This window comes from Podarcis erhardii (genome assembly GCF_964252035.2).
Source record: "Podarcis erhardii genome assembly, chromosome: 9".
Classification (NCBI taxonomy): Eukaryota; Metazoa; Chordata; class Lepidosauria; order Squamata; family Lacertidae; genus Podarcis; species Podarcis erhardii.
In genome coordinates, this window is record NC_138512.1 from 4,480,312 (window position 1) to 4,552,400 (window position 72,089).

Below are 72,089 nucleotides of genomic sequence, written 5' to 3' on the forward strand. Positions count from 1 at the left end.
ATGGATGTCCCGGACCCCGCAGACGATTCGATCCATCAGGGCATCGTCTAAGTCTCGGAACTCACAGTGCATTGCAGCCTGTCGCAGGGCGGTGGTGTAGTTGTTGATTGACTCCCCCTCTGCCTGGTTCCGGTGGTAGAATGCATGGCGGGCAGCAATCTTGGACGGCTTTGGTGCGTAGTGGTTGCGGAGCTTCTCTTGGATCGTGTCCCATGGTGTTGCCTGGACTGCTTCGGGCGCAACCAATGCTCGGGCCGTCTCAAACACCCCAGGCCCACAGAGGCTGAGGAATAGGCCCCGCTTCCGATCCTTTGATACTGCTGTCAGCTCGTTGGCTTGGAGGTAGCAGTCGAACCGAGCGAGGTAGGAATCCCATGATTCAGAGGCTGGCGCAAACGGCGGTAGAGGCACAAGTGAAGCCATGATTCCGATGCCGGCGTGAAGGGCGATGGATGGAACACAGTGCTCTAGCCAGAACAGTCAGCTCTGAATTGGTTCTGTCCAGTGATTTCGCTCAGTGATTCAGCTCAGTGATTCAGCTCAGTTCAGAGGCTGGCCGCATCAGGCTGTGCTCTGATGTCCATCAATCCCATCCTCGTCGCCAGTGTTAAGTTGTGGGTTGACATAGCCGACGACACAGCGATTTCTCCAACTAGCTCTTTATTTCGTAAGCTGGAATAGAACTGACTGCAAACAGCTCAGCCGGCCTGCTTTTATAGGCAGCCGGCTGTCAACATTGTAACAACAACAGCCCAGAGTTCCCGCCTAAAATAACTGACGCGGACCTGAGGGAAAACTATCTACAGACCTGATTGAAAACTATATACAGTATCCCCCTGCTGGCCCAGGGTGAAACTTCACTACATAACAGTGAGAGTTTGCCAAATGTGCCTTCCTTCTAGCACGTTTTCCCTTGCGTCCTGAATTCAAGTGCCTTCAAAGCCCATGACACCTTTGGTAAAGGCTGTTCTCCAATTGGAGCGCTTGCAGGCCAGTGTTTCCCAGCTGTTGGTGTTTATACTACATTTTTAAAGATTTGTCTTGAGAGAGTCTTTAAACCTCTTTTGTTGGCCTTACGCTTTCCATTTTAAAGTTTGGAAAGAGTAGTTGCTTTGGAAGACGATAATCAGGCATCCGCACAACATGGCCAGTCCAACGAAGTTGATGTTGAAGAATTATTGCTTCGACACTGGTGATCTTTGCTTCTTCCAGCACACTGGAAAAATACTAGAAAATACTAGAAATACTAAAAAATACTAGGGTAGATGGGTCATTGTTTCAACTCAGTATATAGTAGCTTTTCATATGTTTAACATGTGGATATTCTGCATTGACAAGGGGCTTAAAAACTGAAAGAAGAGCACACAGCCAGACATGTCTGCTCAGGAATAAGTCCCACTGAGTTCATTGACGCAGGTAAGTATGCAATGTCTTGTAGGCGCAAAAAGGACTGAATTGAATTTGACCGACAAAATATCAGTCACGATGATGGACAAAGTACTATCGCCATTGCTTTCTGAAGGCCACTAGAGGGAAATATTGCACTGTTAAGGAAATAATTTTCCCCATGTTTTCATATGTTATTATCACATATGAGTGAAAATAATCGTATCAATTCCACACTGTGCCTTCTTGTAATGTACTTGGTGTTCTGTACAGGAAACCTTTCCCCACCCCCTTCCTCACAGGAAAGTCATTTAAGGCAGCTTGAAATAAGAACAAAGCTAGGATTGTGAAGCATTTCTTAGTATCCAGTATTGTTCACTGGTTTTAAATGTTGCATATTTCATATAGTTGTTTTCTGGAAACCCAAGGACCACAGTACATAGAGCTTCAACTACAAAAAAATCTGAATCTGCTGCCACTTCATCAGTATGCAAAGTTTTCATGAAGTTCAATCCTATCAATACTGTTGAGCAAAATAATGCAGTGAAAGTTCTGATTACTTAACGATGGCAGAATTTTGCCCTAAATTATTATTATTGCCCTGAGTAACAATACTATGCCCAGGAATATGGACATTTACCATTGACAGGGTATTAGGTAACAATCACAGATATTCTTTCTTTCTTTTTCACTTTCTGTATGCTCTATTAAAGTGTGTCATGAGATGGAAAGAGGAAATGTTCCTCAAGGCCATTGGAAATACAGCTGCTTTGAAGAACCAGTCCCTGGTGCGTTGTGCTCATTATCAAACCAACGATAGTTCACATGTCACAACTGCGTTTTGCAATAAATGTTGAATACGCCGGCCACATCGTGAATGCAGTAATACATGCTTCTCTGTATATGTTCAGTAGATTGCACTTCAGAAATAAACATACATAATTTACCATAGCACAAGCAACCACCCAAATAGTTAGATGATATTTCTTTTAAACTTAACCAAGTATTACATGCTAGTTAGGTTTAGCTGAGTTGTGTTGTTGAATGTGCCCTTTTTTAAAAAAACACAACTACTTTATAAAATGTTCATGTATAAGAAAAAATTAACAATAATTTATTTATATGTATGTTTATACGTTCAGTGATATGATGATTTGTACAATGTATATTTATATAGACATGTGTATTATTTAAAGCTCGAATAAAAAAGTATTAAAAAAAAATGTTCATGTACACAGAGCTGTTCTAAGAAGCAAATGCCAGTGAGCAATGAATAAAATGCAGTGGAGGCCTACTGTAAGTTAAGTGTGCATGAAAACCAGACACGTGAGTGAATTTTCCATCTTTCTTTGCCCTGAAAATATTACTGTCATTGTTTGTCTGATAAATATTCCATATTCAAGGGCATTAACCAAACATCCAGAAGAGATGGAATGAAAAGTTAAATGTTTGCTCTGCTATTCACCCCATCAATCAGAGCAACGTTCTGGATAGCGTTTCCTCTCATACCCTCTAGGAGAGGCCCAAATATTTAAGCACCTTTTGCTGCTTCTTGGAGATTGACAGCTCTAGTGGACAGTGAGACCACACTAGCCCATTTAAAGAGATCTCATAAATCTCTTCCGCTACCTATTTGAGAAGTGTCAGTACCTCGGGCCTCTGAAGCTGACTATTCACCACCCAGAGAACTTAACTGGAGAAAATGTTAACTTAAATAGAACTTTCCATCACAGTGAGATTTGGTTCAGTCAGGAATAAAATTTTGTCAGGGCAGGCAGATTAAGCAGCAAAGAAGCCGTATCCTCTGACAGACAGGCATAATTTTAGGACCATGAGTTCTTGGGGTTGTCTTTGGTCCAAAATAAAAAAGAACTCTTGGCAAGAAATTGTTTACCTCTTTATGGTTTAGTAGTAAAATTGGCACATATATATTGCAGGCATATATCCATGTCTCTAGCTGCTACTGGAAATCCTAACTGCTCAATCCCCAAGACTGAATCAAGTTTGTAAAATAGTAATATTTCCAAGCAGTCACAGTGGACAATGTTTGGAAGCAGAAATGCTAAGTCCGCTCACTTCTCTTGGTGCGGCTGCGTTGCTGGATGGAAGAGGCTTCACTGGGGCCCCAACGGTGGAATTCAAACGGCAGTGCCCTTTCTAAGATCAGGAGCTTCCTATCAGGAGCTGGATCTTAGCCTGCACCCTGCATTGGCGAATGAAGGTGCAGGCTGGGATGTGGGCGGAGCCAATGGGGCCACGGTGAGCTTCCCTCATCTCCGCCCCTGCCCGTTTAAGCAGCCCACACCTGGGCACAGCCTGTTTGTTCCTGCGTCGGGTTCCCCTCCCATCCCACCTACCCATGGTTTACACTGATAGGCAATGACTTTGCTGTGGTTACAGTGGTCACTGTTCTTTACGGGCCGGGTAGGAATTTGCCCACCTGGCTAATTGGCACTGACCCGGTGGTTCTGCCTACCTCATAGCAATTCGTCACAACTGGTTGAGCATTGGGGCAATCCCTTGTTTGGGATGGCGGGGAGGTTGTAGTCCCCGCCTGCCCCTCCAAACGTGGGGGTATCCCATTAAAGGAATCCGGGGGGAGGGGCCATGTCCGTGTGCCCAGGGGGGCCAGGGCCAAAGGCACTCCCCCAGACACCAGTCCCTGTGGGGGGTCACCCTATTTGATGTAAGTCTTAGGAACCCTCGCCTGGATTGACCATGCATCACTTCCGGCGGGGGGGGGGGGGCTGGAAGTATTTAGATTGCCCCATGCCCATGCCAATCCTCTTTCATCTGTATTCAATAAAGTTGTGGCCTGTTTTTACCCCAAACCCAGTTTGATTGGTCACTTATTTATATGGGTTGGGGTATGGGAAGTCCAATGGGAAGCCAGGACAAGTTCACATAGCTTGATCTGTATGGGATAAACATGAGGTGTGAGTAGATCTGTACAGAGTCTGACATGTGAAAGTAGTGAATTGTTTCACCAGGGGCCCAGCTCTCAACTTAACCCAGGACAAAGCTTGGATACTGATAGGGTAAGTATGCACAGACCCTCTAAGTGTCCCTATTTTCCAGGGACACCCCTGATTTAGAGAAGCCGTCCCAGTTTCTGATTTGATCCTGGAATGTCCCACTTTTCCTTAGGATCTTCCTATTTTCATTGGAGAAATGTTGGAGGGTATGGAGTTATCCAACCCCCAAGCCATCTGAAGGCAATCCTGTTTAATGTTTTATTATGTTTTTATATATGTTGGGAAATGCCCAGAGTGGCTGGGGCAACCCAGTAAAATGTGTGGGGTACAAATAGTAAAATTATCATTATGGAATGGGACGTCCCTATTTTCATCGGGGAAACGTTGGAGGGTATGGTCTAGGTTCCAAGCCTTGGTCTTTAAGTGTCCACTCAACTCTCCTTCAATATTCTCCAAGTGAAAACCTAGTTCTGTGAACTGGTCAAAACTTTTTGCCATATGATTTGCTTTTAGCTAATCCTCCTTGCACCCTCATGATTTCCAATACCTTAATTTGCAATACACACTCTTTAAATGCATATTTTTGTGTTTTTCTATGCAGAGAGGAAGGTGAAGTGGTGCAATTGCTCATTTCTGACTCTTATTCCCTGGCATTCATACAGAAGGAAAGTGATACTATAGCTTTTAGCACTAGATTTGCACAAAGCACTGATGCAGAAGAGTGCCACAGAACAGTTTTTTGGAGTAGGTAGTTTGTTAAAGTTTTATGGCTAAAATCTATAGCAATTTTGGAAATCTATAAGAAGAAACAATTATGTCCTTCCTTTTTAATATAATTTTAAAGCTGTATGAATTTCTGAAGCCTGGATGATGTGTTTTAACTTGCACCACAGAGCTGGTATCTCTAGCATTCATTTGAATGGGCAACTTTCTTCCCATTAAGCACATTTTTCAGGACTTCTAGTTCTTGATCCTGAGCCAAAAGTTTAAAAACTATGTGCTTCAATAAACTATGCACCTGAAATCCTATGCATATGTATTGCAAGGTCAGCAGCACAATTTACGTCCTGCTTGACTGAAGCAGAAAGGTCAGGATTAGAACCCTGATAAATTGGCTTTCTCTGTTCACAATAAATTGCCCTATCACATAGCCAATGGGTAACCTCCTGATGAAGGATTGATTTACACATTATTTAGCCCCAGTGTTTGCCACTGAAAGACCCCACCCCCACCCATGTGGTGGTCTGTATGACAGAGGAAAGACTTTGGCACACAAAATTGTGGGAGCCAGTTCATGGGCGGCGGGGGGGGGGGGGTGTTCAAAGACATCTCTACTTTTTGCCACCACCTATGACAGCAATAGTGCTTTCCTTGGTGGTTACTGGCCACCAGATGGTAATGCCTCCATTCCCCCAAATCCTTCAAAATAAAAAAATAACCTCCTTGAAAGTATACCCAGTTTTGTGAGCACTTTTCTGTTACACCCTCAGTTGCTAACTTTCAGCTCAGACATAACACAAATGTTACTCCCGACAATGTGGATGGCTCCTATAAGGAATGGGTTTTTAGGAATGACTATTAGTTAGTTAGTTAGTTAGTTAGTTAGTTAGTTAGTTAGTTAGTTAGATACATGCACAACATGTACATGTACAACATGTACACAGCTTAGGCCATGAAGCATCAGGAAGGAGTTCAAGCCTCATCTAGCCCTTGTCCATATTGCTTTAAGAAGTTCCATTTTTCTACCTGATCAGCAGACTGTGGCCACACTGGCGGAGGAAGAGGAGTGCAGAGGAAGCGCACCGCCCCCAGGATGCACGCCAGCCCTGCCCGCGCCTACTCTCTGCCCCCGGTGCCGGAGCATGAAGCTCCACCACTGTGTGGCCGTGTAGACATTGCCATTTACTCTGGCTCCAGTGTGCTCCCAATACTGGTGTTAGAAGCCAGGTACACAGGATTTTAGCCACAATCCACATCTATTCCGTAGTTCTTGAGAAAGTCTCTGATGTGTTTCCCCTGAAACAGCTGCCACCCAGTTTGAAAATTCACAGTCAAGCAGCCAGGTTGCTCAACAGAGCAAGACGGTCAGAACATATTAAATTGATCCTGGTCCGACTGCATTGGCTGTCGATTAGTTTCTGGGCCCAATTCAAAGTGCTGATTTTGACCTATAAAGCCTTAAATGGCTCAGGACTGCAATACCTCAAGGACCGCCTCCTTCCATATGAACGTACCCAGATACTGAGATCATCTTTTGAGGCCCTTCTTCGTGTGCCTCAGAAGAAGTCTGGAGGGTGGCAACACGAGAACAGGGCCTTCTCTGCAGTGGCTCTTTGTCTGTGAAAAGCTCTCCCCAGGGAAGTTTGCCTGGCGCCTTCACTATACACCTTTAGGCGTCAGGCAAAAACGTTCCTTTTTAACCAGGCCTTTGGTTGACCTGATCAACATCCTATACCCTTTTAAAATGTGGCTCTTTTGGGGGGGGGGTATTATTGGATTATTTGTTTTTATTTTGATTTTATATATTGTGATTTTTTTTGTGAACCACCCTGAGACCTCTGGGTATAGGGCAGTATATAAATTCAATATATAAAATAAATAAAAACAAAGCTGAGGTGTGTACATTTGAGACCAACTGTTGTATAGGCACAGGTGACAGTGTCCAGCTTCATAAATAGGAATTTGGGGGGTCCAGGCATTGGGAAACCAAACAGTTAACTACTCGTTATGGAGAGGGAACTTCCTACATGAATGTTATAATACCTTTATTCCTCTCTACCATGGTTTGTTCTCTGCAGGTTCCAGTCTGTTTCCTACTACATTTACTTCAAAGTTTGAAGCTGAAAGGACATAACTCTAGTGAAAAATAACTCTTTATCTGCATGCTTCCTGGATGAGTTTATCTTTGGGAAAAAATTATATCGGCTATCTGGAACCCAACTCTTTCTTACAGGAGGTGATAAACAAACTTTGCTGCTAACACGAAAGTGGTGTGTTGCAAAGCTGATCTTTACATTAAGTATTAAGAGGTCCGAATATTTAAGATAAAGACTAATACCAGGGTCAAATTCAGCTCATGGGGGGGGGGATATAATGTTATGCCAGCTGCACTGATGCCATGATCCACAGGAATAAATCATGAAAGATATCCAGACTGGCACACATGATTACAAGCCAGCAGGCAGGAAGGCAACCTAACAAGCAAAACTGCCAGGCAAAGGCTTTTCTCCCCGAATATTCTCCCTGAACATATGAACCTGCGAATGGGGTGGGGCATGCACACAAAACTCGCCTCCAATGTCCCTGGGCACTCAGACTACTTTTGAGATTGTTGTACTGTTAGTGTGGAAGCCAGAATGGTTTTTGTTAAGTTTCTTTGGTTGAACACACTTAGAAACTGTCTTTGCGACCCTGATGACCCAGGTGTCCTGTTTGTGGGGAGGTTTCTCAGTATCTTCAGATGAATGTCCTTAGAAGCCATTGGTGCAAACATCTGATGCTTGAATGTGCACCCCTGACCCACCCACAGCTTAACTCTTGGTGTGTTCAGGTGAAAACCTGACCACAATAATATAGGGAGAAGAGAGAGAGTTTTAAGCAGTGGCATGGCGTCCTTTGTTGGTGCCCGGGGTACATGCGCATGCACCAGGTGGGACCAAGGGCTGGGTGTGGAGGGGGAACAAAATCCGCTGAGCAGGGCATAGAGAGTACACAGGCCATGCTGTGCCACCTGTCTGCCCGCCTGGGCAGCGGGGAGCCCGGCTTGCCGATGCAGCCCTTGGTGGGTGCGTCCCCCCAATGCTGGCCAGGCGGCCATTCAGCAAGGGGGCCTGGGGTGTGGTGGCAGGCAGGGCGGGATCCCTGCATGGGGGCACCTGGCTCTTGCTCACTCAAAAGCATGCACCCAGCGCTACGACCCCCCAGTCCTCCCCCCACTATGCCCCTGGTTTTAAGAAAAGATGGGAGAAGCTGCTTCCATCACAGCTTATGATAAGTCCTCATCACCCTTCCAAAGATAATAAGATATTTTGTTTTTCTGGGGAAATCACCCACATGGTCCCTGCAGTAAAAGCAGGAGGAATTTCTCCAGCTGTGACTCAGAATGTGGGCTGCAAAATGCCAGAAAGCACCATCCTTAGCTGAAGTCCTGGTCACAAAACAGTTCTAGATTCAGCAAAACAGCACTGGGCATGAATCTCCTTCCCCAATGTGTTTACTGAATGCTGAATTATTGTGTGAACAGGGCAGACCAAAGTGCAGTGGGGAGACTGACTTGCCGCCTTGTGCTAAAGATGAGGTGTTACAACTGCAAAATATTAATGGAATAAAATATTAATATTTTAGGACTTATTCATTCTGCCTTTGAAATGCTTCCATAGTGGCATATTCTGCAGTGACATTTGTGTCTACTTTTTTACAAACTTGCTGCATACTCTGATATTTCAGGTTTTCAACTTGATCCTAACCACACTTACTTTGTGCGTATGTTCCATGGAAGTCAATGGCAGCTCCCTCCAAATGGATGTGTTTATGACTGGGCTGTTTATCTTTCTGTGGTGGAATAGAGGCCTAGTCTTTTTTGAAAGAAACACAAAAACCGTAGCCAAAGTAATTGTGGGCTGTAATATAATTAGACGGCAAACTGGCTTTTCCACAAACACTAACATAGCATCTGGGCAAGCAACAAAGCTGAATCAAAAATCTTATTCACCAAGTTGTAGGGAAATTCTCCAATCCCAAAGAGTCATAATTGGAAGCAATTCTCACAGAAATCAAGTGAAGTTTATTTGGCCCCAAACCAATTGGCCAAACACAAGCTTTGGGGATTTTTATTATTTTTTTAATACATTGGCTGAGTAATTATTTCTTCTTCCTCCTCCTCCTCCTCCTCCTCTTCCTCTCCCTCCTCCTCCTCTTCTTCTTCTAGTTTATCTTCTCTTTGCAAATTCTTATAGAAAAGGGCTGCGTAGGGGCCTAAACATTCCACTCTTCTCTCACCTATGCTGCTTAACGCCTCCAACCCAGTACATATCAAAACTAAGGGGTATACGCTAGGACTGTTTCGTATTGCTGGCTACTAACTGCTGCATAAGGAGGGGGGTGTGTGTGTGTGTGTGTGTGTGTGTGAGAGAGAGAGAGAGAGAGAGAGAGAGAGAGAGAGAGAATATGATCAAATACCAAGCAACATTTTTAAAAGAGGAAGGAAAAGTTCATAATTAAGTCAAAGGAGGCTTCAGAGTGGAACATTCCCTGTCTCAGGATTAGAACAGAGCAGGCAGAGCACTGTAGTGATCTGAGTGTTGGTTTTATGCTGGTGAGATTTTGCAGTGCACCTTGAAAGCCACTGGGAGTGTAGCCAGCAGAAGGAAGAGCATCTACAAAAGGAAGTTGGAGGTACAGTAGTGACAGAAGATGGCTTAGGCCTAGCCAAGCTGTGCAGTCACATTTTTAAGATAAAGCATTTTCTCTCATTCCTGACTGTTGTTGGATATATCCGGAAAGTCCATGGAATCTTAGTCACTCAGTCTCAGCCTTAGAGTTAAGGAATGGCTCTGATAACCATATAGCCATATGACATTCTTTTTTAACATTAATAATGCATTATTAAAATGTGACACCAGAGGGAGCTGCAGAGCAACCCCCTTCCAGAAACCGAGTAGACCTTATAGAAAGGAAGTAAAAGTGAAACCAAATGTCTTGGCATTTTAGAACGCTTAAAAGGTGAGTGTAGATCCAGCCCTGGAGAGTCCTCATGGCTCACGAAGAGACTCCCCTGGAGCCTGAAGAGACCGGAGGTGCAGCTGAGCTTTGGTTAAGCTGCTCAGCCTCCCTGCCTAACAGCTGATGTATGTGGCAGCGCAGCAGCTGCTTTTCCAAGCATCCTCCAGATGCCTGCCCACCCCAGATCTTCAATTCCAGGTGTGGATACCTTTGATTTTTGGAGAGTAGTATTTTGGAGAGAGTGGCAGAGAGGGTATTTAAATTTTCGCTTATGTGTGTGGGTCGTCGGAATGTAACCCTCATGTAAGTGAGGAGTCACCAGTATAAGATAATGAATTGTGGAAATGGTGAATTGAATTTTATTTTTGGAATGAGTAGCCTCTAGAATTCAACAGTAACATAGAATTAATTATCTTTCGTTAAATTTATGATTATGTCAAATTATGGTCTCAGCCAGTTGTGAGTGAAGCACTAATCGTTTACAGTCACCAAAAACTAAATTTCACTGATATAGATAGAGACATATTGTCTTATGGACATTTATTTTTCCAAGGAGTAGAGAGCAGCATTTTAGCCTCAAACAATCCTATGATATAGGTTAGGTGTGATCAGAGGAGAATTCCCTCCCCATTTTACTAGGACCATTTGACATGGGCCTGACACATTGATTGATTGATTGATTGATTGATTGAATATATATACCACCATATACCCACAGGTCTCAGGGTGGTTCACAGAATAAAGTCAAAATATAATACCACAAAATACATAACCAAAATAAAAGCAACAACAACCCAATAACCCCCTCAAAGAAAACCCCATTTTAAAAGTGCATAGGATGTCAGTCAAATCAACTAAAGGCCTGGTTAAAAAGGAATGTTTTTGCAGAGCCCAATATGCACAAGAGCCAGTTTGCACAATCTCCTCTCTTCCTTTTTTGGGGGTGGAGGGAGCAGGAGTACAAATCACATGAACAGGAAGGGTCCACATCACACATTGCTTCAGCTCCATTAAAGAAGTGAAGGCAAGCACTAATTTCCCAATGACTGACCATTTGGACAGTGTTTTAATCCTATTACAGTGGTGCCTCGCAAGACGAAAAGAATCCGTTCCGCGAGTCTCTTCATATAGCGGTTTTTTCGTCTTGCGAAGCAAGCCCATTGACGGCTTAGCGGATTAGCGCTATTAGCGGTTTAGCGGCTTTTAGCGGCTTAGCGGATAAGCGGATAAGCGGCTTAGCAGCTTAGAAAAAGGGGGGGAAAGGGAAAAAAACCCGCAGGAATTCGCAAGACATTTTCGTCTTGCGAAGCAAGCCCATAGGAAATTCGTTTTGCGAAGCACCTCCAAAACGGAAAACTCTTTCGTCTAGCGAGTTTTCCGTCTTGCGAGGCATTCGTCTTGCGGGGCATCACTGTATACCACAGTTGCTTGTAATGATATAATGTTGCTCCAATATAATAAAAAGAGCATTGCATCTGAAAGTATTTTATATTAATACACTCTATATGGGCTGCTAAACAGTTGAAGAAAAGTTATTGAAAGAAGTATGAGATAACTCGCAGCTTCAGAAAGAAAAGTACGTATGCTAAAAGGAAAATGTAGCCTCTAATATACTCTTTCTATTTCCATTTACAGTAATGAGGCAAAGCAAAATAATCTTTAAATAGACTCTCCCTGCCAAAAAGAGAGCGAAAAGTTTGTAGATAATCTGTTTTGTACCTTCATTCGCCTCCTCTGCAAAGATTCCTCTGCATTCAGAGCTCATACTGTACACCTGTTGGTTTGGGTAGCGCAAGTATGTATTTAGTGGGATAAGTCCTGTCAGCTTCCAAGAATGCGTTAAAAGCCGGAGCCTTCTTGAAAGCACATTCCAAAGCGCCACCTTAGCCCTTCAGAGGATTTCTCCTGGGGGCCCCTGCGTATTGTTGCAAAATGTTTGTGTCATCGTCTCTCCATCACTTACAGGGCCGGGGCTGGGTGTCCAATTCATAGTCCGCACCTGAACAAGCATAAGAAGAAGGATAAGTCTTGAATGTGCTTTGATGAGAATTGTTTTTGTAAGACACCCACAAGCTATTCATACCACAATGAAACAGCTTCTGCTGAAGGAACACCAGACCTTTGCTAAAGAATGTATGTTGCTGATCTTTTGTAGTGACAGGGCAAAGTCCTCCAAGAAGGTTTGGAACGAGGCTCAGAAAATCCAAGTGTTTTCATCTAAACTCAGAATATATGGCTGTTTATTCTGAGGCTAATTCCAATATCACCACACTCCCAATTATGGAATCAGGAGCACAACAGGGTCCCGTGCCACCGAGTCACCTCCCTCCACCCACCTAAGTATCTGCCCACCTACTGGCTTGCCAGTATTGCTGCTCTAACAGCAGCAATGGGCTTGGAGTATTTCATAGAATCATAGAATAGAAGAGTTGGAAGGACCCTGAGGCAGGAGTTTCAACTCAAGGATCAATGACAGATGGCCATCCAACCTCTGCTTAGCAACCTCCAAGGAAGAAGAATCCACAGCCACCCAAGGGAGTCCGTTCCACTGTCAAACAGCTCTTACTGTCAGAAAGTTCTTCCTAATGTTTAGTCGGAATCTCCTTTCTCATTACTTGAATCCATTGGAGTCCTACCCTCCGGAGCAGGAGAAAACAAGCTTTCTCCATCTTCCATGTAACAGCCCTTTAGATATTTGAAGACGGCTATCATATTTTCTCTCAGTCTCCTCCATAGGCACCAACTCTAAGGGGCCCAGGTCCCTTTGCCCACCCAATAAACTATTGGAGGGTGTCCCACCCAATGCTGAGGACAATCAGGCACAGATTTAGTGGTATGCAAGCAGTGTGCAGGCACTGGGCACTGAGCCGAGGGGGGCACTGGCACCAGGTTTTGGAAAGAAGAGGACTCTGACAGGGTCCTAGAAGCCTCCTTCCTCCTTCCCAAAGGGGGGGGTGCATGAAAGAGAGAGAGAGCTCGCAAGAGGGGTTTTCCTTGGTGAAGCGGAGGGAGTGTGTGTGCGCACCGTGGTCCATTGCTGAGGCAGGGGAGAGAGGTGGCTGGTGGAAACGAAGCCCAAACCTGTCAGCTTCCTCCACTGCACGCCTGCCGCCCCATTGCTTGCCTTGTATGTGGAGACCGCCTCCCCAGCCTGACCCTTCCAGGGAGGAGGAAAACAGTATAGATTTACAACAGGGGTTTGAGGGAGGTGGCAGCTCAGAGGCAGATGAATGGAAAAGCTGGAAAATCATGGGAGAGCTGGAATAACACCCAGCTGACACTGTGTCTTTAGAAAGCCTTCCAGAACCCGGCGAGCCTTAAAAGTAGGAGAGCAAAGAGCTCAAAGACAGATGGCATGTAGCAGCACCCATAGAAGTGACGGGTGAGGAAGTAGGAGACAAGGGGGTGGATAGTCACTCAGGACAATGCCATTTATCCAAGAGGCTGGGATCTATAGCCTCTCTCTGTAAAGACTGAAATAAGAAAGGATGGCAAGAAACTTTTCCTTGTCTTTATACTTTCCTGGACAACCAGCTGAGAGCCGCTGACAGCATCCTGACATTACAGCAGGCCAGTGAGCATCAAATGAGCTGCAGAGTAATGTGTTGGGGTGGTTAGGTGGGCACATGAGTATTGGAAAGGGCTTGAAAATATCCTTTATGTTCTCTCCCCTCCTCACTTTTTTCCTCCACCTCTCAAAGATTAAAAGTGGTGGAGAGAGTGGGCCTCCCGCACCTGTCCTTTGTAGAAAGAGGAGCCTTTGAACAATTTAAAGGACAAGTTCACAAGGCGAACACTGCAGTGCTGCTTGCTTCTATGTGTGTTCTGTGTGTTTGTGTGTCTTTGGATCTAGAGGACAACAGCCACACCAACCCCACTGTGTCCTGCATGTGAGCAGAGGGTGTCTCTCTCCCTCTCCTTCGCAGGTGGATAGGGTGAAAGGAGCTGTGGAAAGAGAAGGATGGAGGAACTGCCATTGAAGACCTGCGCCCTCCCACCCACCCCCACCCCCATGCTCAGCAACTTCCCCTGGCTCCTCCCAGCCCCTATGTATCATAACATGCATCATCACCGCTCCCCAATATTTTATTTGAGTTGGTCTGCCTGGTCTAAACATCCCTCAACTCGTCTTCGTAAGGCTTTATTTCCAGATCTTCTTGGTTGCCTTCCACCCAGAGAGAATCCCAAGCAACTGAACTTCATATTACTGAGCTGGGAAGAAAGTTTCACTATCGCTTTTGTCTGAAAAAAAAATCTATACATAAAATCACATAATGCATGCCTAAAAGACTAGCTTCGTTGCTAAAATATATTTCACTTACATTATGGTAAGGATATGAGGCCATGGGACAGAAAGTATAAAGCCTATGTTTTAAACCATGGGTAGGCATACGAAGGCCCGGGGGCCGGATCTGGCCCAATCACCTTCTAAATGCGGCCCATGGATGGTCCCAGAATCAGAGTGTTTTTACATGAGTAGAATGTGTCCTTTTATTTTAAATGCATCTCTGTGTTATTTGTGGGGCCTGCCTGGTGTTTTTACATGAGTAGAATGTGCGCTTTTATTTAAAATGTATCTCTGGGTTATTTGTGGGGGCATAGGCATTCGTTCATTTCCCTCCCTCCAAAAAATATAGTCCATCTCCCCCCCCCCCCAAGGTCTGAGGGACAGTGGACCGGCCCCCTGCTGAAAAAGTTTGCTGACCCCTGTTTTAAACGGTGAAGACTTTGAAATGATTGATTTATTCATTGTGGTGGAAATCATCCAGGACCAGCATTCAGAACTTGCTACCATTCCAACCACTATGGAGTAGTTTTGGGCCTGGTGGCAATGGACATCTCTAACAGATAATGTTTGCAGGGGGTGAGGAATGACTACAAATGCTGACATCTAGAAAAGCATTTGACCGCATTTATTGGAATCAATATTATAAGCATGCACTCCTTGAAAGATTATCCCCCCCCCCAGTAAATAATTAAAAACTTACAAGAAGCTTGTTGTGAAGGACAGATGCTCTTCCTCTTGATAGGAGTTCAATTTGCCTCATATATACTGTTGTGACGTGGGGTTTGTGATTTCAGCTCTCTTGACATAATATGCTGGAGACAGTTCTCTAGTAACACTTCTTTATTAACGCAACAAGACTGAGACCTGAGGAGGGGAGAGCTACATTTATAGGGACAGGGAACTAGCTAGAAAGGATACATTTTGGAGGGAACAATATCAGGCAATCACAGTCCTGCCTTTTGGAGGCCACCAATAAGACAGAGGATCCAAATACAGCAGCTTAAATGAACCAATAGTAGCTGTACCCTCTGGAACCAAAAGGCAGTTACTTTACCCTAATGCAAATACAGACAATAATAATACAGATATAAAATCCTTTGACTCAATACACAACATATACGACTCCAGTATTTGGATATTCAAGCACCCACAATGCCACTCAGGTTCTTTTATTAACAGGCACCCGATGTGTCGTAATGTTGTGTTGTGAGCTATCATGTGATATCCAGATGAGGGGCAGAATAATAATAATAATAATAATAATAATAATAATAATAATAATAACAACAACAACAACAACGCTGCTGCAAGATTATACCCTGTGCAAATTTAGCGCTGAGCCATATTTATTCCCTTCCCATTTCACCGCCCCATTTGTCAGCACCTGTGTATTTTCTGCCAGCAGGTAGAGATACCACACCCTCTAACATTTCTCCAATGGAAATAGGGATTCCTTCTTGCTGGGTCCTGAACTCACTGTCTCTAAGGGCTTATCTGCCACCAACCATGTAATCAGCAGAATCAGGGGGGAGATGACTATTTCTGCATTTTGTAATTCTGGACTTCATATAAATGAAGATTTGCTACATCTCATTTTCCGTAGCATGTTTGGTTGGGCTGTCGAGACCTTTGACAGATTCTGTAAGGCAATTTGTGGAAATCCGTCCCCAAAGCTCACATTATAGTGGTTGGTTGAAGATAATTTACTTCACACATAGCTTTCCCCCCTCCCTCAAACTGCTTGCCTATTACTCTTGTCCATCCTACTGATAATTCCAGAAATATTTCTTCTGTTGTAGTTTGCGTACAAAGACGCCAGTCCAGGCCATTTTTAGGGGATTCTTTTTTAAAAATAAAAACCATAAATGAAACTTCATGCTGGCCTAGGCAAGTGAAGTACTTGATTAATAAAGAGTTTCACTGTTTTCAAACACATATTCCATGCAGGCTCATTTCAAGAAAACCACAAGTGGAGAATGCTTTGCTCTTTCCAGTCACAAGGGGGTTGTGTATTTCAGCCCTGCTTACACAGTTAGCTTACTTTGGAACTCAGGTAGGAAAGAAACATGACCGGCAGAAATAATGGCACATTCAGTGACCCTGTCTTTTGAGTCAATTGGCCTGCTGGGGTAATTTCTCTCCGCCCCCCCCCCCGCCCCCACTTTCCCTCATCTCTTTTGCTGCTACTGTTAATATATTATAATTTATGTGGAGAAAACAAAACCATTTAAAGGAACCCCTTTGCACCTGAGGATTTCACACACCAGTTGATACGACAGTTTGAGAACAGAACCAAGAAACTGACATCTGGAGTTTCTCTCTGTGTGTGTGTTTGTGGTTTATAATTAAGAAATATTTTTTTATAAGTGGCTATTTGTAGAATGCTTTATGTTTTGCGTGCAACTGGCATGCCAGACATGCTTTGGAGTCTTCTAAGAATACAGGAGGACTGTTTGTGCAAACAAACCTTTACCGTGTGGTCCTAACCATGTTTGCTTGAAGGTAAGGTTACACTGATTTCAGTTAAACTTGCTTGCAAGTAAAGAGGTTGATTCCTATGTTCTGTACACACTGTTTTGCTGCTGCAATTTGACTTCTACTTTCTCTTGTCCCCTGCATGGCTCAAAAATCTGTTCTGGAGAGTCCCCCACTCCTCTGGAGGTGGTTTTGAGAATGTGCAGGAGACAGGAGGAGACAGGGAAGGAAGTGAAAGCTTCATCTCTCACACACAGGTATCTGCTGCACCAACAAAGCCACAGCATAAGATACAGCATCACAGGCCAAGCTTATTCATGTTTATTCAGAAGAAAAGACCCACCTGCCTGCACTGCGCCAGGCAAAAACGTTCCTTTTTTTAACCAGGCCTTTTGTTGATTTGATTGACAACCTATGCCCTTCTAAAATGTGGTGTTTTTGAGGGGGTTATTGGGTTGTTTTTGTATTTCATGGTTTTATATTTTGATTTTATTCTGTGAACCGCCCTGAGACCTCTGGGTATAGGGCGGTATATAAATACAAATAACAGCAACAAAAATAACAACAACATGTTTAATGCAAGAGCATGCCTCCTTAAAAAGTCATGGGAATCCTGGAAACTGCAGTTTGTTAACGATGCTGAGAGTTGTTAGGAGACCCCCCCCAGTAACAAATTTCAGAGTGGTCTAACAGTCCCTCTTCACATTGAACTTCACAGCTGTTAGGGGAATAGGTGTCACCTAACAACTTTCAGCCTTGTTAACAAACTGCAGTTCCCAGGGGAAGCCACTATTATTTTAAATGGTATGATCCTGCTTAAAAGTGTAAGGTAAAGGTAAAAGGACCCCTGACTGTTAGGTCCATTCGTGACTGACTCTGGGGTTGTGGCGCTCATCTCACTTTATTGGCCGAGGGAGCCGGCATACAGCTTCCAGGTCATGTGGCCAGCATGACTAAGCCGCTTTTGGCGAACCAGAGCAGAGCACGGAAACGCCATTTCCCTTCCCGCCGGAGCGGTACCTATTTATCTACTTGCACTTTGACGTGCTTTCGAACTGCTAGGTTGGCAGGAGCAGGGACCGAGCAACGGGAGCTCACCCCATCGCGAGGAATCAAACCGCCGACCTTCTGATCAGCAAGTCCTAGACTCTGTGATTTAGACCACAGAGCCACCCGTGTCCCTCTTTTAAAAGTATAGTTAGATTCATTTCAATAAGAATTACTTCCAAACATGATTGCAGCTTTAGGGCCGTTTCCCACATTACACAGAGAGTTGCCATCAAGTGTACACTCAGCAAAGAGGTGCAGCCCTTTTCGTGCCACCTGACAAAAGTATCTAGATGATCAACATGCCAGGAAACATACATTGTCACATTTACACACTTGGAAAAAAAGGTGCATGCCTAAAAGAGGGAGAGAGAAATGGCAATTAGTGTCAGAAGGGGACATTGGGGTGCAATGAGGTGAATAGCTGAACAGCAAGAAGAAAATATGTCCTAGTGGTGAGATCTATTAGGCTATGGAAAAGCCACCCACAGGGTTTGTTTCTCTGGTTGAAGCCCTATCTCAGGGAGTGATTTAAAACTGGATTGGACAAAGCACTCAAACACATTCTGCGGTTAGAGTGAAAAGCAAAGTAAAGATCATTATTTATACTCCTTCCGTCCCACTAGCCGTCATTGGCAGGCTCCAAAGGAACAAGGCTGAGCCTGCCCAATTGTGGGTGTTACCTACTGACCGTCTGGCATTTAAAAATCTGCTCAGGATTAGCCAATGCTCTGAAAACATTTGCTGCTCTGGCAATAACTGCAGTATGCATTTGAAATGGCATTTTGGTATCTAATTTAGTTTATCAACATCTCCTAACAGGATTAACACCAGTTACAGATAGGTAGCCGTGTTGGTCTGCCATAGTCAAAACAAAATAAAAAAATTCCTTCCAGTAGCACCTTAAAGACCAACTAAGTTAGTTCTAGTGTGAAGAAGTGTGCATGCACACGAAAGCTCATACCTAGAACTAACTTAGTTGGTCTTTAAGGTGCTACTGGAAGGAATTTTTTTATTTTGTTAGGATTAACACCAGTGTAGAGTCCAGTCCTATCATGTTTCTTATCAGAGATTTAGGCAGGCCATTCACCCAGTCTGATTGGTGGAACTTCTTCTTGGTAGGTAACCAGTTTCAGAGTCTGCAAAGCCAGTTTGCTTCCAAATGCGGAAAGCCAATCACTGACATAGCACAAATGAGGCTTTTTGACTTATCAGATTTCCCCCAGAAAAGGTAAATATAAATTAAATGGGGGGAGGGTACTATAGGCTGGCATTTTGATGACAACAACTTTGTTTTGATGTTGCTGCAAAGAACTTGTAGGCATAAGAAGTACCCATTCCACAATAAGCACATATCTGGTAGCACCCCCAGTCTAACAGAACAAACAAATGGGAATCCCAGTATTTGCTTCATAATGAGACAAGATAAACCCATCAAAATTCTTCACTGAAGTTGTGCTTGGATAGCGTTTGTGTGGAAAATTGAAGTAAAACATAACTATGCATGAGCTCTAGTTAGTGCGTGAAGGGGTTAAGACCAGAGAGGTCTATTCCTTGACTCAGGTGGGTCACTCCCCTCTCCTACATGAGGGAGGAAGTGAAGCTTCTTCTGTTTCCTTTCCTCGCCATGTAATCCACCAGGATGATCTTGGATCAAGTTCAGACCACATGTTTAAAACTATATGCTGTATTCTGCACCCAAAAGTATTCTGCACCTGTGCTCTTCTTGCTGCTGGATGGAATAACACATGTGGTCTGTTCATTGCAAGTGGGGGGGGGAGAAAGAGAAAGAGCTTTAAAGATGGTAAATGGTATAAGAGTTTAACACCCTATATTCCATGCCTTCCTTCTGCTCAATTCTGAGAATGTTTTTAACTCTGCTGGGGGCTCTCTCCCACTGGAGAGTGTGCAAAGCCCCATGTTTTGAATCTAGGTGCCCACCCAATTCTTTGGTTAATTACCCACGCTTGGGTCAGATATATTTCCCACCACCTACAGTTTGAACTATCCCTATTAGGCTCTGCCCCAGTTCTTCAACTTGCTCTCTTGACTCCACCCTGGCCCATAATACTGGCTCCACCCGGTCTCCAGCTTATCCCTTTGGGAGTGGGAGCAGTATATTTAATTCAATGCTAGCAAACCTATTATTTATTAGGACCCTGAAAATTGCTGCATCATCCTACCATCAAATGATTGTCATACAAATTCTTATTAGCAATTATTTCACTAAATCATCCTTTCCCTCCCACCTGCAGCTTGCAGTTGTGGTGGATTTGCCATAGTTAGTGCCCAGAAGCAGAAGGAGACTAGCAAGGGGCTGGTGGTGCCTGACAGGGATATTAGCAAAATAGTGCTGGCCAAAATAACCCCCAATCTAGTAGTGGGGGCAGAGGTGCTTTTCAGGGAAGTCATCATGACTGGTTTTGTTTTTAAATTGGAGAATCCCTACTAAAGGACACACTAATTCCATGGAACACAGGTAAAAAGCATAGACCTAGAGAACAGCTGCATAAGAAAAGTAAAAGTCACAACTACAATCCCAAGCAGAATTTATTTAAAAATTCATAACTAATGGGATATCAGACATGGTTTTGCTGAGCTCTTTCTTCACACGTGCAGTTTTTTTGCACACAAAAAACAGAACTTCTTAGCTTGTAAATCTCCTGACTAACATTCTAGGCTTCTCCTGTTCAGATTAGCTGCCTTGCATATGAAAAGGGTGGGTTTCACAGATTCCTTAAAGTGCACACTTTTACACAAGAAAATGTGAGTTTACCATTTCCTGGGAAATGGTATCCAAATGACTCAAAACCAGGACAAAATTATATATAGCTTTTACAGCACAGGCTCATGGAGCCTTATATAAAAACAAATCCTTTTTATAGGATTGGCAACAAAAATACAGAATAATATTTTGGTTGTTTTCCTTTTTCTTTTCTTATTTCTCTTCCCCCCTGCCCCAGATTAGGAAATATCCTGCTTTGGGAATCCAAAAAGCTAGTGACTCACATTTTTAGTGTTTTCAGAAAAATAAAAATGAAATTAAAAGGTCTATATTTTCAAAGGCATAGAGAAACTTAATCTTTATAGAAGATCATAAACAAGTACTCTGTTAATTACTGGTGAACTTTGTCTAAAGAAAAACTAACATTTCTAAAGTGCTGCTTGCGGATCTTGTGCAGGTTTTTATACAAAGTGTTGTGGTGACTAATGAAAAACAAATGATTTTTCCTGAGAAGTTTTGCTACTGAAGCATGTGGAGGCAATATTGGAGTTTTGCATTTGCAGCTGTTGTTGTTCTGCAACTGACTCTCAAGGCCAAGGGAGATGTTACACTAAACTAAACTAAACTAAACACAACACATGTCATTCACTGCAAAAAGCAGCTCTGCCAGTTCACCTCATTTTCTGATGCTGCCTTGTTCAGAATGCTGCCTTTAAAGATAAGTTTGAAGCTTCAACGCAAGCAAACTGTGGCTGCTCAGGTATGGGGGGGGGAGAGATAAAAAAATGTGACACCTGTGTAGTACCAGTGCCGGATTTATGTTTAAGCTAAGCAATCTATAGCTTAAGGGCCCCACTCTCTTGGGGGCTCCCAAAAAAATTTAAAGGAAAAAAACCTGGATGTACATTTCCAAAATATAAGATAAAAAACAAATAAAATGAAACCTACATACAGCAACAGTGTTTTGTGTTGTGTAGGCTCCTTTGATGTAATTCGTGGGCCCCGCCTGCTCCCTCAAATATCCCTGGTTTGCTCATTTCTGTATATAGGGTGCCTCCATTCTGCATGGACTGGCTGCATGACAACATGTGCCAATGGCTTTAGAGACCTATTAGGTCCATAAATTAACATATAGCATATATTCAATACAAAAAAAAAAAAAACAGTGACAATTTGTTGTTGACAAAGGACAGCTGGACATATAAAGGGCCCCATTACTTTCAGTATCTTAGGGCCTCATCAAACCTAAATCCGGCCCTGGTAGTCCCACTTGCCTTGGCAGCCAGAGTATACTTGGGACCAGTTTAAAGTGATGGTGTTGATCTTTAAAGCCCTAAACAGTTTGGGGCAGAGTTAGCTTCACCTTCACCTATAGCAGATGGCTCACCTGTGAGATTTACTTCTGAGGTCTTTCTTCTTTGTCCATGTCTGAGAGCTAACAGCCACCAGGGAGAAGAATTTTTGTTTGCCAGTGCCACACTTACTTACTGGCAGCTTGCTATATTTGAGTCTGCATTATTGTTTCGGTTTTCAAAACTATGTGATTTGATATATTAGTATTATATTTATTTTGGCCCCTTTAAAAGTTTCTAATAGGTTTTGTATTGTTTCTATTTGCTTTGGGACATTTTCTCTGGAAAAGCAGTTCATAAATTTATTAAATAATAGATAAAAATCTATGCATGTGTCCCATACATTGTTGCATAGGACAACATTCTTCTGAAAAAATTCTTTTTAGGAGGCGGTATATAAATTTATTAAATAAATAGATAAATTATGAGGCACACAGATGGTGCTTTGTGGAAAAATCAAGGAGATGAACCTTATAGCACATGTAATTTGTAGAGTAAAGAAAATAAAAATTAAGCTGCTATTCAAATCAAGCCTCCTTCCAATTACTGCTTTCCTGTCTGTCAGGTACAATTATTCTCACCTTTGACATGACCAGAGCTTCTAAGAGCAATATTAGTTTTTCCCTGTCTGCAGTCTATGAAGTGCTGCAAAGCCACTTTGAAATGAGTGCAAAATAAATGAATGCATGCAGGAAGAGAAAACTTACTCAGCTTGAAAGTATCTTCTTATGTTGTCATTTTGAGGCAACTCAAAGTTCAGGAGCACTTGACAAGTGGTAAAATGTATTAGACACACCATGCATGTTTCTTCCTTTGTGAAGAGTGAAAAATTATCTGGAATACAAGGAAGCTGCTGAGCTGGCTTTTTCACCATATGAGAAAGCAAAACCTGGGCAAAATTATACAGGTTGTGAAGGAAAGTTTGACATCCTGCCATCAAAGCTATAGGTATCTGTTGATGCTTCTGCAGTGCTGTCCATTCAGTTTTGTCAGGCAATCAAATGGGAACTATTTATCAGAAGTTCTTTTACACAGTCCCTATTGAAGTGAATGTGCCCTGCATCTAGATTTCAGTGGTGTACTTACACATCAATTAATTTAAATAAGGAGAATTATATCCAATATCTATCATTATGGATCAAATATAACTTTTTAAGATTGTTAAATATATCATTTTTGGCTGAAAAATTGATTGGTCAAGTGACACGAGGACTTTGGTTTAACTTGTCTTTTGGACATTCCATGTTTTATTTGCAACATACCATATTTTTCCATGTATAAGACGGGGTTTTTTACCAAAAAAAATAGGTTTAAAAAATGGGATTTGTCTTATACACGGGTAGTGTTTTCTTAATTTGGAGTCCCCCCAAATAGGGGGCATCTTATACCAGGGGGTGTCTTATACATGGAAAAATACGGTAATTCTCCTGAGAAGCTACCTATAATAATACAACTTGGTACACATACTTGGAGCACAATCTTACATTTCAGGTGCAGATACAGGTTTGATCCTCACACCTCCGTTCAAAACTGGGGAGAAAAATTAACATACATTGAAATGCAATGTCTGTCTTGAAGTTTGAAAAAAGAGACTGAAAGCTGGCAAGCACTTTCAAGACACAATTCCATATGTTAGGTTTGAGTCACAGCTTAGCCATCACACCTACTGTTAAGAGAGCTGGAAAAGATGTAAGAAGATTCACTGCAATATCCAATATTTTAATACACAACAGCAGATATTATATTATATTATTTCACAAATAATACCGTATTTAGAACAAATCAACAAAGCCTAAGTCCAATGTTTACTGAGAAAATGAAGTGCATTCTGAAATTTCTCCCACTGAAATTGATAGGTGTTAAAGAAAACTTGTTGAAGTATTAACATCCAAGAAAGGTTTTTAAATATTCTATATATGAAATAATCACACAATGTTGAACAAAGCCTTGGGGTTTTCTTTGTGTGTGAGAGAGTGAGTGTAAACGTAATATTGAATAGTCAGAATGCATAATAGGAAGAGTACGTGAGCAAAATCCTGACCAGTAAGTCATGTTATCTTTCGGAAGTCAAAATGCAAAGCTCAGGCTAACTTTTATTGTAAGGGAAATAGTTTTCATTTCTGCCAATATTTTCTGCTGATAAATTCTGAATTGCTCAAAGTCAATAACCTGAAGATTTAGAGATTGGACCTTAAGTGGGAATATATAGAGAAACAAGTGCTGGCATAAATTAATAAATGAACATGATATCGCTTTCAACTGATGTCTCGATTGCGCTGGCCTGTGTGAGGTTGCGAAGTTCCAGTGTGTGAGGCTCAGGATATAGAGAGGGACATTAGCAAGTCATTAAGGAAATGACTGGAGAGCAGTCTATGACAAACAGCCAACATCAGCTCATTTGCATTGCTGAGGGCTTCAAGCAGGATGCTACCTGGAGTCAGGGCTGACTTGGATCACAAGGCAATCATTTGTACATATACAGACTAGAGAATTCCTCATGCTACTGTTGTTATTCGAATGATAATGCTGTATAAAGGGCACGGGAACATCTGTGATAATGGTTCTGAGAATGTAATGAAGAAGGGCCAGGGAGCTGTTGTGGTGCAGAACAGGAAAACTGCTAATGTAAATGAGAAACCAGCCGAGGCTCTTGGAGTGATTTTCAAACTGTGTGCTGAGAAGCCCCAGGGTTTCTTGGAAGCGAGTCAGGAGTTCCTCTACGTATTTTTCCTTTAAAAAATAATGTTATGTATCACATTTGCATATGATCCTCCTTTCAAACATCTGTGTATCACTCTGATCTTCGTCCTGGCCATCTTCTAAGGAACTCACGGCAACAACAATCCTCTGAGGTAGATTAGGTAAAGACAGCGACTGAGCCAAGGTCAGCCAGAGAGTTTCATAACTGAGAGCCTAATGGTGTGTTATGTTAATGGTGTGATTGAGTTTCAAAAAAAATTAAACACAAGATGTGGGAGGGGTGACTGGAGCTTTTTCCTATCACTAGTTGTGCGATTATTGTTGACAACCCCTGCCTCCAGCCTGCAACGGGTATTTAACTGTGTGTGCGCGCATGTGTGCGCACATATACTATGAATGCTAATCACACTATTAACATAACAGGTACATCAGCCCTGAGTGCGGATTCCAAGGGAAGTTTCCCAGTCCATAGATGTGATCATTCTACACATCTGGGGAGCTCAGAGCTGAAACTGGTCCCACAAGAAATCCTGGATTCTGGCACTGAGTACTTCAGCTAGAGCTGCAAAAAGTGCAGAGTCAAGAGCAGGGGTCAGCAACCTAAGGCCCATGGGCCGGAAGTGCCCCGTAGAGGTCGTTTGACTGGCCCACAAGTCGCCCCCAAACCAAGCCATCTGCTCATGTGCTGTGCTAAACCAGCGCAGCGAGGCGTGGGGACTCGCTTCTGCGGCCACCAAAATCACGTCTACGCATGCGCAGAAGCCGGAAATCACAGGCACGCACACTATCCAGTCCATGGAGCGATATCCGCATGACTGATCTGGCCCAGGCAAGATAAACCTTGCTGACCCCTGGTCAAGAGCATCCCAAAGTCGAGAGGCTTTATCCATGAAACTTGTAGCCAGTTGGTCACAGCAGGTCTTCAAATGCTCCTGAAGTATCTCCCCCACAGGGGAAGATGATGAGCTCTAAACCATCCAAAATAACTCTTCTGGCTGGCTACTGGAGGGTGCCATGGAAGCTGCAAAATGAGCTTTCTTTGCAGCCTGCAGTGCCAATGGTAGGTATGCTCAGAGCAATACTTGTGGCCCTTGCGCTGCAGTCTTTGCCTGGCTTCCTTCATAGCCCAAAGCTCCCCAGAATACCAAGCACCATGAGCAGCTGTGCAGGCCTTCTGCTTTATGCATATGTGGATATATTTCTATCCTGCCTCCCTGTTGCAGAAAGTGACATCCAACCACCAACCTTCCACAGCTCCAAGGCTCTGGCCTCAACCTTCTTGCCCCATTTCTCTCCCGCTTCTAGTGTAATTGTGTGTGAGGTGCTCCATGCACTGCTCAGGAATCTTCTAGTGGCAGCAGGTAGCAGGGCTAGTGACTGGCCACTGTGGGCAGTCCTCTAAATCATAACTAGCTAGTCGCACCAGACTCTTGGACTTGGCTCACAGCCATATGTGTAGTAGACCCTCAGACCTTCACCACAGAATTCTCCTTACTGTATTTCTATGATTTGCCATTAAGAGTGGGGTGGGGAACAAAACTGGCCTTGGGGTAATTTGCAAATTAGGAACACACAATGTTCTGCTGTAATCTCACAGATGGTTTTTCTGTTACATTGTAAATGGATACTCCCTTGTCTCCCAATTTATAATCATGTATTCCAACCAGTTCCACAGGCCTTCCTTATCTGTTTTCTGATTTCCTTTTGTCATCATCCTCTGGAGGCCAGTAAGCATCTCGTAACTGTTTCACAGGTTCCTTCCCTGTGCGATCAGTTGCCTTTCCTGTAGCAGTTCGATAGCCATGTCTCTCCTCTCGCTGGGATTAACGTGCTTCCTCGCCCATATAGCACTGTATCCCCTGGTGTCCTTTTGAACCTCTATTTTCCATAAACTGTGTCCCAGAATTTTAATGTCCGACTCTGTTTCCTGATGTAGGTAAATCAACCAATTATATCATATTTCATGTCTTGCAGTTTTATGTTTTGTTAACCTGTATTTAGGATGTCTGCCTGGGAAATGAAGTTTGCTTTCTTTCTTTCTTCTTTCTTTTCATCAATGCAACATCCCTACTCCTAAATATTGTTCTTGCTCTTTTTACAGAGTAAATGCTTGGCCTTGAGAAATTACGTGTTAATCAATTGTAGAAGCTTTTGGACAACAGGAGCCACAGCAGAAATCGTCAAGAAACAGTCTTTACTGTCCCTAACAACACAGTTTGGAATATGAGGAGTTTCAGTGTGCCACAGCTAAATCTCTCTCACCCCCCCCCCTCAAAGCCAGCTACCGGTAACTCAGGCTGGTCTAAAGAATACCCCTTTCATCCTACCCTTGATGCCTCAAGGCATTTGCCCATCTTTTCCTGATCTTTCTTTACTGGCACCTCCCTGGGATGCAGTTACTATTCTGTAATTTGGCAGAATTCATAGAATCATAGAATCCTAGAGTTGGAAGAGACCACAAGGGCCATCGAGTCCAACCCCCTGCCAAGCAGGAAACACCATCAGAGCACTCCTGACATATGGTTGTCAAGCCTCTGCTTAAAGACCTCCAAAGAAGGAGACTCCACCACACTCCTTGGCAGCAAATTCCACTGTCGAACAGCTCTTACTGTCAGGAAGTTCTTCCTAATGTTTAGGTGGAATCTTCTTTCTTGTAGTTTGGATCCATTGCTCCGTGTCCGCTTCTCTGGAGTAGCAGAAAACAACCTTTCTCCCTCCTCTATGTGACATCCTTTTATATATTTGAACATGGCTATCATATCACCCCTTAACCTCCTCTTCTCCAGGCTAAACATGCCCAGCTCCCTTAGCCGTTCCCCTCAAGAAGCTAAATCAGCCCTACAAAGTCCATCCACTTCTGCCAAAAATGGAAATGTTATAGGTGGTTCCCTTTAAAAACAAAACCAAGCAAACAAGGTGCCCAGCAAATCCCCCTGTAATGTGCCAGGCCTTATCTACTCTGAGGCAGCTACTATGCCTGCAAATTTTAACTACTTCTGTTGCAACAAAAAAGAAGTTATAGGCGTTTTGCTTTTCCCATTATGAAGTGGGGATGGGCGGAGGAGCAAAGCTTCATTATTCTGAAACAGGCTCAGACCTTGAGCTGAACTGGAGAGCCTTTGGCGTGGGCTGTTTTCTGAAGCAGCTAAGTGGGATCTGAACGGAATCTTGCAGCCAGCGCATGCCCCTCTAGTATCCATCCAAGGCAATTCTTTCCTCATATTAATTTGTAATTTCTTACCTGTGCTGAATTATTGTGAACTAATAACTTACTGATTTAAACATGTTGTTGAATTATTGCAATTTATGACATTCACACCTCTGTTTCGTATACAAAATGACAGAATGGCCTCCTGAGGCAATTCATTGTCATATTGTGCAGAAAGGACTTTTTCAAATCCAGACATTTCTAGCTCACTTAAAGAGAAAGTTGTTAAGTGTTGAAATTCCAAAGAGAAAACCCAGGTACCCAGCCATTATTAAAGTGGTTGACTACATCATTCTTTCTAGTAATTGCTGTTATTTAAAAGAGCCTTGGAGCTGCCTCTCAATGTCAAACCATTTTTCCAAGATATTGACAAATGGGAGTAATATTATTTGAGGTCATAGCTCCTGTCAAAATGAGTACCACATGTCCAAGGTTAAAATAGTAATTCAGAATTTGTTCTGCATGCACCCATTTTACTTGTCATATTTTAATGCCAGGGTAAACCAGGGACTAATCCTGCAATTATAATTAGCCAAGTGCGTAAATCTACTTCAAAGAAATATGTGCTCCCAGTCTACCCATTATAAGCCAGATCTGAAATAGTATCAGTAAAGAGAACCACATCTTATTTACAAACCATTGCCTCGGGGGCAAAACTCTTCCCTCAGGAGCTGATATTCTTTCTTGTGTACTATCTTTTTCTTATGCATTTTGTATACAAGTACTCAGCCATTTTCTGTTGACTAGTCTTGACATCTGGACCTCAGGTTGGCAACTATTTTTTAACTATCTTTTCAAGTGAGGGAGAAATTAACAACGAAGCAGCAGCGCTGAAGAGCCAACTGATTCCCATACATCCTATGGAAGAGAAAATGGCAAATCTTCCCAGTGTATATATTCAGAAGAAGAAGAGTTTGGATTTGCTATCCCGCCTTTCACTCCCTTTAAGGAGTCTCCAAGCAGCTAACAATCTATTTTCCCTTCCTCCCCACAACAAACACTCTGTGAGGTGTGTGGGGCTGAGAGACTTCAGAGAAGTGGGACTGGCCCAAGGTCCCCCAGCAACTGCATGGGGAGGAGCGGAGATGCGAACCCGGTTCACCAGATTACGAGTCCACCACTCTTAACCACTACACCACACTGGCTCTCGAGAAACTTCAGAGAAACTTTGGCAAAAGCCCCCCACCCTCGCCCCACACACACCTGTGTTATAGGAGTACATGATTACTCCTGTACTTAAGTTACAGATAGGTAGCCGTGTTGGTCTGCCATAGTCAAAACAAAATAAAAAAAAATTCCTTCCAGTAGCACCTTAAAGACCAACTAAGTTAGTTCTTGGTATGAGCTTTCGTGTGCATGCACACTTCTTCAGATACACTGTGTATCTGAAGAAGTGTGCATGCACATGAAAGCTCATACCTAGAACTAACTTAGTTGGTCTTTAAGGTGCTACCGGAAGGAATTTTTTTATTTTGTTTTTCCTGTAGTTAAGGTGAGTAGCAAAAATTTGCTTTCATCAAGATATGCCTCAAACTTCTTTAGCTTTTAAAAATAGCATCCGTTGGGCTAATAACTTGACCTTTAGCATACAAAAGTGTCAAATTTCAAACTGCCACAGATAAGAAAAGGTCATAGATACCACAAGTTAAAAGTTCTGGAAATTGTCGCTTTGGTCCCCTTTTTTCCAGTTTTTATGAAAGCATATCATATATCTCTTTCCAGTCTTGGTAAAAACCACTGGCATAATTTATTCAGGCTTGTTGCTTTGGTGAAGTTCTGGTCAGTGGTTCAAAAGTTGTTAAAGTTTCCTGCCCCCTTTGAGGGCTCATCCAGACTTCCTTTTGCAATGAAGCAGTGGGAAAGCTCCTTAATTCCCCCACCCCCATCATCAACACCTCCCACTTTTAATTTTTTAAAGGCTACAACGTATCTTGCTTGAAAACCTCCCACATTAAAATTACTGAGCTGAAATAAATGCAATATGCCACCGGCCCCTTCTCTTCTGAATGTGCTTTGTATTCTCATCCTGGAACACTCCGTCCCTGTAATTTCTGAGAGATTATAAATCTATATTCCACATTAAAACTGCCTGCATTCCTCCAGACGATCCTGCCTCACAGCTCTCAATGGCTTGGCTTTTGCTGAAGAGAATCAGGCCCTATCAGCAGAGTCAAAGGCGATTACATAGCCTCACAGACATTTTGAATTTCTGTGGCTCAATTAAGCATGTACAGCATGCCACAGCCACTGAGGCTCTGTTTATTCAGTGAAAGTGCCCTGTAATTTATTTTAAATAATCCATATTTAACAAATAAAGAGGTCTTTGATGGCCCATTGCTGCAGGCATCCATTTAAATGCTCCATCTTGACGGTCTGTTTGGCTGGTTTAAGTTAAATACCTGACAAAAGCGATTCAGTTTTTTGTGGGGGGAATCAGACCTTGTATGTGTGGTATTTATTTTCCTTTACACCAGTAATCAGTTAGTATTTCTTTTTCTTCCAGCCGATTAGCCATTAGAATGATTAATGTTTTTTGGTTATGATAATAACAAATTGTGACAGCCTGCTATTTCTTTGGGGCATGAAATGCTTAGGAATTGTATTCCTTTTTGTGTAGCGCTAATGAGGAATCGTGTTAGACCTGTTGCATGTGCCCTGAAAATTAAATTTAGATGCTTATGCCTGAAACAAAAAATCTTTTCTTCCCAAAGTGCCACAGTTTTAAAGACCTCCCTCCCTCTTTTTCTCTGTTTCTCTTGAACAGCTCGGAATACATTTGTTCCTCAAAGGACCGGGTGCAGTTAGTTTATCTGCCATTATCAAATACTGCAGTCTAAGTCCCTAGAAAGTGGCATTGCTTTTGTTAAACTGGAAAATTCCCAAGATAGGTTTTCTCTCCTTATGACGAACAACAGTCATTAAACCACGCCTGGGGGAATAGAAGAGGGAGAAAACCAGCACAAGGCTACGTTTTCACAAGAGAGGCAATGGATTTCCTTTGGTTAGACAATTGACTTTTCAGAGTTTCAGGAGAAATACAGTTCTGACAACCATAATTGTCTTGCCTGTCTGGCAGCCAAATCATTTAGCTCTATCTTCTCTTCTCCAAATAATAAGATTTGCAAATGACACCAAACTGGGAGGGGTAGCTAACAGAAGACAAAATTGGGATTCAAAATGACCTTAATATACTGGAGAACTGGGCTAAAACTAACAAAATGAATTTCAGTAGGGACAACTATAAGGTTCTTCACTTTGGCAGGAAGAACCAGCTGCACAGATATAAGATGGGGGACCAGGGACCTGGCTTGAAAAGGATCTAGGGGTCTTAGTAGACCACAAGCTTCACGTGAGTCAACAGTGTGATAAAGCAGCAAAAAAAGTGAATGCTATTCTAGGCTGCATCAACAGAAGTCTAGTGTTCGAATCAAGGGAGGTAAGAATAAAGGAGATTAATACTAAACATCAAGAAGAACTTTCTGACGGCACGAGCTGTTTGACAGTGGAACAGACTCCCACAGGAGGTTGTGGACTCTCCTTCCTTGGAGTTTGGAACTGGAGGTTGGATGGCCATCGATCATGGATGCTTTAGCTGAGATTCCTGCATAACAGGGGGTTGGACTAGATGACCCTCGAGGTCCCTTCCAACTCTACAATTCTATGATTCTATAATTCTATGAAACAAGTGAGTGAAACAAACCTACTTGCAGCTTCCTGCAAGGCCCAGCAGGGATCGAACCAGTTCTGTATTCCCCACTTTACCATGACAAATGTTCCAAGTTCTGGACCAGAATCCTTCTGGTCTGTGAATCTGGTAATTCCATCTGCAAAACTCTTAAGGTTTACTGCACTCCCTCAGTCTAAGTTACTTGATTTTGAAAGCATTCAGTTCTGCCTATCACCTGCTCTGACCCATATACTTGCTACCAATATCATAGTCTGAGTATTTGACTCTTCCAAAAGTCTTTGCAGCTACATCCAGAACATAATTGCATTCTTGTACTTGGGTGGAAGTTGAATTATAACAGAAATATTATAATGAAGCTGCTTTACTTTTGGTGGATATTTTCAGCTCCATGATCATTGAAAAGCCACTGTCTAAATCATTCAATGTGAGCAAAACTGGATTCTTTTTTGCATCTCAAACATGCCAGATGATGAGTGGATGGTGACAAGCAAAATGGCAGCTTCTGCTTGTGGTAAACTGCTGAGAGTTACCACAAACTTGGCTTTACAACAAGCAGGTTTAAAGCCAGTTGTCTTAAGCAGAGCCACCAAATGCCTCAATCCTTTCTTCCATTGAAATAAATGGGAATTATTAGGTTATGGATTTATTTATTGCCATTCTATCATCACACACCACTCTGCACAATGGCTTCAGAGTGTGAGAGCTAGCTCCTTTCAGTGAGGTTGGAAGGGAAGAGTGGAAAGAAAATAAGTTAGAGGTGAAGCCAATGGTGCTGGTTGACTAGCACAAGGAACGAAGCAACAGAGTCTCCTTCTTGTTTCCTCTGTTTCAGCTTCAAAGCCCTTTCCCCACATGGGTTGAACTGGGGGTGGCGGCTGTGTAGAGCCATAATAATAACAACAACAACAACAACAACAACAACAACAACAACAATAACAACAACAACAACAACAACAACATAATTATTGCATTTCTTCCACTGCACACAGGTACACTACATTTGTTGCGTCTATGTACATTTCTAATACAATTTTATATAGTTGTGAAACTTCATGTCAGGATTAAGGGCAGCTCAGTATTCTGTGTACCGCATGCAACAAACAGATTTAAAATCACAAAACATGCAGCAAAGTGAAGTGTGGAAACATAGGCTGGTAGACCTTTAATATATGCCCTTCTAATCTCCTTCCAAAGTTCCCCTCTTCCCCTAACATAGAAAAAGACCACACATTTGGGAAGTTTAGAATGGTTCACTTACAAACTCTCCAAAAGTCGGTGTCAGAGCTGCCCAAGGTCCCAGCTCACAAAGGACCAACGCCAGTTCTTGTTATATACAAAAGTCTTTATTGAAGTTCAGTTTCGATTTCAAAGCCGCGGCGCGCAGCTCTACGTCTTGAACTCTAGACCGCTGAAGCTCCGTCTGAATCTCCTCCCCTCTGACACCAGTTTAAGACTCTAGCCTTGCTCCACCTCTTCCTCTGCTCTTTCCTCCTCTGGGTCCGCCTGTCCACTGGGGTCTTGCCCTTTCTAGACTCTTCTGACGCTGAGTCCCCTGAGTCTTCCCCCTCCCTCCGGCGGGCTTTAGGACCTGGTTCCCAATCCGGGCTTTCTGCTGTCCCGCGCGCCTGTACATTTGAACTTGGCGCGCGCGCCCAGCCGGCAACCTTCCTTCTGACCGTTTCACTGCTCCTGTCACTGCTTCCCCCCTGGGGGGGGCTAGCTGGACCTGACTTCCCCTCCGTTCCCTCACTCTCCGATAGAGGTGTGGCCAGCCCTGACTCATCTTCTCTCCCTACTAGAGGAGACGCTGGCCCTGATTCATGGGACTCTTCCCCCCCACTCCGCTCTGGTGGGGGAACTGGTCCTGATCTCCCGCTGCTGCTTTGGGAATCCCCGCTAGCCCCTTGCTTCTGGTGTGTCCCCCCTGGGACCCCCCTTGCCCTGGCCATCGGCGCCCCCCTCTGGGAATCTTCTGAATCGCTGGAGAAGCTCATGGAATCTCTCGGGCCACTGTCATACTCCCCTACGCTGCCCTCAGATTCTTCCCCTTCGCTCTCCGTTTCCTCTCTCCCCTGTGCCTCTGCTCCTGAACCCCTGACAGTCAGATTCATGTGCTTTCCCATACAGCAGCCAGAAAACACAGGCAGTAAAATATGGCTTCATTACACTGCTGAAAGTTCCCAAATTATTGGTATAGGATCACAAGAAAGACTTGAAGGGCCATGTAGTCTCAGACTGGAGAGAATCGAAGGATTGTCCTTCCTAAGGTGAACTAAGCCTGGCAGCTTACTCTATGGCATTAACCCCTTCATGCATTAATTTAAGTATGTTGGTTATATGAGACTGGTTATCCCACAACTTCACCTAACACTGCTATGACTGCATGTCCCAGGAGATTGGTTGTGGTGAAAGTAATCATGTCAGGGAAGCTGGTCTTACATGACTGATCTTTAGAGGAATTCCATCCAAGCTTGAAATAATAACCCATTGAAAGATGACTTGGAAAAACCATTGTTGTTTACTGAATATAAAACCACAAAATACATAATCAAAATAAAAACAACAACCCAATAACGCCTCCCCTCCCCCCGCCCAACCACATTTTAAAAGGACATAGGACAGGATGTCAATCAAATCAAACAAAGTCCTGATTAAAAAGGAGCATTTTTTCCTGGCACCTAAAAGTATATAATGAAGGTGCCAGGCGAACTTCCCTGGGGAGAGCATTCCACAGATGGGGAGCCACTGCAGAGAAGGCCCCGTTCTTGTGTTGCCACCCTCTGGACCTCTCAAGGAGGCAGCACACAAAGACACAAAGACAGCACTCAGAAGATGATCTCGGGGTCCGAGTAACAGGTTGGGCAACTGGGCCCAAACTAACAAATTGAATTTCAGTAGGGACAAATGTAAAGTTCTACACATAGGCAGAAAGAACCAGCAGAGGTTGGATGACCATCCATCTTGGATGCTTTAGTTCAGAGTCATATGAGCTATGAAATATGCAGTTTGCTTGCTTGCTTGTTTTTATTTATTACAGCATTTATATGCCACCTGTCTGAGTGATTTACAGTAAAGGTAAAAGATCTGAAATGTAACTGACAAGACAGAAACAAGAAATGTAATGCCGCCTAAAACTCAAGCAGCAGAGAATGAAAATCAATAAAACAAAACTCTGAAGCAGAACCCAAAGCTGAGCAAATTCTAAAAGATTTTAAAAGCCACGCAAAATGGAAAGCACTGAAATGACCACAGAGTGCTTCAAATTTCATCTCAGCCATTACCCCCACCTCTGTTTCCTTTCCCCTCTGCATTATGGAGATATTAAAACTGACCTACTTTGCAGGACTGTTGTGCAAATTACTGAAATACAGTGGTACCTCGGGTTAAGTACTTAATTCGTTCCGGAGGTCCGTTCTTAACCTGAAACTGTTCTTAACCTGAAGCACCACTTTAGCTAATGGGGCCTCCTGCTGCCGCCGCGCGGCCGGAGCTCAATTTGTGTTCTCATCCTGAAGCAAAGTTCTTAACCCAAGGCACTATTTCTGGGTTAGCGGAGTCTGTAACCTGAAGCGTCTGTAACCCAAGGTACCACTGTACTGCATGCAGCTTAAGGACTTGCAGTGCTCAGAAGGCACTATATTAATACAGCATGCATATGGGATACACATACAGTGTGTATATTTATATATTTATATTTATCCCACTGTCTAGGCTTCTCTTGTAACTTCTATCCATTATTAATAATAATAACAATAACAATAACAATGGAATTGTATTGTTCTATAAGTTAGGTTTTGGGTTTCTCCAGTAATGCAGCACTACATATTTTTTTTTACTTAATCTCAAAATAAAGGCTTGTAAATTCAAAGACATAGTGGAGCAGTTAACTTGACTCTTGACTTAGCCAGATGAGTAGCCAGTGCGTCCGTGAGGGAGAAGGCCTCTCTCCTCCACCCTCCATCTCCCTTGCTCTGTTGCTGCTAGCCATCTGTTGATAATTACTGTCCAGTCTCTGCTGAGAACTTGTGATATTTAATATTTCCTCACCACTTGAACAAATAAGCGATAATAACTGCAAGGTAGTTGACCACAGGAGTAGAAAGATGTATAGCATGAAAGAGTCAGTGTACACCTTGGTTTATGAAAACAACTTCGTTTTCTATTAAGGATTAGGGTAAATCCAGGCCCTTGAGATCTGGGAGAATAGATGCATTGAGTTATACAATATCTCAGGGAAACAAGAGAGAAAGAGTTAAGCTTTTAAAACCACAAATATCAAAGGGATTTAAGAAAAGAGAATAAATATCCCTGTGTTTTTCCTCATGTCAATTTTTCATTTGTGCTGTCTTCAGTTCAGACTAAAAAGAATCTGCCAAATGTTTTGACATTCAGGTTTAAGAATCTTCCCATTAGATAACCATTATTTCTTTATCAGTTTAAAATCTTCCTATAAAACAAAACTGGAGTATATGGCAGTGTAAAGATAGGAGGAAGCAACATTGCAAATGTGCTTTAAATATAAATGATATTAGATCACAAGAGTAAGACTCAGATCGCTGGGAAAGTACCTTTATTGAAGGAAAAGAAAAGAAGGGGGGCATGTCTCTCCTGCATGCCTCCCCCTTTTTCATGTGCATGCTCAGGGAATCGGGCTTTTCCTGCAAAGCTGAAGTGAATAAATCTTATATTAGGCCAGGTTGCTTACCGAAGCAAGACGGTCTGAGTATATTACACCGATCCTGGTCCAACTGCACTGGCTGCCAATTAGTTTCCAGGCCCAATTCAAAGTGCTGGTTTTGACCTATAAAGCCTTAAACGGCTCAGGACCCCAATACGTCAAGGACCGCCTCTTTCCCTATGAACCTACCCGGACCCTGAGATCATCTTCTGAGGCCTTTCTTCGTGTGCCTCCTCCTCGAGGGGTCCGGAGGGTCGCAGCACAAGAACAGGGCCTTCTCTGCAGTGGCTCCCCATCTGTGGCATGCTCTCCCCAGGGGGACTCACCAGGCACCTTCATTAAACACCTTTAGGCGCCAGGCAAAAATGTTCCTTTTTACCCAGGTCCTTGGTTGATTTGATTGACATCCTACACACTTTTAAAATGTGTTTTTTTGCGGGGCGGGGGAGTGTTATTGGGTTGTTTTTATTTTGATTATATATTTTGTGGTTTTATATTTTGATTTTGTTCTCATGCCTCTCTAGGCAAATGTGTGCTTTTCTTCTTTTTTTTTTTTCTTTTTCCAAATATAGCAACCCTATTATATTCTAACTAAGAACTAATCTTTTTGCCTGGACATTCCCAAATTAACTGACTTTTATGCTGCAATCTGGGTGTTGTTGTACTGTTTTGCTTCACTGTAAAACGCCCTGAGATTTTCTTTTTTAATGAAAAATGGTCTTGAAATATTCTAAATAAATAATATTTTTGCAACCCTTTGGTTTACAGAAGAGTTAAAGCACTTACAAATTCACCCATGGGATCTAGGTGTGGACATTGTAGATTAAGGTGTCTTCCTAAATATCTGCACCATGTACAGTATTAAGCAAGCTCTATTGTCTCACATAGGGAGATTTAAAAAACTGATGCAAGGCAGGCACACACACACACAAACAGCAGCAGCAGCAGCAGCAGCAGCAGAAAGTGAAATTGGCAGGACTCATTTTGACAAACTGTGGGGTTATGGTGAAAATTATTTATTTATTCATTCATATCTTTATTGGGATCACAGGCAGGCAGGGAAAGTTTTCTTTCCTGATACAAAACATAATTCCAAAGCTGCTGTTTGTGTTGGAGAGAAACTCTGGTCCATCAGCAAGAGCTAGGCAAATAAGGAAAAATGCATGCACAGAATTGCACAATGAATTCTGGAGCAAAAATGGATATTGTTTAGGCAGTTAGGTTTTGCGATGCAGAATATAATGGCATGCTGATGACTTCCAAGAGCACACAAAGAACATGGTTTGCTAATTTGAAGCTGGCATTGAAACAATGCAAAAGATGTGGGACATTTGTTAAAGCAGGTATTAAGGGTTTTATGGTGGTTAATCTATATCGTGCCAAACACCAGAGAATATATTAAGCAGCTGTCTCTAATTTTCCAGTTTGCTCAAGCATCAGTTTGTTCGTCAGCCTGCAGCAGCGGCGTAGCGTGGGTTGTCAGCACCTGGGGTAAGGCAAGTAATTTGCGCCCCCTAACCCGGGGCAAGGCAAGTAATTTGCGCCCCTAACCCCTAACCTGCCGCCGCTGCCAGCTGCTTCTTGCTGCTGCCTGGGCTGGGGTATTTACGGTAAGGTAGCCACAGCAGCGGCGGCGGGTCTGTATCAGGTGATCTAAGGCGAGTTGCTGCTGGCGCTGCCGCCCAAACGACGTCACTTGCCCGGAGGAGGAGGAGGGTAGAGAGGCGAGGGAAATGCAACATGGCTCAGCAGCTGCAGCAGCAGCGGCGGCGGCGGGGCTGTGAGGAGGGGCTGCCTGGCGCACCCTCCGTGGCCCTGACGCGTGGGGACCGCGGCGAGCGCTCAGCCCGGACGCCTTCAGCCCGGACGCGCGCACAGCTCGTCGGTTCCGCGAGACATGGGGCTCTGCTACAGCCTGCGCCCGAGGCTCTTCGGCGACTCCGGAGACGGCGAGCAGCCCCCCCCCAATGTTGTGCCCGGTGCGGCCGGCCCCCCTTGCACCCCCCACGCTACGCCACTGGCCTGCAGTCAAATCTTAGTAGTTCCCAAAGGCCTGCACTAGCTTTAGATACCCAAGTTATCACTTGGGTGGCCATTAAACCAGGCTTACAGCAATGCCCAGCGATGAAGTTTGCGGACTCTCAGTTTCAGATATAATCAGCATTCAAGCAGACTTTTACTGTAATTCAGGCCTATAACTAGGGAAGGCCATATCATGCTGCTTCTGGTCTGTGTCAATTTTGCATGTGTATTCATAAAGAAAAATCAAGATCTTTATTCCATAATTTAGAGAAATGCAAAATCTGAAGGATACTTACAGTATGTTCCAATTCAGGAGATGCAGATTAGGTGAGTTCATTTAAAAATGAGGATCAAGTGAAATCCCCCTCATCCCTTCCCTTTACCTGCAGCATAAGGTAAGACATATAATATATTTATATTTTTTATTATCGAAGAGCCTGAAAATACAATGCACAGTCAAAGGATGTGGGAGAGAAGCCCTGCCCAATGGGCTTACAGTCTAGTTTACAGAATCAAGCAGCAGGAATCAAACGAAATACGGGGCGGAGTATCCAATTTCACCGCCTGAGGCAAAATGGTAATATGCCATCCCACCACCATTGAATCGTCCCTTACCTGGGTCGTGCAGCGGTGCTTGCAAAGAGGCAGCAGTGGTTTCTGGTGAGATCTTGTGTACTCTGCCAGATCTTGCAAGAATTTGGCAAGATCTCACTGGCAGCAGCAGGCGCCACACAAAGGGGCTTCTGCTGCCCAAGGTGGCTGCCTCATCCCACCCACAGGTGGGCCGGCCCTGACTAAACAGAGCACTTGAAGGAGAAGGCGGCCATAACTGGTTAGCAGGAGCCAGTCAGGAGACGATGGGTGCAGGGTTGCAGGAAGGTCAAGGCTGCCCAGGTGCACCAATGGATTCCCTCTGGTACTCCACTGGTGCACCCAAACAGCCTGTGGCTCTCTGTTACCCTACCCTAGCATCAGTTTAGAAAAAGTTCCCCCCGCATGTGACACGGTTGCCAAAGGCTACTTCTTATGCTACTTGTTCTGGGCAAAATTCTAGGCAAGCTGGGTGCTTATTTCCGAACTATAGCATTAGAAACTTGCCAGGTAGTGACTATATTCAGGTTCCTCCTGGTAGCAATGCCCTTTCATTAGGGTGTACACCCAGGGAATTTTTATTCACATTTTCCCCAGCTCCTTTGAAAATGGACAGACAGATTGCAATGGGGTTTTGAACAGGATTCATAGAATGATGCCCTAAATGAATGATGCATATCCACTTTTGATATGTCGATCTTCATGGGAGATCTTACAATACAGTGCGTTTTACACAACTCCTTACCCTACACTGAAATATATACCAGGGGACTAATCTGGTGTTCTAACTGGAAATATTGAAAATGCAAATTGGCTTTCATTCTAATGTGTCAACATTTGTATCCCCTCACTTTCAAAATCCAAACGTGCTCTGCTCTGTGTACCACATTGCAATACCTCGTTTTCAACTAAGGTGTTGCACAGAAAGAAAACAAACTTAAAGCTAAATAGAATAACCACCAAGCCAAATTCCTCACTTCAATTGTCCAGTACTCAAAGTCCAGTGAAAATAAGAATTTAGTACCCTAGACTTCATATTATTTTAACTTTTTATTGGCTACCATTATTGAATATTATATTAAAATGTTCTTTGAATATACAGTGTGGGGGTCTTTGTAGAAGTGTGCTTTTGTTGTTCCTGATTCCTCCTTTCTTTACATAGATGTAAGAAAACTACCTTGGGTTTCAGAGTTTTCAGTTTCTGTCCTTGTCAATGGGGAACCTTAAAATGGAGGTTGTTAGAGGCAAAAGGTTTGCTCGCGTTGTCTGAGGTGTTGGTTTTCATCCTTGCTTCCTCCGCCCGCTTGGAGAGCAACAAATATTAACTGCTACTGCAATACTTCATTAAACAAATATTTGTGTAAATCACAGTGTGAATATGCGAAGTGCTTTGATGGGCAAAGAGAAGTCGTTCCCCATGTCCTTGTTTCTTGTTTTAAACACAGAGCTGAAGTGCTCTATAGACTGACCTGAGCTTGGCACTCCTGCTGCTCCAGATCAGCTTGAGTCCCCCGTTCTTCCTTTTATTCATCCTTGGTTTACAGCTGAAATACTGAGCAAAATGTAGACTTTCTGTTACAATGCAGCACTTCTTCTCATGTGCAAGCATTTAGGGTTGACACCTGGGGTTTTCATCCTGGGGTTCTGAAAGTGGCCTCTGACACGGAGGGCAGGCTTTGCCCCACCTTCATGAGATCAGTCACTTACCGACCACGTTCTACTGAATGGAAGGACACTGCTGGAGTTAAAGTGTATACTGAGGCATGCCCAAAAAAAATATGTCTCAACCAAACTCCTGTTAACAGGCTTTTGGTAGGTGATACATCATTGTTTTAAGTGACTTCTCTAGGTTTCAACACACTGATGTTTTTGACTGGCTTTATATGTGTGCATTTGCTATACACTGTTTTTTGAGGTATGGCTAAACATCTGTACAGGAAATACAGATAATGTCATGTCATGCATTGCTGCTTACAATTGTTTATATGGTGAGCTTCCAAGTCATTTTCTAGCTTTCATGGTGCCTCCCCCCCCCCCCCGTGTTGCTGCATAGATTGGTGGAGTTTTTCACTTTCCTTTGAAGATGAAGAATATTCTGTTGTTGTCTTGGAGATCAGACTAAGCCTGCATACACAGGACAGTTTATTCTAGAATCAAGGGAGACTGAGTTATTATTCTTTCTACCTGGTTCACACACATTCTAGAAGTACCTCATATTTTTTGCCCCTGAAAAGTGCTTCTCAACACACTGCTTTCGTTCCAAAAATAAAGGCACATTGCAATTTGCTTCTGCATTACCCTGTAGAGAACAGATGTAGGCATTCCCAGCAATGCCCATTATGTTGTGAGTGGGCATATATCAAAACCAAGAGAAGGTCTAACAAATGTGTCCTCTAATCAAAGGGAGGGTTTTCAAATACATGTCAATAAACCACAGCCACCCATCTGAAGACTGAAAGCAGTGTGGTGAGGAAGAGCACAAATGATGCCATGTTGCAAAAAAACTGCATTTTTGAGCTACAAATGGCTTAGGGTGTGCAGCCTTAGTACTGAACTGTGGCACTCAGAGGTTTCCTATGGGAAATGTTAAAGGAAGCTGCAGCCTATAAAACCCAGAAGAAATTCCCAAAAGTCACAGGACTCTGGTGGGTGGTGTGGTGAGTGATATAGCATACTTTCAGTCACTGTGACAAGCAAGGACCTGCATTCTTTATTGAAAGAAGGGGACTTGATATGTATCTGAGTCTCCTCAAGAGTGTTGGCAGAGTAGCTAAATTGGAAGCCAAATCAAGTGCAATAGTGGCTCTTGAAATTAAAACAAAGTCCAAACACTTGCTAAAATATTCAGAAGCTTTTGCTTGCTTTTTTAAACTTAAAGAAGAATACTGTATATGCAACGTATTTACATTCACATGCTTATCCAAGCATGGGCTTAGTTTTTTCTTACTTGAAGATTTCAGCTTCTTCCTTCAGCATTCAAACAAACAGAGTCTTTCTGCACATTACCCAGCTTGGCCAGGCAGTTCCTTCTGAGAAGTTTCCACTTTCACCTTCCAGCAGACTCCTCCTTACTGCTTCTTCGGGAGAGCATCAACTTCTGGACTTCTTTCCCACACATACATTCACACAGAAACATTAGCACTCCCCTCACCTATTGCGTATAGAGAGAGAGAACATGCAAATAGCAGGTCCTGCAATAATCCTGCTACCTATCCACACAAACATTCACTCTCTCAGGTTATGCCATGAGAGAATAAGATTTGTGAGAGAAGGATAAAATCCCAGAGGGGAAGGCTGCATTGTGATACGTTAGGAGAGTTCTCAAACAACAGCAGCAAGAATGCTGCTAGCCCAGAGATGGAAGGAAGGAGAAATACCAACAAAAGAAGAATGGAAGATGAAACTGATGGAGTATGCGGAGATGGCGAAACTGATGGAGAAGATCCAAAACCAGGAAGATCAAGTATTTTCTAAAGATTGGAGTAAATTTGTAATTTATTTAAAAGACCACTGTAAACAGTTAAAATCTTTGGCAGGGATGTAATGGCACTTGTAATGTGGAATTATTTATGGTAATTATGGCTATATAATAGATGGATAATGGTAAAAGATGCAGCAAATATAAACTTAAACATGGAACCCATGGAGGGAAGGAGGGAGGTCCGAAGGTTCAAAAGAACCTTGTATTTTAATGTTTGAAATGGTTATGTTTTATACATATAAAATTATCAAAAGCTCAATAAAAATATTTTAAAAAGGAGAGTTCTCAAACAATTATCTTAACACAAATATATTTGCTATTGCTCTGAAGATCCATTAAAGATGTCTGAAATGTATATATGTATCCAGAGAAAAAATCCACCTTGTATTGTGTTGATGTTTCAAATGGCAAAATCAATAAAATAGGAAAGGCCTGCTGATAATAATTAACATCTTCATCAGTGCATGATAAAACAAAAATGTCTGTACATCTATATCAGACTATTTCTGCACTATTCCAGAATTATAAATAATTCAGCATCTAGATGTCATCCTAGATGCTGAAACTACATTTTAAGTGAAGCTATTGCTACGGATTGCTTTTATTATTTTAATTACTAGTTAGTTGTTAGGGACTTAACTTTTCCAAATATGCAATCCACTTGGAAGTTCTCTTGCACAAAGCCCATTAAAATGAATGAGACCTCTGCAAGAGCATTTTAACGTAATATGGCAATTCCTTATGGACATGATAGCTCCAAAGCTCACACAGGCTTGCTGGAACATCTGCTCTCTGCAGAGGTGCATGATCTCATGGCCGCTGTCTTTCCCAAAATGGTTTTGCAGGTTGCACTCTGCTTACCATCTGGTTCTGCTTCTCCATGTGCTGTGTTTTCAGAATGCCAAAGAAAATGCAGAAGTTAGCAGCTTAATAACAATGGTAAGCTGTGTTTTAGGCAGTTTGCCTAGTCCTAACACGACAGGGATGACAGAATATATCTACAAGCAATAAAAAATAAATAGCAACCTTTGTGACATATTAACTTTTCTTTTGATGGAACAGTCATAAAACCACAGTAAAGCACACTCAGCAACAATAACAGTGAGCGTTCAGCAGAACCCTTGTGTAAAAGGAACAATTGTTGCAACAATTCAAACTGCAAAGACTCCATAGTGACTACTCTGAAATATAAGTTACATGGGCAGGAATGTTTGAAGTGTAGGAGTTGTCTCCAGCTAAGAGCTACTCTGAGTAGATCCACTGAAATGCATGGACCCAAGCTATTCTTGTCTATTTATATGGATCTGTTCTCAGTTTGACTAGCATTGAATGCAACTGTGTGTGTGTGTTTGTGTGATGGGATATCAGATGTGGAGGGGGGAAACGGACTTGTTTGAAAAATAACTTTTTATTTTCTATGGGCAGCAGAAAGATCTCCTGTGAGAACTCCTTTAAAGTGAATGGGAAACACAAAGAAGAACATAAAGCTCTTGTACCGATCCTATTTTCCGGAGTGCCATACTGCCCAGCAAATGAAAATGAAGCTTACATTATTTCACCCATTTTCTGTGTGTTGACTTTTGATGTTCTCATGAGTGCCCAGAACCTGCTTTTTAAATGTTTCCTTTGATCACCCTTATGAACGGTCCAGTTACCCACCCCCAGTTTTTACTTCTTGCTGAGGGGGAGGGACAGCCAGGAGACTCAAGCAGCACTCCTTCTGAGTTCAATGAATGTACATACTCGGGGGGGGGGGGGGGAGAGTAGGATTACAAGAGCTGGCCCTGCTCTGCTCTACATGTGTTCAGTTGGTTGTGGCAACAGGCCCTACATATGTACAGAAAGTGTTCACACACACTGGCTTGTTAACATCATCATGAGAAGCAGGAACCCCAGAGCACAGGCATACAGATTGCCCTGTGCATGTATGGTTTGGTTATACCAACTACATGGTAAATCAATGGTGGGTCTCCTGCCCCCCTCCTCACTCTCCTGTGAATTCCTTGTATCCGCAGTGACCATTTGAATCGCATGGCACCTGGGTCATGAAATTCCCCAGCACTTTTCTTTCACTACTCTTGAAAGCAAGAGGCATTATTCACATGGAATGCATACGTGAAGTTGTGCCAGGTGAATAGGATGCCTTGCCCAGTGCCCTCCTAAAGATAACCTGGCTCAGGGTGGGTCTCCCAAAAGCCACAAAAGCCCTGCTGTTTTGTGGCATAGCAGGCTTGCCAAATATTGCCCCTAGGGCTTCTGTGACTTCAAAAGCTTTTAGAAAAAGAGCTGCCATCTCCCAAAATAGTTTTGGGCTACAGGCAACCCCCTATTTATGTGAGGGTTAATTGTACACATCAGTGGAGGGTGCATAAGGCTGCCCCATTCCGCCCCTGTTTCACCCTCTTCCAGTGCCAAAGACGGTCACATGTGCATTGAAAGCGTGGAAACTGAGAGTTGCCTGTATTAACATTTTTGTGCCCTATCCGTTTTAAGTGAAAACACAGCTAGGAACAGCTCCCGCACATTTTATTATTATCACCATGAATTATTTCCCATAAGAAACAAGTTCTAAGTGGTTGACAGTATATGTGCTCTTGCACATGGGATTCATGTACCCTGTGCATGAATAACAAAAAACAAATGAGATATTCACTGCTTGTGGATTGCATTGAGCTATTGGTCTTTATTTGTGCAGTGTGCAATCTACACCTCCATCAATTATACAACAATGTGATTCTATTTCTCCCAGACAGAACACTTCCTTTGCGACACAGAGAAATTTGAACAAAGCGTGACAGGACGGAGGTAAAATGAGGGAGCAGGGAAATTATTTTCCTGCTTGGCAGGGGGTTGGACTCGATGGCCCTTGTGGTCTCTTCCAACTCTAGGATTCTATGATTCTATGATTCTATTGACGTCCTGAATGCGCACAACACACATGAAAATACAAGGAAAGGCTCTGGGTGAAGCTTCACCTTTTGTCCCACGGATACAGTGGACTTCCCATAATTATCCAGAACAAGGACTGGAGTCCTATCCAAAAAGAGCTTGTCTGGTGACAAATGGATCTTCCTGCCAAATCTTCTGTGTCCCCCTCTTTCCTTCCAGCTCCTGCTCTGTCTCCTTTAGCTCTTTATGAACTGAGTGGTTTATTGTTCTTCAGTTTCTGTCAGACTTTCTGGATTCAGTAGTAATAATGTTTGGCTTTCCCCATTTGCCTATCTTTATGTTTTTAGTATGATTTCTCTAGAGGCATCTCAAAATCCCCTCTGTGCATCTGGGAAAATCTATGGGATAGAATTCTTTTATTAAAACAGTGCAGATTAACCCAGCAGATACACAGCAAGACAGTGCAACAATATTTGAAGGAAAGTGTCTGTAACGCTTTCTCCCTTTTTGTTTACAACACAGGAACATTTGCCAGCAATTTTACTGCGAGGCCCACATAGCTCCAGAACAGATTGTATCTGGAAAAGATAATAAGTAAGACGTAACTGTGTCAGGAAGATACTTTTAAGCCTTAACAATTTTACTGTTGCTGTTAAAGCAGGAGGGGGTGCTTGTGGCAGTTTTACATTCTTTATATTTAATAAAGACTGTCTTTTAAACTGAATTAACGTTCCTTCATCTCTGCACATTGGAAATACACGCTTGGTTTTGTGGAATGCGCAGGTAATTGGAAAGGGGCAGCATGTTTTTCAACTGTGCCACATACTTTACACAGTTAAATGTACCCAGCCTAGCATACCTTGCTCAAAATAGTTCACTCTTCACAGCCACAGTGCTAAGGAGAGCAAATATATAAAGAGGGGCTCTGGTTTTCATAGCTGGAATGCTTAAGGGAATAGGTGGTTCTTCAGAAATGTTTTGAAGGAAAAGGAGGTTGATGCAGTGTTTGTAGATACACTTCGACAAATTTCCCTGCACATGCGCAAGCGTTGCAAAGTCCAAAATGTGTGTGAGAGAGGGGGGCACGTTTGTCCATTTGTCCATCCTCACAAGTCACTGTTCCACTACTCTCTTCCGCCTGCAGCAAAGGGCAATACAGTATAGTGTTGTTCCATGTTTTTTAAAAGAAAAAAATGTGCTACTACTCACCATGAAGTTGTTGCAGTAAGTGCTACATGTTTAACATTTGGAAAGAAAAGGTGTCGGTGCTGCGTACTCTGAGTAGCCCCAGAAAAAAGCACTGGTGTTGGATTTATGGGATCTGCCTTCCAGATCCATTTTGGATCAGGGACTGATCTCCCATCAGAGTCTGGGCTGATCAGAAATGGATCTCTTTTGGTTCATCACTGCTCAATCCAGAGTAGAATGGAAAGTAGCTTACAGCACACGCATGTCCAAATTACATCTCCCTCTACAGCATGTGCAGAAACTGCCTTCTTGACTGTTGGACCCACTATTGGTCTCTTCGTATGCAGGCAAAACCCCTAACTCAGTGAGGGTTTGAGACCTATTGACTACCCTCACCTGGTTTAGTTGGCCAATCAAAGCTGTTTCCCAGAGTGAATCATAGAATCCTAGAGATGGAAGAGACCACAAGGGCCATCGAGTCCAACCCCCTGCCAAGCAGGAAACACCATCAGAGCACTCCTGACATATGGTTGCCAAGCCTCTGCTTAAAGACCTCCAAAGAAGGAGACTCCACCACACTCCTTGGCAGCAAATTCCACTGTCGAACAGCTCTTACTGTCAGGAAGTTCTTCCTAAGGTTTAGGTGGAATCTTCTTTCTTGTATTTTTTTTTTTATAATATTTATTAAAAGTTTCCAGTTATAACAATATAAAAAAACCAAAACATCCAAATTTAAGATCTTATTTTCCATAACATCTTTCCATGACTTCCCCTCCCCTCCCCCTCTTATATTCCAATTCTTACAAATAAATTCAGCAATTTATTATCCCAAATTTTAACCTTATTATCATTAGCCCAATTTAAAAATATTTTCCCATCTCCTAAGATCGACCTATTCCCTTCCACGCGTTCCCCCCTTTAATATACATAATAGATTAAAATATAATAAAATAAAATATGATTTTACACCCTTTGGATTCCAAATTTCCCTCCCCCTTTTCCTGGTTGCGTTCCCCATATTTATCAACATCTGATGTCTTCCTGGAGCTCCCACACTTATTTAAACCATAGTCCTTTACCAGTCTTCTTTAATTTTAAATGTCCAATCTTGGAAGGAGTCTATCTCAAAAAGGCCCATTTTTTCCATCCAGATTTTTATATACTTGGGAGTAAAAACTCCAATTTTATTTCTTAAACCTTTCAAATCTGGATGTCCCAAATGTTCCCACTTCCAACTTTGTCCAATTCTTATTATTCTTGTTGTTCTTGTTAATCTCTCTCCTCTTTCTTTTCCTGTTTTCCTGCACAAATGTTCTAATTCCAAAAGCTTCTAAATTCCACTGCAGAGGCTCTGTTATTCAGGAACGAAACATGATGCCAAGTCCCTTCCATTCTTCAATAGATAAGTCTATTGTCTCCTTTAGTGTGTAAACCTCTGTAGCCAAAATAGTGTTCGATTTCTGCAGTTTCCCAGGAGATAAAAAGTTCTGTCAAATTCGATGCCAACAACTTGTAATATCCCTCGGCTCCTCTAGGTGGATTGTAATAACTCAGTTCCCTTCCAGATCACGTCCACCAGTCAAAGTAACTTATTATTCCTTGTTTTAAACATTTTGTATCCAATTTGTAACAAATATAACCGGCAAAGTCCTCGTAACAAAATTCTCATTTTTGTTCTTCTGCTTTGACAGCTGTCAAAACCTCTCCTTGTCTTCTCCCGGCGCTCTAACTAAAACGCTCCCAGGTTCCGGGGGGGGGGGGTTGCTTTTTGATTAAATTCCACTTTTCTCCCCAGCTCAATCTTATAGTTTTCCATTGCGAAATTTCATAACTTTATCAAAATAGGGTTGCGCTCAATCTTAGATGTTAAGTCCTTTACTTTAGCTCCTCTACAACGGGGGGGGGGTGACTTCCTTTTTACACCTCCCCCGCTCGTTCCGAATTCTTTAAAAATTTCTCGCCTTTTTTATCCAAGTTCCGATTACTCACGGGTTATGCTTTTAAGTCCAAATTTCCAATAGAAGAAGTCAGCGCTCTCCGTCGAATGGCATGCGGCTTCGCTCGGCAGGGGAAGCGGAGGACTCAAAGCACCCCCCCGTCACCCGTTCCGCAGCCTTTAAAAAGGCTCCTTCGCGGGTCGGGGGGGCTCAAAAGGTGCCAGCCGAGTCACCATGTCCATGGGTTTCAGCGCCCATGGTTTTTAAGGGTCCCCGCGTCGCCGGCGCGGTAGGACCCAGCCCCTGCCGAGCAGGCTCCCTCCGGAGCTCGGAGGGAGTCCGCCATTCGGCGATGGCGCCAACCCGGAAGTCCGGAATCTTCTTTCTTGTAGTTTGGAACCATTGCTCCATGTCCGCTTCTCTGGAGCAGCAGAAAACAACCTTTCTCCCTCCTCTATGTGACATCCTTTTATATATTTGAATATGGCTATCATATCACCCCTTAACCTCCTCTTCTCCAGGCTAAACATGCCCAACTCCCTTAGCCATTCCTCATAAGGCATCGTTTCCAGGCCTTTGACCATTTTGGTTGCCCTCCTCTGGACACGTTCCAGTTTGTCAGTGTCCTTCTTGAACTGTGGTGCCCAGAACTGGACACAGTACTCCAGGTGAGGTCTGACCAGTGGCACTATTACTTCCCTTGATCTAGATGCTATACTCCTATTGATGCAGCCCAGAATTGCATTGGCTTTTTTAGCTGCCGCATCACACTGTTGGCTCATGTCAAGTTTGTGGTCAACCAAGACTCCTAGATCCTAGACTCCACACTCCTAGAGTGTGGCCACTGTCACATGGTGACAGCTTCTAGGAGAGCTGAGTCCAGGGTAGTGACCAAAGATAGACAAACTACCCCAGAAGGAGCACAATGTGGCCCCCACCCAGAGATACTACCCCTCCCCTAACACCCCATGTACCGTGAGACGTACTGTATATGCATTTAAATTATAGTGATTATTTCTAAATTCGGATCTATACGTATAAGTTAGAGCCTGCAAATCTGTGTCATCTTTTGACCTCATTTTGGTGATGAATTTCCTCTCTTTTCCCCCTTCCGTTTTTTGATGTTTATCCTTTTTTGTGGTCTCCCTACCTGTGGGTCAGGATAGCATGCAAGGCAATCTGAAGCACATACAACACCATTCTAGTTTTATATATGGTGTCAATGTGCTACTGACAGACAGCACAGTGAATTCAACAAAAATAAACAAAAAAAATTTTAAAGCCATGAAATGTGAGTAAACTTCACCCCACACAACTTTAGGAGAAAGCAAAAATGAAATCAACAGTGTGCGAGGAGCTCGGCACAAATCATGATAAACAGAAAATATCCGTGTATTTCGTAACTTTTTGGAAACTGTATGTCTGTAAATACAAGTGCATTGCTCTGACACCAGTTAAAAATCTTGCAACAGCCATTTCTCCTACAGCATCTTAGAAAGATTGCTTTTTTTGACTCTCTAACATTCTAGCTAGCACTAAACATAGAACTTCATTCATCATCACCTAAGCCAAGACTGCCAAGGGAAGCCTACCCTTCCTGAGCTAAAAGTGGCAACACTCCAGTATTGGCAGAAATCAAATGAATCATTTCCTGCTTTTAGCTTTAAATAAATAATCAAAAAAGATTGTCTAGCTTCTGGTCCAAAGGTAATTTTTCACAGTAAGGCACAGGAGCCCATTTACAGAGAACATGAGTGTGGAGAATTATTCTGGTAACTATCACTGCTAGAATCTAGTGGACTTGTGGACTAGATGAAAACAAATAGCAAAAAAGCATTTTATCATGATAAAACAGGTCACACAGAGAGACACAAAGGTGAAAGCTGCCAAGTACTGCACATGCACATGTTCGTGGAGCCCTATGCTTTGTTAAACTGGGAATCAAAGGGCACACCCTGTGGGTTAACTTTTTGAATAGAAGAGCCTTATTTGACATTTCTGCAGTCTGCTACACATTCATGTCATTCATCATTGTATCATATTATGTACTGACCACAAGACAGGCAAGAAATGTAATAAATTAAATTCATGTATTGTAAAAAATATCTAAAAATACATCTGGATCACAACCTTTACTATCATCTCCAAAACAAAACACAAAAATGGCTGGACGTATGCTACAAGGAGCAAGGACTGTTCTAGTTAGGCATGGAAAGAACTTTCTGGTGCTACTCTGTAAAACTGGTACTAACTAGAATGGGAAATGGCATTATTAGAAAAATTAACAAATAAATTGAGCATTGCACAAGGTCAGACCAGGAAAGCTTGACTTACTATGGTGTGGTCTGATTTTATAATATTTACTAATATTGAAGAGCATGAACAATCCCCTTTTCCAGGTTTGATTGATATAGACTTTTTCTTTCCTTCTCACATGATGTATTGAAAATAGCAAAAAAGAAATGCTAGAATTTTTATGTATAAACTTTCTAATTTATTTTGAACTCATCCATTCAGAGAGAAATGAATACCAAACTTACCTGCGCGATGGCTATGTTTTGGATAAGGCATACATTACAGAGCTCTTGATTTATTTATTTTGGTTTTAAATAATTATCTACTTTTGTTTTAGTTACCTTTTCTCCCTTTCTTTAGTACTTTATTACCTGCCAATCTTATGTTGTGTTGGTTTGTTTCTTTGACATGTATAATGTTGTTTCATATTTATGTGTTTTAAAATATAATAAAGATTAATTTTTAAAATGAAAATAATCTGGAATATATCAAGCTCAAGTCACCATGAGTTCCAAAAGACTCTGATAATGAACAAAGAACAGCCCAGCTCTTCCAATGGCATACCACAAACTGGTATGAGAAATGCTATTCAAGAGACTCAAGCCCAATGCCTATTTAGGTGTGGGGAACTGGTTGTATTGTTTTTGACATCCAGGGCCAGCGTTCTACAATGTTCCCAACATCAATGGGGAATAGCTAATGTTGGTGTCTTGTTCCTTTTCACCCACTGAGGCTCAGCATCCCATGAAACCTGGGCTATGTAGCTATGGGGTTCAAGCTGGCAGTGGACTTGTCTACCGAAGAAATGTATATCAGTTTTATACTAATGTTTATCAGTTTTATACTACCTTCAGCTCTCTATATTGGACAAACAGGCCAAACCTTACGCCAAAGAATAAACGGACATAAATCTGACATCAGGAACCACAAGACAGAGAAACCAGTAGGAGAACACTTCAATCTCCCAGGACATTCTATACAAGATCTCAAAGTAGCTGTTCTATTACAAAGGAATTTCAGAAATAGACTGGAAAGAGAAGCTGCTGAATTGCAACTTATTACCAAACTTAAAACCATGGAGAGACCTGGTCTGAACAAAGACATTGGATTCTTATCTCATTATACATGACAAAGCCATTTTTCACCTTCTCACCCCTTGCTTTTTCCTGTAAGACCTATTGCAGTCGTTAAGAGTCGTCAACAGGCTCATCACAGCTATCTGCCAATCACCCATTCCCACCACCCTTCTGAGTAATACCCCTCCCCACCTTCTCACTATATAGAAGGGTCTGGTGACTTCTGTTTCAGTGTATCTGAAGAAGTGTGCATGCACACGAAAGCTCATACCAAGAACTAACTTAGTTGGTCTTTAAGGTGCTACTGGAAGGAATTTTTTTATTTTGTTTTTAGTTTTATACTACTTTATCTATAGACCCCCATAATGTAGGCACATTCATCTATACTACATTTCCTTGATAATAAAAGCAGAGCTTCCAAATTCTGTTCTGAACTCACCCATGTCTTCATGGGCCTGTGGTTGGGAAGTACAAACCAGCCCTCAGGAAAAGAACTCCAAGAAAAATAAATATTGTCTCTAACCATCATGATATGATAGACACAAACATGCACACTCTCTCTATGAAACCAACAGTTCTGAAGACATGTTGTGCCTATATGTAGCAATACATGTGGCATCTTTTGAAGATCAAGTACTCAACTGAACAAAGGGCCACTGGGAGAATGTGAGAAGCAGGAACAGAGGGTGCTCCCTTATAAAAGCCTGGCAGGTTTTTAACACAACTTGCACTTTGGAAGCTGGCATACCCTAATACATCTTTTATTTTATACATTGTTAATACATTAAAAAAATTCACAGTTTGGAACCATGTCCAAAAATAGTACGTTATTTGTTTATCAAACAGAAAGTTAAGGAACACAACATGATTCTCTAAGAGGCCCTTATTACCCTACACCATCCCTTCTAAATTTCCGTCGGTTTCCTAAATGTTTCACACCAAAAACAGTTTGGTGCATTTTTTCCAGGGAAGCATAAAAGCAAATATTTGTGTTTCATGAAATTCAACACCTCATCTCCTCAGACTCCAGCCATTAGACATGCTTCAGTAACAGGCCTCAGAGATGTAAAAAATGAATGAGGAAAAGGGGAATATTTTTGCTGTTAAATATCTATTTTCTCCACAAAAACATCAATATGTAAGTCTGTAGGACGGGAGTCAATGTTGTTCTTGCCCAAACTATAATTGTGGCTTGCAAAGAATTAGTAATGGTTTAACCACCAAAGGCCTGACTTTTCATAAACAAGGATTTTGTTACAAATTGTTACAAAATGTGAAGCCTAATCATTTGCAAGCTTTAACTCTCCAGTGCGTCAAATAATGTGAGAAGAGGTCCGTTCTTGGATATACATTTTGTGTTATTTCCTCTTTGCAGGAGTACCTTCTTGATAACCCTCACAAGCACATTGGGAATCTTTGGGCCTGTTGTCGGCAGTGTCACAACGAGACACAATTTGCTTGGCCTTCATATGTTGCTTCGTGATTTCCATGGTAAGTATGTAAGAAGATCAGGATGGTGGTCTATTTGGCCCCAAATTCTGCTTCCAGCAGTAGCCAGCGGCCAAATGCATCTGGGAAGCTGGAAGGCAGCTTCACCGAACCCAATCCAATCCCAGCTCAGCAGGGATTAATGTAACGGAGCCAGGAGCAGCTGGAAACCAGGCATTCCTTCAGGCATTCCACCAGGACACATTCGGGCAAAAAATGAGGGTTCGCGGGCTCCAGGTGACCCGGCTCCACACTCAACCTTTGCATGTATAGCATAAAGGCTGGAGAAGAGCTGAGAAGTGTGTCTGCCTGAACGCACATTCTTTTTTTTCAAATAACAGTTTATTAATTTTCCAAAGATAACAAAAAATAAAAACAACAAAACAAAAACAAAACAAAACAGATTGACTTCCCTCTAGTGTCTTCCTTGGTTCCATTATTTATCAATGTACTGCATGTCATTGCTCAGTTTACAATCTTATTTAAATTACTTATTATCCGGTCATAACAAACTTACAAGTAATTCTACAGTGCTTCTGTAAATATGCCAATAAACACCTTTCATTCTTCCTTGAATTCATTGTCGTCTCTTCCTCTTAGTTTCATTGTCAGTTTTGCCATTTCAGCATATACCGTTAGTTTAACTTGCCAATCTTCTTTAGCTGCGACTCCTTCTTTCCAATGTTCTGCTAGTAATGTTCGTGCAGCCATAGCTGCATACATAAACAAGTTTTTTGTGATTTTGGTATGTCTGCTCCTTTAATGCCTAATAGGAAAGCTTCTGGTTTTTTAACAAAAGGTTATTTTAAACATCTTCTTCATTTCATTATAGATCATTTCCCAATATTTCTTTATAATTTTGCAATCCCACCACATATGTGCCTGAAAACACTTTCAAGCCCTCGTCATGATTCAAAGATGTTCATAAGAAGATTCAAGCAAGCACATTTAGAACCCCCTTCGCACCTTCACACTAAACGTACAAAGCAGGTGGGTTGGGGCATTGCTATAGGCAGCAAGACAAGCATGGGCAAAGGCTCTGCAGAGTGAAAGCTATAAAGCTACATAAAGAAAGAACAGCAGAGATTCAGCACTTAACAACAACAACAACAACAATCCCTTAAGTGGAGTCTTCATGTGCTTGTGTCCATTTTTTGTACACCCATGCCATATTTCCAGTTTTTCCTGGTTTAGATTCTATCAGAACTTCAGGGAAATAAACAGCTGTTGAATATTTGTCCCTGTAAAATGGTCACGGAAACCTACTATTTTACCTCCCCTCTTGTATATCTTCCATAGAAATATTTAACATACCAATAACAAAGCAGATATAGAAACGTGGAAGTCATCAGATGCTTTTTCTGTATCTCTAAAACTTTGACTACAAAATGATGCATATAATTTTAATTGAATTAAAGCATATTTCGAACCAGGGAGTTAGGTCATTGTTTTTTAATATATGTACCATGTAAGCTTTAAAAATTTTGTGCATATATATTTATAGATGTGTGTGTGTGTGTGTGTGTGTGTGTGTGTGTAGTACAACATTAGATTATGTAAAACAATAAGATGCCAAACTTGTGTTTGAAATGCAAGGGAATGGTATTGAATCAGCATTAAAAAAAATATGGTTTCAGACTGTACATTTGAGGAGGCCTTGCAAGTTTCACCCCCTACATGAGTACATAGATCAAAAGTCTCAAATTAGACTCTGTGAAATTACTGCCACTACCTCCCACCAGCTGCTGATCTGTCATTTCTCCCTGCGTGTTTTGAAAGCTGTACTTGTATGATTCATTTTTAATTGGGTGGCCTTTAAAGCTACAATGAAAGAAGAGGAGACTGAGCAGAAAGCGATGGTAAAAAACAAGAGTGAGGCTGAAAGATGGCATTATAGACAGATGGCACAAAAAAATATATATAACCAAAACCCTATCACATAAAATTTAAAAAAATTAAGCCGTCTGTGCAAAAATTTGCATGCAGATCTGTTCATTATGTAAAATATGTAAAATTTCATTCATTCTCTGGCAGGATCTTAAGTAACAGGCCTTTGATATATTTCTGAGCCATGAGCAGATGAGCAGCACCTTGTGGGAAGAAGACAAGGAAGAAGACAAAGCCCCTATTATGGTTCCATCTCTATATACTCTGGAAACCAGGAAGGAGATGATAGATCTTGGGGAAGAATTTGGCTCAGGATTCTCCAGTTGGTTTCTGGGGTAGACGGCACTGGGGTAGATGATACTAAAGTTCAGGCTTCGCCAGTAAAAAATTCAGGCTTCCTAGACAGCCTTCTTTTCTACTGTTGACCTGACTAAAGCCTTTTCTTTAAAAAGTTTTGTGCTGTACCTATGCCATTTGTTCTTTTATGTGTTTTATACACTAGCACTATTGCTTAATTACCTGAACCTATTCATCTATAATTTGGCTTTATTCATTCTTTAGGGGCTTAGCGTGCCTGCAAATTTTAGTCACTTCTGTTAAATGATTTTTTGAAAAAATCCCAATGGTTAGTGAATGCTTTGTACTGAGGCGGGGGCAGTTTTCTGAAGGACCAAATTTTGGGCCAAACCATACGTTCTAAACTCTTAGACTTTGCTCTGACTTTGCCTTATACGAATGAATCTTCTTTAGCAAATGTGACCCTCAATATATTGGGGCCAGTTCCTCCTTTTGAAATGTCAATTGTACTTCTCTGCCTAAAATTAAACAATTCCTCGTAATCCATTTTTAAAGCAGATACAGACTGTTAAGCTTTTCTTTTCTAATCTGCAAAGGAAAAACGGGTGGGAAGGTGAAACAATCTTTTCTTAACATTCAACTACTTCTGGGCAAGTAAATTATATGCCAAGACTTTTTTCATGAGGGAAAGTTAAAAACTGAAAATTGAAAGTTTGTAATGGAAAGCCTGACCAACCAAAGTAAGGGAATTAAAAAATACACTCAGTATTTAAGACATAAAATAATATATATGAACTGCATTTCCAGCATACTGAATGTTTATTGCAGATTAAACACTTAAAACGGAAAGAACCAACACATACTCCAGCTCTATCTTCAATGTTTGCTTAATATAGCCAGAATACACATTTGAAATCATGGGACTGAAGAGTACAGGGTAAGTGTTTAAATAACACCAAATCCAATAAAATGTTTCACTTGACATGTTAAGCAGGTAATAAAAATGTCATGTAGAATTACTATTTTGTAGTCTTTACAATAGTATAATTTGGTTGGGAGGAGACCTATAGAAATGGAGACCTTTTTTTGTTTCAGAGACATTTTCCTGATTTCAGAGATCTAAAGAAATGGAGACATTTTTCAACACTTATTGGTGATTTTGAAGCAGATCCAAGTTATGGGTGTCTATAGGAACATGCATGAGTTGGGCAGCACACGCAAGCCATTCTCTCCAGGCATGAATTGGACCAGTGTGAGAAGCAGCATTCAGTATGAGGGGAATCCCAATCGGTCCAACAGCAGTCCTTACATAGAGGTACTGTATGTGAAGGCTGGTTTGCTTCCAGAGCTGCTTCACACATGCTGGCTGCAGGCAAGGCTGGTGGGGGGGGCACACCTGGTGTGTGTGCCCGTGCTCTGTGTAGTCACCAGTATGGCTGGTGTAGTCACTAGATGTGATCTCATTCCTCCATCGACACATGAGGCTGTTCATCTGAACACTGCTTATTTTGTCAGCTGTTGGGTGTAGCAATGGAGTAAATCTGGATACTATTGCTACCTGAAACAGCCTGTGATCTGCCACTGGTATAAGGTACACGTGACACCGTAGTATTTTTTCATAAGCCAAAGGGGTCAGTCTAGAACACTGGTGGTGGATCAGACAACTTGGTCATGAGTGACTTTGAGTGTATCAGTAGCACCACAGCCATTCTCTTTTTGTTGTTATTGCTTTTTTGTTGTTATAAAAACAAATCATTAAAGAGGAAAAGATTGCAAGAGTCAAAAGGAGACAGGGATCCTTTGCCTACAAAAAATGTGTTGTAATGCGGTACAGCTTATCTCACCCTCCATCCAACTGAGGCTAGGACTTGTTGAAACTATGTGGTATAGAAGAGAACTGAATTGTACTACCAGTAGCTTCACACATATGAAGCCACTGGATGGCTCAGACCTGAGACACACTAAGAAGCTGGGCTTCTATTTGTGCCTAGACAAGGAAGCAGTAACTAGGAATATCAGAGGTATCTCATCAGTCCTCATCTTGGCATGGATGCTTGCTATGAATGCTTCTCATCTTAGTTCTCTAGAAGACCTCTCCTCCTCCCAGAGGGAAGAGTTGTGTGCGGGAACTGGCTCCCGCGTCAGCGGAGTTTAGCCGCGCTTAAGCGGTCGCTGCAGCGCTGGAACCCCATTCGGCTTCCTGCTACCTTCGGATCACCCACCCACCCTCCCATTAGGTCAATTCTGTGTTTTTTGACCTTGCTATGGACTTTGGTTGGTTGCCTTGGTTGCCCAGGGGGCCTGGTAGGAATTTTATCCATTTGGCAAATTGGCACTGGCCACTTGGTTTTCGCCTACCTCATAGCAAATTGTCACAACTTATCGGGTATTGGCAGTTAGGCATTGGAATATGTGCAGTGTGTTGGAGGGCAGCTTGTGGCCATTGCCTACTCCTCTTGTTTGGGTATTCCGTTAAAGGAATCTGGTGGTCGTGGATCCCGTCCGATGCCCTGCTGGTGGCTAGGGCCATGGCACGACCCCCGGTGAGGTCTGGGGAAGCTTTCAGTTGTATTTGCATCAACAAGCTCCTCCCATTGGCTGTTAACCCTTGATTGACCCCCCCACTCTGCGGGGTGAAGTCATATATAGTTTGTTTGATCCAATGCCTAAGCCAATACCTCTCACATGCTGTAACCAATAAAGTTGTGCCTTTATTTAGCCCATTAACTCTAAATACATGTGTCCTTGTGTCTTTGTTATCTCCATGCGGGTGGCAGGTCCTCAACACACAATGATTTTTTAAAAAACATGTGCACATTATATGTGAATTGGTTTCCTACTGCTGAGATCCATCCCTTTCCTTATGCCTCTGCAAGAGATGATGTTTGTAGTGTCCAACTCACACATGCAATTAATGTTGTTGTTAGCAAGAGATGAACATTCGTGTGTGAATTAGCACTCTTTCTCCTAGATTCATACATTTCCTCAAGTCAATATCTAGTTGGTTGTTATTTTGCTTGTCTTTCTTGATATGGAGAACTTCTGTGGTCTTTGATTGAGACAAAGTGTTAGGGATGTTGAGCACGAACATCCCATATGTAATGGTGGAGAAAGACAAAAGATTTTAATACTTTTAAAAGAGAACTGGTGGTGATATGGTGGCAACAAAGTTGCCCATAGTGTACACTCTCGCTTGTCAAACATACTTTGCAAGTCTTTGAAACACTGGAAAAAAGGCTGAAAACCACAAATAATGGAGATGAGAGCAGGATGAGTTTGCACATCACAAGCATACCACTTCCACCAGCTCCATAATTAGTTTTTCTCCCCCCCCCCCCGCCTTGATTTCACAGTGAATTCTCGGGGGGGGGGTTCTGCAGTGTTCCAGAGGAAGTTCAGCAAGGTTACCTGACCCAGAGCAGCTCTCTTTTCCAAAGACAGTGAGGGCCACCAACAAGAAGGATTCACATAGATTGCTTTCACAAGTATACAAGACCTCATTGCTAGAGCTTAGAAGCTGGAAATTTATTCCAAGCATGCTCAGAAATGCTGCAGGGGAGCCTGGGAAACAGCTCACAAAATATTTCTAGGAGAAGTTGGGGACTCGATTTCACAGGCCGTTCAGATCTAAATTTCACTTCCATCACTACCTCCAACACTCCATTATCATCTGTTTCCAGCCAAGTTGGAATAAATGTTCTCTTTCAGCTCTATTATGTACAAATTTTATGGCATGGGTGCACAAACAGAGGGGAAAGGATCTGCCAAATCTTTCCCCATTTTTTTTCCATCAGCAAAACCCACAGCATTACAGGGTGGAACGTTTGCCTTATGGCAACAGCCTCCCAGCTGCCATAAGTGGTTGATTTTCCTGTTCCAACTAGCAATGAGCCCACAAGTGCTAATTTTACACAGCATGTGAACTTGATACATTGAACTCTGGCTTGCTCTGGACATGCTTTCTCCCCTGTTTCCCTCCAACGTTACTAAAATACAGGTGCTTGAGTATTGTGCACTTTAAAGGGCTTTAGGGAAAAGAAGCAATTGAATTGTAAATGGAAGCTGACAGAGATTGTTATGCTTTTATAGCCAAATGTAATGAATAATTCTGGCTATAAAAGGGGGAACAATTAACTATTTACTACCTACCAGCAATGCTGAGACCTCAAGTCCATTTAATATTTGACCAGATGAAAAACTTTACCTAACACACACATAAAGGTATTCGGAGGGGAGACCTCCCCAAATAGGGAGTTTAATTTCTTTATATTGTTATAATGCCACATTAGGCTGTGGTGGTAACAGTTGTACAGAAACCAAGACGTATGCCAATGAAGGGACAAAAAAGCACTGACTTCTGGCTGGTGTGTATGGCTGTTGCACTGCTCAGGGGTTAAATTGTGTGTGTGAATGTACAGGCCGGATGGCATTCACTCTTCCATTGTTTGTGATTCCCTTAAACAGTGGAAAACACTGCTTTGTAAAGGGACTGCTTTGATGGTACCTGCTCCAGGTGTGCTTCACATTTCAGCTTGCACTGCTGCTGTAGTTGTTTTATGTGGTGTCTTACAGAGCTTCAAAATAGATACCTCCTTGCCCCCATATACTACAAAATCTAACATATTTGTCATTAGTCAATGCACTGTTTACTGCTAGTCTCCTCAGACATTTTTATTCTAATTTTTACAAATGAAGTACTAATGGAATATCGTAGGGATGAGTACTTTGTAACTGGCAAATATTTTTCATCCACACCTTTATTAATGAATTTGAAATGTTAACAGAAAGCCAGCATAATGGAAAAGAATGAAAAGTATCCAGGAATTTGAACTATAAATATTTTTCCAACCTATAAATCCTCAGTATTTTAACATCAGAATTAGCTGCTGCTGAAACTTCAATTGAAATAAAGCACATTTCTTAATGTTCGTAGAATGTAATGAAGCTCTAATTGGCAGTCTCCAATGAAATACATATTGGATTTCATTCCTATTAGCAGCACTTTTAAGAACTATGCTCCTTGGAATATAACTGCTGAGTAACAAATGTAACTTTCAATATAGAAAAAGAATAAAATATTACTATTTTTTTAAAAAGAAATTTGGGGTGAGCAGGACCACTGTGTATAATTCTGAGACATTTCAAAGGGCACACACCATGCAGAATATTTACCCTGTATTGGCTTCACTACCAAGCTGTTAAACAGTGAAACACTGATTGTCGGGCCTGGGTGATTAGAGTTGGAATATGAAACAACTGGCTCTAGGCGCACGGCGAAGGCATCACAGCTACTGGAAATTCAGTGACAATAAGTTCAAAAATACTGGCACCTTTAGAAATATTTTAAAAAGCCTAACCACCGCCTAAGCAATGTTACTTCATGTGCTCTGGTGACACTATACACGCATTTCTCTTTCCTTACTTCAACAAGTGTCAAAAGTTCATATTAAATGCTACATAATTTATCATAGAATTAAATGCCACTACGGTTTTTGTTGGGGAGAGCATAAACCTGATTCTCCTTAGAGAGCTCTGTGCAGAAATATGATGTGGAAATTATTGTATGAATACAGGTCAAGGATCAAAGTACTAAAGGGTTTATTTTTTCATAAGAGGAACAGAATTAGGAATCTTGGCTTTCCTTAATTAAATCATTTTTTATCCGAATCCTAATCAAAATGGGAAAGCTGAGAGTCCAAAGAGACTTATACTGCTAACTCTGAAGCAATCACATTAAATAATGGACTTTTATTCTACAGAATGAAGTATTTGAAGCTTTGCTACTTTTAACACTGCGCAATATATCGTGCTGCAATCTTTTGTTGAGATTTGACCACCTAGCCAAACAGGACACATTTATTTGTTTCAATTTGCATTACGTAGTTTGTTCCAGGCTGATGCCCACATCAAATCCTCCACAAACACTTCAAAATATTCCCCCAATTTTACTCTGCTTAGTTTCCCTGAAAAATCTGAATCCATTGCCACCACAGTCGCATCATGGCCACGGCAGGTAAAGGGGGGGGGGGCACAAGAATGGACACAGCAGACTGGTATTGGGTTGAATTAGGCCACAACTTTATTGATTACAGGAAAGAATAGCTAAGGCATTAGGCAGCTCCAACATGAGGCAGCTCGCCTGCTACCCGATAAAAACCTGGTAGAGAATCATAGAATCATAGAATCATAGAGTTGGAAGAGACCACAAGGGCCATCGAGTCCAACCCCCTGCCAAGCTGTGCATGTAAAAAAAGGAAAAAGGGAAGGAAGCTTTATTTTGCAAAGGGTTCACAATGGAAGCTTAGAGCCAACTTTTCCCCATCCTTTATCATTTACAAAGTGAACTTAATAATGCTAAGAGGACTTGGAATTTAATTTAATTGGAAGTATAATTGCTCATATATCTTCAGTTGGAAGGAAGGATGAAAGGAATCTGTGAACTGCTAAGGAACTGATAAGGTTCTTTATTGAGTCATCTGCAGTTCAACAGACCACTCTTCTTCCCAGGCTGAGAGGAAAAATAGTGAAAACAGGTTATTTACTGGGACAGAGTGACTTTTGCAGTTGTTGTTAAAGTTGCAAAACAATGAAGCACAGGACGGAGGCATGATGGATAACAGCAACAATTGGGGGGGGGGAGAAAGACGTAACATCTTACAAGTACTGGAAGAAACACCACAGACAGAATAATTGCTACACCCAGGAAAAACAAGGATATAGTTTGAGTTTCTCACTTGCAGATTTATAAATCATTTAATGTGTCAACATGAATAGAAGTTATTAATATTGCAGTTGTTGTATATGGGATTATTATTATGACCGGAATGTAATGGAAATTAATAAGATTTTGGAATGCAGAAATAAAGAAAATCATCAAACCATCACATCTAGCATGGGGGGGGCACTTTATCTAAATTATATAACTTGGTAATTGAACTATTGGTATTAATAATTGTATTATAAATTGGTATTGTTATAATGAGGCTATTATTGGACTGTAAAAGGGAAAAAAAGGGAAAAAATACAAAAAAGAAAATGAAAATGAATGGGGAACCATGAATCAGTCCCTTGATGAGGGTTCTTGACCAGCTCATACCTGCTGCAAGGGGCATTTATTAACTGAAGTGCCTATCTGATGGATCCCTCAGGCTGGAATTTGCACAGCTGTTGGAATCATTGCCTGCTACTGTCAAATTCCTAGCATACAGGGAGCAATTGAAAGCACATCAAAGAGAGGTGCAGCTCACCAACAATGAAAGTGGAATAAAAACTAAAAAGACTGGCTAAGCTCTGATCTGGTTTGGGCTGCTTTGCATCTAGTTTCACCCAGAATGTTTCCTTAAAGAATATAAATATATATATATTGCCTTGTGCAATAGTGACAGCCCAAAGGAGGACTGATGATTGCAGTTGATATTGAATCATCCAGAACCTGGGGGTGGAGGGTGGGAGTGGAGAAACACATATCATGGAGAACTCAAATCAGAGATAGCTGATCATCTGGGGCAAATTTGAAGAAGTAATCAGAGTTATTTGGAGTATGAAGTGCACATGAAATAGCTTGAAATAAAGAAGGGGTTTTTTTGGGGGGGGGAGTTACGTAATATACAATAAATTGAGGTGGTCCCATGGTTTGGGAGTTTGTGATGTGGGAGCACCAAAGGTTAACACAGCCGCATAGTTATAATTTCAAGGGGATTTTTTAACATATGAAAATAATAGACCACATGAGAGCTTTTTAGATGACTCCTGAATAGATGTACCAATAACACCTCAAGTCGAACCTGGTGTGTGGGAGAAAGCCCCTTTCTACCAGAAACATGATGTTCCATTTTTCAGAGTACTGTAGATCTATTAAGCTGAAAAGGAAAGAGCCATGTAAAGGGTGCAGAACAGAAATAGTTAAAACAAAAGTTAATGTCAGAGAAGGATCTGTCGTGGTCAGCTATGAGTTGAACAGACAGATGCCAGAACAATAAAAAAAAAAAATCCCATTCTTTAAGCAAAAGCAGTTTGAATTTGTGAGTCAAGGAAACATATTGCAGCAAGTATGATGATAAGACAGAACAGCCTACTCCTAGTTTGGTCTGGTAACTCTTAAACTGTCAACAAAGACCAGTGGAAGTGAAATGTTTGACAGGGAGCTGCATCACTCACGTCTGAAAGAAATTACGCCCAAAGTTATTACTTCATTTGCATCTGAAGTCATCTGCATGTGACGTGCATCCATGAATCACTGAGAGGATATTGTAGGCTTTGGAAAGTAAATCTGTCGTATGGCAGCTCCGTCTTGGCTTCTCTAAAGAAGCCAAAATGTATTGCAAGACAAAGAGGCTTTGGGAGAGTGAGGCATTGGATTTAATGGAGTCATCCAATTTTTATGGGCAAGAGAATCCCACAACCCGGGTGCTGCTACAAAAATATGTCCAGCCAACTGGACATATGGTCACAACTTTTAATTCATTCATTTTAAACAGAGCCGACCTGTTTGTACAATGCAGTGCGATGCATATTTGGTCATTAGAAATACTTGTGAAAATTTGGCAGTATTTTAGTGTGAATTTGTTCTTGTTGCTCTTGTTATATGTTTATTTATGCCCTGCCCTTTTGCCTAATGGGACTTAATACAGCTTACAGATAAAAGCAACAGCTGCTAAAAAATAGAAAAATCAATCATTAAAATACAATTGCTAGAATTAAAACAATATACTTATATAAAATCTGTTTGACGCATACCAAAAATTACAATAAAAACAGCATGCCATCAGCCCTTTAATTAAATTTAATTAGTCAGATCCCCCAAAGCCTGATGGAGCAGAAAAGTCTTCACTTGCCAGCAGAATGACAGCAAGGAGGGAGACAGTCTAACTTCTCTAGGCAGGGAGTTCCAAAGTTGCCTGGCAGCAGCCACCACCCAAAAGGCCCTCTCCCACAGCCCCCCTAAGTGTGCCCGTGAGGGGGGCAGGACTGAGAGAAGGGCCTCCCCTGAAGATCTCAAAAACCGGACAGGTTTGTATGTATGAATATGGTCTTTCAGACAGCTTGGACCTAAGCCAGGTATATATCCTAGTAAACACATTTTTGTACACAATTTTGCCAAATATACAGATTGTTATATGTTATTTCCACCAATATATACATTTTTGCACACACTTTACACCAGTATGTGCATTTTTGTACACATTATTTGGCTGGAGAACCAGTGGCGTAGCGTGGGGGGTGCAGGGGGAGCCAGCCGCACCGGGCGCAACATTTGGGGGGGGCGCTCGCGCTCGCAGCTCTCTGCCCCTACCTGGCTCACTCACTCTCTCTCACTGCAGTGCTGGCTGTGCGAATCCGATCCGAGCTGCCGGGTCGCCGCCCACTGTGGAGGGGGAGGGTGCCAGGCATGCGTTGCAGTGCGGAGCGGAGAGAGAGCGAGGGAGGGACTATCTGGGGGAGGGACAGTGCAGCGGCCGCCCAGCGCAGCGCTGAGCGCAGGAGAGAACCACACCCGACCAGCCCAGGCAACAGCAAGAATAAGCTGGCAACGGCGGCAGGTTAGGGGTTAGGGGCGCAAATTACTTGCCTTGCCCCGGGTTAGGGGGCGCAAATTACTTGCCTTGCCCCGGGTTAGGGGGCGCAAATTACTTGCCTTGCCCCGGGTGCTGACAACCCATGCTACACCGCTGTGGAGAACAACATTGCAAAATTTGATGAACTGCATGTTTCAAACAATGGCTGTGTTTCGGTTTACACATTGTTTTGAAAAGTCTGAATTTGGTAGATTCACCTTCAAATAACTGAATTCCTTGCCCGTCTGTATTGGCCATAGATGCTGGAGTTACCCTTCCTTTCTCTTGCTGATGTGTATGTCACCTCATGATGAAACAATGGCCATCAGCCGCCCATCTGCATGTATCAATCTTGTTCCTGTTGGAAGTGCAACAGCAGCATTCAGTTTGTAACTTCAGAGGCTAATTCTGCAGTTAGTTTTAAATCAACTAGCCAAGAGGAAGTCTGCTGCAGGTGCTGCTTAGCAACCAGTAGAAAGATCCTCTCTGAAGCAGAATGTGCTCTGATTGGCAGTATCGTTCTGAGGGAGTTTTTCCTCTATATGTTCTGTTGAGTGTCTCCCTGCTATGCACAAGGCCTTACCTAAAAAAACACAAAAGCTCTCTGTTCTTTTCTCTTCAAATTATGCTCCGTGGTGGTGGTGGTCGTTGAGGTTTTTATCAGTGAACGGTTATCAAGTTTCTTTTCTCTTTGGATTCTGTCTACATTATCCAAGTGACTTTTCTAACAGTTGCCATCATTTACATACCATCACTACTAACATATGACATTCTCCTCCACCAAACTGAAAGTATATAGGAAAAGTAGAAGGTCTATTTGAAATGCCACCTTTAATGTCCTGAATTTTAGTGTTCCCCCGGCCTGTGGGTGGAACCGAAAGGGCTTGAGAGACTAAGGGAAAGTGTGGGAGCATGCAAGACCTCAGAACATATTTAGTGATTGCATGATAGGAAGAAGTTAAGTCTAAGTGCCTTAATTTACAATTTCCATGCTTTTTGGCACGTGTGAATTTGTGCTTTAAGTCTTCTTTTAAACCATTTTTTTAAAAGAATATATGTATATACAGAAAGTGAAAGTTATCAGAAGCTATGAATGCTCAGAAAAACATTCTTTCATCTAACAGTCTTCCATTAACTATGGTTTTGCCAGAATGCTTTATGACAACACAAAGCAGTAGTTCTTTATGCCTCTCTGACTAAGATATTTATATTGAACTCTGACATTTTAATCTAATAAAAATGCTTTTTTACCTCACTGCAGTATAAACAGAGAGCAACTCTATTATATAATGGGCATCTGTGGAATAAGGACTAATCCTTCCAGTGTGGAAAACCTTCATAACTCTCTTGTGGCTTCATCACCCTTTGAGTTATGAGGTCTTCCTTTCAATTAAGGGATAAAATCCAAAACCCAAAGAAGCTTATTATGAATCCCCTTTTAAGATGTTACTATTTAAAACAAAACACTTAGGAAGGATACTATGAAGTATTTCAGAATTAAAAAGTTGTCAGACACAGTGATTTGTTGTACTGGAAAGTTTTTCAAAGTAAAGAGGTGGCACATTATACTTTGTCATAAATGCTGGTGAATTTATTCTGTGTATTTTCTTCCTCTCTCTTTTTTACTGTCTTAGGGACAAACTAGATGAGGTGTGGGGGTGCGTAAGTTTAAGGATCAAAGTAGTCAGGGGGGTCAAGTTGCGGTGGTGAGGAGGAAGATTATCTCCCCCCCCCCGCGCCCAATGTCATTTCCCAGTTAAATTTCCTACAATGCTGCTATTTGCCCTATAAAAGTTAATTAATGACACCTATACTTTTTCACCAGTGAGGCAAATAGCAGTTTCAGGGGGACAAACAGCAGTTGGGGAGGGGGGAGCACAGTGAAATTTAGCTCCCAGCACTGGGCCTCAGTCTATGGAGAACCCAATTAATGCAGAATGGGATTCATAAGGTGGAATGTAAAGAGTTAACTATGAATGCTATCTCAACTTTCTCTTAGTAGCTGTAGCTGCTCACATAGAGGGCCCAGTGTGGTACAAAACCGTGTCAGTTGGAGCCAGGGTGGATAAAAATCAATGATTTTTTTAAAAAATTAAAAAATAAATCAGTTTTTTTTATTTAAATCAGTTTATTTTATTTAAATCAGTTTTTTAAAATAAAATGCTTTTGGGGGGAAAAATCTTTCTAAGATATTTTATCTTATCTATCTATTCTAAGATAGATATTTTCTATTTAAATAAGGATTTGTTTTAAGTTTTTCGTTTGCGCTAAAACTCAGTCTAAGTTTAAAAGAAAATCGTTTAACCACATCGGTTAACAAACATGGATACATATGCTATAATGTTATTGTTTTAGTTAAATAAATTGTTTAAGTTGTTATTAGGGAAATGATTATTTTTTTCCCTTCCAAAAAGTACAGCAGAAAAATTGTCCAAATATAAACAATAATTTCATAATTATCTGTTTATGTATTTCTAATAGTATAACCAAATCAGTAATTTTTGATATAACTGTAAAACCTACTCTGAAAATTTATTATTCCAAAAATAAAATCTTCATCTGGTTGTAAATATTAAGAGGATGCCAGCAAGGTTGAACCTTTCTGTAAAAAAAGAGATATAAATCAAGTCTTACTGACTAGTGATTTAAATCAAATCTTATTGACTAGTGATTTAAATCAAATCTTACTGACTAGTGATTTAAATCGTGATTTAAATTGTGATTTAAATTGATTTGATTTAAATCATATACAACCTGGTTGGAGCTACTGGTAGCTTGAGATGGCGACTTGCCATTTTGCCCTGGAAGGATCGTCCTTCCTCCTTGACAGCCATTGCCCCACCTTGCAAACCAGATGACATCTTTGATAGGCTGGCCATGCTGTGAGTGCCACCCCTTCATCTTCATGCCACATTTTTTAGTCATGTTTCTTGCACATGCCAAGATGTTGGGAGCTGGTTTTTAAGTAAATAAATATATTGTTATTATAATGTTTACCAAATGAAGAATGATACATACCACCTTGCTTCAAACTCCTCCACAAAGAAAGGCAATGATTTCGAGTTTCGTCTCTCCCAATATAAATTGACCGGTCCCTGTGATCATCATCGTGCACCCCCTCCATGAGCGGTCCGGAGGATGGCAACACAGGACTGGGCCTTTTCTGTGGTGGCTCCCTGTTCGTGCAAAGCTCTCCCCAGGAAGGCTCGCCTTGCGCCTTTGTTACATATCTATAGGCACCAGGCAAAAACATTCCTTTTCACAGTGGCCTTGAGGTATTAACAATCTATGACCTTTTAAAGCGTAGGAGGGGGATTTCTTAATGTGTGTGTTTTTCCTTCCTTGCTTTTAATTAATGTATGGAGGGGGTTTGTTTGTTTGTTGTTTCATTTTGTTTTTGTGAAGATACTTTGAGTTGGCTGAAGCAAGAAAAAGCGGCCATTTTAGTAAATTTTGTCTACAAAACCCTCTTCTGACTGTTATCCAACAAGTTTCATTGATCTCCTCACTGAACCAAAGAGATGTTCCAACTCGATGAGACCGGAGTGGATGTCTGGGTGCAATGGCACCAATCACTTGTGAGGCCTGCACCTTCCAGGGGTCAAAGAGGTCATCAACAAGACCACCAACCATATAAGCAGGAAACTCACCCCAGAGACATCAGGAAACTATCCAGATCACAAGCCTCTGAAAATGGACCATTCTCACAGATCCTCTTCCCCAGAAGAGGTTAAGGGGCAGCTCCAGTCTAAACCTAGCCAGGAAACTGTCTATGCATGACAAGAGGACCATTTCAGCCTCTCTCTCATGCTGACCATTCACCTCCCGCCCAGAACATCAACCTTGCTACATGCCAGCAAGGAGCAACGTGCGCAGAGAGTATAGAATTTCTCACCATGGGTAGGATATTATCTGCAGTACGTGGGGAAAGTAACTGGTGTTGTGCTGAAATCTGTCCTCCAATTTCTCAAAAGTATCCTTTCCCTTGCAACAGAAGCTTCCATTTTTTCTGCCTCATTCTCAAGGCCCCTTCAAATTTCACTGGGCGTTGGGTTTGAGGGATTGTATGTGGTCCCCCCCCCCCCCCCCCCGCTTCCTCATTAAACTTATGCAACACTTGGCAGCCTCCCTGGCTGCCTCTACTTCCTGATCTGAAAAATCCCCATGGGAAGAGTTATTGAATGAGATCTTCTATGGGGCTTTCATTGAAGCATGGAAAGCCAGGAAGGCTGCAGCATGCAAACTGCTTGTGAGATGATTTCCAAAATGAAAAAGGCCACCTCAAAAACAATGTAAACATGGCGAAACAAAAACAAAACCCTGCACCCCACCCAGGAGAATTTCTCCTACATTTTCTCTCCCTTTGATAATTTTCAAGGGCAAATGTGTTTGTCTTTGCACGATGGAAAGTGGTTAAAAGAACACAGGATAATTTTTTAGCACAGCACTAAAAATAACTATTTCAGGCCAGACAGTATTTGAAAGTTGACCAGAGTGTGGGATCTCATATACGTAATCAAGATGACATATTATACATACATTTTGTGCTATGGTCTTGTGTTTGTTGTAGACAAAGGTCCAAGCAAGATGAGATTCTGGAGATAAGTGATTGCAACATTTTCTTTCCTCTTGTGAGAGGATAACACAATCCAGATCAGATGCATAGTATTGGGGATAGAAGAGTAGTCCTTTTCTCAATGAAACCCCCCCCCCCAACCATATGGAGAGGAAACGTTCTGCTCCCACCTTATAATCCTCCTCCAAGTATGCCCCCTCTCTCTATCTCTCCCTCACACAGCTGTTATTTGGAAACAATTTATAGAGATGAATATCAATTCCTATATATCTGCCATTTAGTGTAATTTGACCCTAAGCAGGAGTCCGGGTGTCAACAGTTGCTCTGATGGAACCAAATCTAAGAATAAAGAATATTTTAGCAGCTATTGAGATTTCCATCCCACAATGCAGTTCAAGCAGGTCTAAACAGCTTGAGGACAGGTAAGCTAAGCAAAACAGATTGCATAGGCAACAGGAAGTGAGAAAGTGGAGCATTTGTGGAAGAATGTAAATCAAGGGGGGTTTATGAGTGGCCACCCGGGTGACAGAACAAGAAGCAGGCTGAGTTGTTGTGAGAATAAACAATGAGGAACACACATGTAATAATATCAACTGGGGAAGAATATCCTGGATCAGGTCTTAATGTTATGCCAGACGGAGGGTCCCTTAAACTTTGCCTTTGTATTTTCCCCCCCTTTTACTAGCACTGATGGCCCACAAAAACCCCTTTGAACAATAAACATGAATGGCCCATGGTGGTCCTGTCAAGTTGGGATCTTTGTAAAATAACCAGTGATCCACAACATTTTCTGGAAGTGATTTCACAGGCTCATATCTTCTCTCATTGTCAGAGTTTCTTTTGGGGGGTGGGGTTGGAGGTGAGTAAAGGGGCTAAAAGTAATCCTTGCAACACTACCAGGAATTTTTATTCATTGTATCCTTATTTTCAAAAGTCCGAAAGAAGAAATCTACTAGCTAGCCTAAAGTACTTTTTTCCCCTGTGGAGTGTGTGGGAAAGGAACAATATGTTTACAAATAAAATAATATTTTCAGCCCATTATCTAACTTACTTAATGTAATAAACATGCAGCCCATTCCAGTAAATTCACCTCATATATTGCAAAATTAGGGGCTCTAAATTATCTGATTTCGGTGTCAGTGACCGTTTAGAGAGCTGCCATTCTTCTGGTTTGAGTTCCAGCCTTGTTCAAAGTGCTACACATGTCCAGTTTTCTGTACTTTTCAATTCATGTCTACTAGTGCATGTGAGTGCACTCTCATAAAATGCCATGAATAATGAAATCTTAATATGATTACTTACCATAATCACAGACTAGCCACATATTCCTCTCCTGTTTAGCCCCACCTCCATTCCTTTGCCATTTCCTTCTTGTCTATTTTAAGTCTGGGGGACACGGATGGCACTGTGGTCTAAACCATCGAACCTCTTGGGCTTGCTGATCATAGGGCAGGCCGTTCAAATCCGCACAACAGGGTGTGCTCATGTTGCTTTGTCCCAGTTCCTGCCAACTTTACAGTTCGAAAGCATACCAGCACAAGTAGATAAATACTTTGGCAGGAAGATGAATGGCCCTGGCACTTATCATGGTGTTCCATGTGTCAGAAGCTGTTTAGTCATGCTGGCCACATGACCCAGAAAGCTTTCTGCGGAGAAACGCTGGCTCCCTCGGCCTGAAAGCAGAGATGAGCACCGCAGCCAACAGTCAAATTCAACTAGACTATTTATTTTTTTCAATAGATTTTTATTAAGATTTTAAAGGTTACAAAAAGAAAAAATAAAGAACATATTTAAACAGAGAAAAACAAAGGGAAAAAAGCAGAAAAAAGATGCAGATAATTTTAAAAAATCAATCCTTTACATAACTTTCTTTCCTTTGCTTATTTCCTTGACCTCCTCACACCTCCCTTTTTTGTATTCTAATTCAATTAGATATTTCAGCAAATCCTTTCCATCTTTATTTCTATCCTAATGATTTATCTTAATATACTATAATTTAACGTTCTGTTCTTTCACCAATTAACAATCCATTTTTACTTAATCCTTTATATCATTTCTGCTAAAACCACATTACTTCATTCCAACATCCTTCTAACATTCCTTAATTTTACAATGTTTCTGTAGATAAACTTTAAATTTATTCCAATCTTCTTCCACCGACTCTTCTCCTTGGTCTCGGATTCTGCCAGTCATTTCCGCCAGTTCCATATAGTCCATCACCTTCATCTGCCACTCTTCCCGGGTGGGTAAACAAATTCAACTAGACTAAACCATCCAGGGCTCCTTTACCTTTACCTATTTATGTCACTCAGGAGAGGGATCTGTCAAATGTATTGTGTGTACATGAATGACAGTAGCACATAGCAACCACAATGGTAACACAATTTCATTAGTACATGGCTGGGTTTGCCATTGTGAGTTTAGAATTTCTGAACATCTGAATCAGGGATACGACACAGGGACAGATTTGGGCCTTCTTCCCAGGTGAAAGATCACAGTTTTTTTCCAGTTCAGCCTGTTGCCTTCTCATTCTTGATAGCTTTCTAACATTTGCTCTCCTACTGC

The 72,089-nt window shown here is 42.0% G+C and overlaps 1 long non-coding RNA gene across 1 annotated transcript; it reads left to right on the top strand.

Moving 5' to 3' along the window:
* Positions 1-19,018: 19,018 nt before the first annotated feature.
* On the top strand, positions 19,019-43,899 carry LOC309350024. Its single transcript, XR_014160264.1, has 3 exons — positions 19,019-19,123; positions 43,183-43,276; positions 43,763-43,899. It is a non-coding gene; the product is annotated as an uncharacterized lncRNA (long non-coding RNA).
* Positions 43,900-72,089: the final 28,190 nt, after the last annotated feature.